The 72089-nt window shown below is 46.8% G+C and overlaps 1 protein-coding gene across 1 annotated transcript; it reads right to left on the bottom strand.

The window, feature by feature from the left end:
* Window positions 1-15824: 15824 nt before the first annotated feature.
* Window positions 15825-61580, bottom strand: LOC141272135 (uncharacterized). Its single transcript, XM_073682494.1, has 8 exons — window positions 61338-61580; window positions 60836-61018; window positions 44060-44183; window positions 41099-41181; window positions 40942-41020; window positions 34282-34379; window positions 34042-34159; window positions 15825-17380 (listed from the first exon to the last, which is right to left on the bottom strand). The coding sequence occupies exons 1-8, from the start codon at window positions 61419-61421 to the stop codon at window positions 15834-15836; spliced, it is 2316 nt and encodes a 771-aa protein (XP_073538595.1). The 5' UTR covers window positions 61422-61580; the 3' UTR covers window positions 15825-15833.
* Between the last annotated feature and the right edge of the window lie 10509 nt (window positions 61581-72089).

Raw genomic sequence — 72089 nt, 5'->3', positions numbered from 1 at the left:
GGTTTTTGCCCTCCTCTGGATCAACTTTAGCAATTACAGAACTAACAGGTCGAACTTGATGGACGCAAGTCTTTATTCGGCTTTACTAACTATGTAACTATGTAAATATATCATTTAATCAAAACTGGGATTCGTATTTCCCAGTTGTTTAAACAACTCAAACATTTCAATAACCTTAATGAAATTCAGGACCTTTCAACTAGCATCATGAATAGGTTGAAAGGCACGGAGAAAACAATCATCCAAAAAAAGTTAAAGAAATTCTCCTGGGACAATATAGCCCATGAGGTACACCCCCATTCACCTTACGCCACCACTTTGCCAGATATACCAACCCATGTCCAGAGCAAATCGAGAGAATTGATTGTTCTGGACGAGTATAATGCCACACCAGTACATGTATCGGTTATTTCAATAGTTTTTTCCACATACACTAATACCAACTCCACCCAATATACTCCGGTGTCATTGCACACCAGATCTAATCTTAGGATGGATAATATTGTAGAATCGGATATCCCTATCACTCCAGGTAATTCGATTAATGCTAATTTGATCCTTATGGATTATTCTACCCAGCAAGAGTTGGTTAGTGGTGGGGAAGTGGTGAACGTCCCCACAGCCCATAGATATTCTCAGTTTTCTTCGTTGGCAGAGGCTACTACCAATGAAAGGGACAATAGTACTGTTGAAAAATCAAACAGCATTTCCGATATAACCAAATGGGGGAAGAATCCAAGGCTTAATATAAAGCTTAATGTATCTAACACACCAAAGTATAGTAATAACAATCAGCAACCCCATACCACTTGAAATAATGGGAGCTTACTGGGTAATAGGGCTAATGGACACCTGTCTACCCAAAAGAGAGGGGGGAGAGTGCATCCACAACCCAAGATAAATCAGGATTTTTTCAGGTCAAAAGTTGGAGGGGGGAAACTCTCCAAAACAAAAACAGAAATAGAGGTACCTCCCCAGAAAATCTACGACCTAAGCACCCATGTACTTAGCAAGGAGGAAGAAACCCTCCTCCAAAAAGGACTGAAATTTGCTCCAACAACCGATGCCCACACTTTCAATGTATACATCAGCATGAATAAATATTTGCGCAATTTAGCTCTTAAAAAAATATTTTATAAAAAAAAAAGAGAACCACGGTACTGGTTTTACAGACACTAATCAGAGGGACAGATTTGCCCACACTACGTTGTCCAAGAATTCAATCTTTAATCCATTGAATGAGTATTCCGGCGCATTTGTCACTTTTGACAACATGGTTACCTCCGACATCAGGAAAATTAAAAAGAGAGACCCCAAGTATATCCCTCAGAACCTGAGTAAAAAAGGAAAAATGGCAATTACGCAATTACAAGATAACCATGATATAGCTATTCCACCAGCCGATGAAGGAGGCGAGATTGTCGTTTTAAGTAAAACCATGTTTGACGATGAATCCTTATGTCTCCTAAGGCTGAGTTCACACGATGCGTTTTTCATGCGTTTCCGCGGCGTTTTTGCAGTTGCGTAAACGCCACGGAAATGCATGAAAAACGCATGTTAGAAGGGAAGCAATGTTCCCCAATTGAAATCCGCATGTGCTGTGCCCATGATGCGGATTTTTCCGCAGCGTAAACGCTGCGTTCAAAAATCCGCAGCATGTCATTTAATTTTGCGGAAACGCGGCGTTTTCACCGCCATTGACTTGCATTAGAACGCGCCAATTCCGCAAGACTGCATCTGTACTTGCGTTATTGGCGCGTTCTAATGTGCGGATGGTACCCGGGTGTGGAGGAGAGGAGACTCTCATCCACACCCAGGTACCATTAAAAAAGCTGTAAAAACAAGAATAAAATAAAAAAATATATATATACTTACCATCTGTCGGCCCGCGCAGCGCTCCCTCTTGGTTCCCGGCACGTGCAGTGAGTTGTAGGACCTGCGGTGACGTCAGAGTCATGTGACGGGTCACGTGACGCTGACGTCGGCAGGTTTTTCTATTCAAAGTTGCCGGCAGCCGGGAGAACGGAGTGTAAGCAGGACAGCGCGGGCCGTCAGACGTAAGTATATACACTCTCTCGGGTCACACTATATAAATCCATGCCGGTTGCATAGATTTATATAGTGTGACCTAGTTGTCAAGCACTTTCCAAGTGATGCTAAAATCGCCTGGAAAGCGCTTGTCAATCTGCATGCGGAAACGCATGTGAATCTGCATGTGGATCCGCATGTATTCTGCAGGAAAAACACATGCACAATCTGCATGCGTTTTTTCTGCCAGGGAGATGCAGAAATGATGCAGAAATTTTCTGCTTCATTTCTGCATCGTGTGCACATACCCTTAGGGATTCAATCACCTATAAAAAACTGCTAAGTGACCCCACTGCAAAATTTATAAAAGAATTAGGTGAATTAGCATCCAAAGGGAAATCCTTCGGTGTTTTAAATAAAAAGGAGTATTATTTTATACTCAATATAACTCAGAGTCTAGCAGTGTTCTATCACATCCCCAAACTCCATAAGAACATCACATGTCCACCAGGCAGACCTATAATTTCAGGTATAAATTGCCTTACGGCAAATTTATCAAAATATGTGGACACACATCTACAGAAATGTGTTCCACTTTTACCTGCATTTCTAAAGGATACTGGTTATGTTCTTCAAATCTTAGACTCACTCGAGTGGAAAAATGGATATACTTTAGGGACTTTGGATATCAAATCCCTATTTACAGTCATTGATCAACAAAAAGGGTGTGAATCAGAGGGTTATTTTCTGCATAAGACCTATATATATGAGAACACCCAAATTCAATTAATTGTTTATAGCATTAAATTCATCTTAACACACAATTATTTCATGTACAACCGTCAATTTTATTTGCAAACGTGGGGGACCGCAATGGGGACGCTTTTCTCCCCCAGTTATGCAAATTTATATGTGGCCAAGTGGGAGGAAACCTGTATTTTTATTAACGGACAACTACAGAACAACTTAGTTACGTGGTGAAGATTTATTGATGATGTTCTCTTTATCTGGGATCTCAAACTAGTCCAACATTCATTACTAGTTTAAACAAAAATAGTTTTGGAATTCACCCCGACAATAAGCCAAGTTGGTGTAAATTTTTTAGACCTGACTATTTTTGTAGATCAGGGTAGACTCATTACTAAATGTTTCCGTAAACCTGTGGACTCCTATAGTTTCATACATATTACCAGCTGCCACCTACTAGTATGGTTAATTAACATCCCGAAAGGACATTTTACACGCATTCGGCATAACTGCACTAAGGTGGAGGCCTACATTGTGGAAACTGATTATTTGAAACATCAATTTTTAAGTAAAGGGTATGAGGAGCACGATCTGGAAAATTCTATTCAGGAAATATTACACATTCCCTGTGAAGATTTGGTGTTCAAACAAAAAGGGTACATTAAACTGAACGACATCGCCGAACAGATTAATGAATTACCAATAATTACTCAATACCATTCAAACCACCAGATTTTTCGGAATATTATTAACAAATATTGGCCGATCTTGAAACAAGATAGATCCATAGGCCACTTATTAACGGACCACCCTCTGTATACAGAAAAGCTCAAACTATTGGTAATCTTGTAGCCCCGTTAATAAAAGTAAAATCTAACGCCTTAATACAATCTAGGGCCATTTTGGGGAATTTGGGAGTATCGAATATAGGTTTTACTCCATGTGGAAAGTGCCCCTGTTGTACCCCCACGAAAATGCATAAGAGAGTTCAGAGTACTTTTTTCTAACTTTAATGGGACTCGGCTCTTTTCTATTAAGGAAGCCATCTCCTGTTACACAATGGGGGTAATCTATATCAGAGGTCCCCAACCGCCGGTCCGCAGACCAGGACCGGGCCGTTGGGGTTTTTCAGCCGGTCCGCGGCACCGCCACAGACAATCACTAAACATTGACAGTGTGCTCTGGTCTGCGGTGGCTCAGAGCACACTGTGTGGGGTGGATGCTGCCCGCTGTTCTAGACTCCCGCAGGGTAGACCTGTAGAGGACCTGTGATGACATCAAGGTACATAACTGTGATGTCACCACAGGTCCTGAAGCAGGATGAAGCAGGGGCGGAACTACCGCCCGTGCAGCTGGTTCATTGAACGGGGGCCCCGAGGGAGAGGGGGCCCCTCCAGCCTCCAGCAGGGCCGCCATCAGGGCATGACTGCCCTGACTCCAGTATGGGGCCCGGCCGGTAAGAGCCCCCTCGGAGCCCCCCTCTTGTGCGTCTCTCTCCTCATGGGGCCCCCGGCCCCATGCAAAGCGCCGGGTCCAGGACATCTCATAATTCCTCTGACTTCCGGTCATGTGACGGCGCCGTCACATGACCGGAAGGCAGGAGAACCTGGTGTCAGTGATTTGGACGAGCGCCAGGATTCTGCAGGGATCGCATGGGGGTAAGTATAACAAGTTTTATTTTTTTTTAAATACAATTAACTAGGAGTGGGGGGAATGGGAGATGCACATGGGGGGAGGGGAGAGATGAGAGATCCACATGGGGGGGAGGGGAGAGATGAGAGATCCACATGGGGGGGAGGGGAGAGATGAGAGATGCTCATGGGGGGAGGGGAGAGATGAGAGATGCACATGGGGGAGGGGAGAGATGAGAGATCCACATGGGGGGGAGGGGAGAGATGAGAGATGCACATGGGGGGAGGGGAGAGATGAGAGATGCACATGGGGGGGAGGGGAGAGATGAGAGATGCACATGGGTGGAGGGGAGAGATGAGAGATGCACATGGGGGGCAGGGGAGAGATGCACATGGGGGGGAGATATGAGAGATGCACATGGGGGGAGGGGAGAGATGAGAGATGCACATGGGGGGAGGGGAGATATGAGAGATGCACATGGGGGGGAGGGGAGAGATGAGAGATGCACATGGAGGGAGGGGAGAGATGAGAGATGCACATGGGGGGAGGGGAGAGATGAGAGATGCACGGGGGGGATGAGAGATGCACGGGGGGGATGAGAGATGCACGGGGGGGATGAGAGATGCACGGGGGATGAGAGATGCACGGGGGGATGAGAGATGCACGGGGGGGTGAGAGATGCACGGAGGGGGATGAGAGATGCACATGGGATGAGAGCTGCACATGGGGGGGTGAGAGATGCACATGGGGGGGGTTATGTTTACATAACTTTGTTGCCTTATGAAGGGAGGGGGGACCCCCAAAAATTTCTTGCACAGGGGCCCACTACAGTCTGTGTCCGCCCCTGGGATGAAGTAAATGCAGCTGAACAGCAGCTGTCAGGACAGCTGCCCTGTCCTGCTGCAGGGCGTGATGGGGCCTCAGTGATGCGGCTCCTGGCACAGCACATTATGTGGGGCTCCTGGCATAGCTCCTGGCGGGGACCTGGTCTACACTATATGATAAGTATGCACTAAACTCCAAATCCCTCCATTACCCCGCCCCCATATGACCAAAGCCCCGCCCACCCCACCCCCTCCTTGCTGGGCCATGGAAAAATGATCTTGCTTCAAGCCGGTCCCTGGTGCAAAAAAGGTTGGGGACCACTGATCTATATGATTCGTTGTCAATGTAACAAAATATATATAGGTCGCATTAAACGAAAACTCTCGGTACGTATTAAAGAGCATTTGGACAATACTGAAAAGGGGTATAAGGTACACCTGTTATCTCGCCACTTCTCCGAATATCATGGTCGATCATGTATAGGTATTTACTTTTGTGGGATTCAAAGAGTCCAACCAAATTGAAGGGGTGGGGATTTTTTTAAAACAAATGTCAAGGGTGGAATACAAATGGATTTTCACACTAGACAGTTTGGCTCCTAGAGGACTCAATCATGAGATCGAATTATACGCTTTTAAATAGTATTGTCAACTATAGGGCCCTCTTTCCGGGTCGTATTTTGGGGGATCTCCCCTCTTCACTGCTTTTCTTTTATTATATATGTACTACATAGTTTTATTTACCCTATTTATTGTCTTTGCAGGATCAATAAGGGTGATTAAAGATTGATCCATCTAGTGGCATAATACCACTTTTTATTATATATTTTTTTATCATCCTGCAATGGGGGGTTGTTTAAGCGTATAATCATACAGATGAACAGTACAAAAAGACAAAAAACAAATCCAGTCCATATTTAGTAGGGATTTTTTAATCGTTAATTATATAATTTTATGTACTTATTAGAATAAAGCATATTTTGTAACAGTACACTTTTTTATCATTGTTTATATGTAAATATACTTTTTGGCTCATTCTCCTCTTTTTGGTTGATTGCGTAGTTGCAGTTGCCAGAATCTTCCTATCACATCTAATTTTTAAGTCTTTATAGGTCCCCTGTAGGTTTTTTTGTTAGCCACACCCGCTGATCCCGCTATAGGTCTGATTAGTGGGGCTATATAAATCTGGATCAGTGTATGAAGGCCACACCCTGATGAAGAAGGACAACGTCCTTCGAAACGCGTCGGTCTGTGTGGCCTGTTCTAGGTGCCGTAGCCCCTTTTTGTGACGTCACCATTTTTTCACGGCCCCTGCTCGCAGTGTCAGTCAGCAGCGTTGCTTCCGGCCGGAGCATGCTGTCTCTTCACACAATGTCTACCGCGCGCTGAGTGGAGCTTTTCCGGGAGGACATCTGACTTCTACAGCGGGACTAACGCGATGGCAGCAACGCCAGTCCATGAAACACCCGGGCACTTACAAGGTATCGGGCCATTTACTTGCTGAACAATTACCATCATCCTTGCCTTTCTGTGCATATAACTACGTATGTGCCAAACACTATCAGTGATCTTTTACATATGCCCTACTCACTTGTCTATAGGCATAATTAATTGGTTGGAGGTGGAGCAGCCACGATAGTGGGGCTGGTTTCAGTTTTATCAGACTTTATCCTATATCCATCCATTTTTTTATGCGTGTACATATTGATGCTATCCAACTAGGTACACTTTCTGGTGTGTTTAGGGAGTGTGAGGGTGGTAGTACGGTTTCAGTTTTTCCGATAAATAATTATTTTTAAACCAGTTTTGTGTTGGTTTAATCAAATTGGTGTAATAATATGCTACCAAATTTGGGAAGTCCAAATCCTCCTGTTAATTTGCTCTTCATAAGAGTAATTTTGAAACTCTAGGTTCACCCTGATTCCAAATGAATTTATTCAACAGATCTTGAAGATTTTTAATATATCTAAGTGGATAAAGTAAAGGAATCGCCCTAAAATTTTGGGAAGTAGTCACATTTTGAATATTATTAATTTACTCATCCAAGAGAATTCAAATGTAGAGAAATTCTTTAGATCCTCCTGAATAATCTGAGTCAGATCTTTCATATTGCGCAGTATCTCGGCAGCACGTTTACACCGGATGATCTGCTGCCCAGAGCAGTGATATTTAAGCTTAATGATTTCCCCCGACGAACTAATGTTTTGCTCGTACATCGGGTGACTGTCAGCCGGTTTAGATCGCCCGATCAGTATCCGATTATTGGCCGGTGTAGATGCATCTTAAAGAGTCGCTGGCTCACACTGTGCTCGGCGAGACCCGCCGGCTCTGATGAGAGTTGTAGTCTGTACCTGGCGCCTGTGAATAACCATCACTTTATTACTATTCACAGACGCCGGAGCCAGTTTCAGGGAACGTGGACATCGGAGCTTTGTGGGAAAATTTTTGGTAATAAATTAGTGAACGAGGGACTGTCTCTTGTTTTTATTTCTCTCGTTTTATATTTTTCAAGTTTCCATTTCTGGACTACAATGGATTCGGTGGGATACGGCGGACCTGCAGGGGATTTTTTTTTAATAAATTGGTGAGTGAGGGATAGTGCGGGGAGACTTTACTGAAACTATTTTTTTCTGTGTTTTTTTTTTATTTTTATTGCCGGGTTAGTAATGGGGGCGTCTGATCGATGCCTCTCCATTACTAACCCCAGGGCTTGAAGACAGCTGTGATTTTTGACAAATCACAGCTGCCATCAACCCCAACCACCATTACCCCGATCGCCACCGCACCAGGGCAATCGGGAAGAGCCGTGCGAAGCGTCAGAATTGTAGCATGTAATGGATGCGCCATTTCTGGGGCGGCTGAGGGCTGATATTTTTAGGCTGGGAAGGGGGGGGACGTCGTTTTTTTTTTATTTATTAGCTAAATACAAGTACAGTAAACTCCACACACAGGGCACTAATTATATATCTGACGGATATCTATCATCTATCTTGATCTTTGCACATCTAACACCTAAATATCTGTCATTTCTATTCTGCACTCTCTTCCGGCACGTGTCACACAGACGTGTGTGCGGATGTCACACTTTATGTCATCTGTGTGCAGGACGTACTGACGTCCGAGCTGCAGACAAAAAACGGACATGTCCGGTCCGTGTGACCATGTGCGCAGCCTATAGATTATAATGGGTGTACGTGTGTGTCTCCGGTACGTGTGAAGGGGGCCTAAAGGGTATGAGCACTTTTAGTATGAATTACCAGTAGGGGGCGTGATCACTTAAAGTGCCTAGGGCAGCAAGAATGCCAGATACGGCCCTGAGCACAGCCCTAATAAAGTCATTAGAGCTGCAGATAAAGGGGGCTCGATCACAGCTCTGGATAGTGGGTTGTATGAGCCGGAGGTTATGAACATGGATGACGATACTAATATATGCCGCACTCTAGATGGAGATCCTACTAATTCATACAATACCCCCTTACATTGTCTTTTGGAGGAGGGTTTGGTATCGGCTGTACTTAATGCCAAACAAATAGAAAGACTAAAGGAAAATCACCCACAATGTCCAATATTTCATACATTACCAAAAACTCACAAAGAAGGAAACATCCATCAGTCTAGAGCAGGGGTCTGAAATTCGACTAAGTATATGGGTTGCACATAGAAAAAAATGTGAATTTGAAGGGCCGTATTCTTTGCAGAATGATATGAAATTTTTAATGATACCCTATTGTTTTTCTCTATACACCATTTGGATCATTTTTTGAAAAGTTTTGGCTTTTTTTATTCTATTCTTTTAAATGGCATTCATTTTATGGGCTATGGTACAGTTTGACAGTTTTACAATTTTTATTTCCTTTTTGTGTTTCCTAATTGGCCATTTACAGTGATTTTATTTTCTTAAAATTAGCAGCATTTCTGACCAAATTCTTATAGCAATGTCCCCATCTTGTAGTAATGTCCCCATCTTGTAGTTGTTTCCTCATCTTGTAGTAATGTGCCCATCCTGGTCCCCCATCTTGTAGTAATGTGCCCATCCTGGTCCTCATCTTGTAGTAATGTCCCCATCCTGGTCCCCCATCTTGTAGTAATGTGCTCATCCTGGTCCTCATCTTCTAGTAATGTGCCCATCCTGGTCCCCCATCTTGTAGTAATGTGCCCATCCTGGTCCTCATCTTCTAGTAATGTGCCCATCCTGGTCCTCCTCTTGTAGTAATGTGCTCATCCTGGTCCTCATCTTCTAGTAATGTGCCCATCCTGGTCCTCCTCTTGTAGTAATGTGCCCATCCTGGTCCCCATCTTGTACTAATGTGCCCATCCTGGTCCCCATCTTGTAGTAATGTGTCCATCGTGGTCCTCATCTTGTAGTAATGTCCCCATCCTGGTCCCCCATCTTGTAGTAATGTGCCCATCCTGGTCCCCCATCTTGTAGTAATGTGCCCATCCTGGTCCTCATCTTCTAGTAATGTGCCCATCCTGGTCCCCCATCTTGTAGTAATGTGCCCATCCTGGTCCTCATCTTCTAGTAATGTGCCCATCCTGGTCCTCCTCTTGTAGTAATGTGCCCATCCTGGTCCCCATCTTGTACTAATGTGCCCATCCTGGTCCCCATCTTGTAGTAATGTGTCCATCGTGGTCCTCATCTTGTAGTAATGTGCCCATCCTGGTCCCCATCTTGTACTAATGTGCCCATCCTGGTCCCCATCTTGTAGTAATGTGTCCATCCTGTTCCTCATCTTGTAGTAATGTGCCCATCCTGGTCCTCATCTTGTAGTAATGTGCCCATCCTGGTCCCCCATCTTGTAGTAATGTGTCCATCCTGGTCCCCATCTTGTAGTAATGTGCCCATCCTGGTCCCCCATCGTGTAGTAATGTGCCCATCCTGGTCCTCATCTTGTAGTAATGTGCCCATCCTGGTCCCCATCTTGTAGTAATGTGCCCATCCTGGTCCCCCATCGTGTAGTAATGTGCCCATCCTGGTCCTAATCTTGTAGTAATGTGCCCATCCTGGTTCTCATCTTGTAGTAATGTGCCCATCCTGGTCCCCATCTTGTAGCAATGTGCCCATCCTGGTCCTCATCTTGTAGTAATGTGCCCATCATGGTCCCCATCTTGTAGTAATGTGCCCATCCTGGTCCTCATCTTGTAGTAATGTGCCCATCCTGGTCCCCATCTTGTTGTAATGTGCCCATCCTGGTCCCCCATCTTGTAGTAATGTGCCCATCCTGGTCCCCATCTTGTAGTAATGTGGCCATCCTGGTCCCCCATCTTGTAGTAATGTGCCCATCCTGGTCCCCATCTTGTAGTAATGTGGCCATCCTGGTCCCCCATCTTGTAGTAATGTGCCCATCCTGGTCCTCATCTTGTAGTAATGTGCTCATCCTGGTCCCCATCTTGTAGTAATGTGCCCATCCTGGTCCTCATCTTTTAGTAATGTACCCATCCTGGTCCCCATCTTGTAGTAATACCTCATCCTGTTCCTCATCTTGTAGTAATGTGCCCATCCTGGTCCCCCATCTTGTAGTAAAGTGCCCATCCTGGGCCTCATCTTGTAGTAATGTGACCTTTACTACAAGATGAGGACCAGGATGGGCACATTACTACAAGATGGGGACCAGGATGGGCACTTTACTACAAGATGAGGACCATAATGGGCACATTACTACAAGATGGGGACCAGGATGGGCACATTACTACAAGATGGGGACCAGGATGGGCACTTTACTACAAGATGAGGACCAGGATGGGCACATTACTACAAGATGGGGACCAGGATGGGCACATTACTACAAGATGAGGACCAGGATGGGCACATTACTACAAGATAGGGATCAGGATGGACACATTATTACAAGATGAGGACCAGGATGGGCACATTACTACAAGATGAGGACCAGGATCGGCACATTACTACAAGAGGAGGACCAGGATGGGCACATTACTACAAGATGGGGGACCAGGATGGGCACATTACTGCAAGATGAGGACCAGGATGGGCATATTACTACAAGATGGGGGACCAGGATGGGCACATTACTACAAGATGGAGGACCAGGATGGGCACATTACTACAAGAGGAGAACCAGGATGGGCACATTACTAGAAGATGAGGAACAGGATGGGCACATTACTAGAAGATGAGGACCAGGATGGGCACATTACTAGAAGATGAGGACCAGGATGGGCACATTACTACAAGATGGGGACCAGGATGGGCACATTACTACAAGATGGGGGACCAGGATGGGCACATTACTACAAGATGAGGACCAGGATGGGCACTTTACTACAAGATGAGGATCAGGATGGGCACATTACTACAAGATGGGGACCAGGATGGGCACATTACTACAAGATGGGGACCAGGATGGGCACTTTACTACAAGATGAGGACCAGGATGGGCACATTACTACAAGATGGGGACCAGGATGGGCACATTACTACAAGATGAGGACCAGGATGGGCACATTACTACAAGATGAGGACCAGGATGGGCACATTACTACAAGATGAGGACCAGGATGGGCACATTACTACAAGATGAGGACCAGGATGGGCAAATTACTACAACATGGGGGACCAGGATGGGCACATTACTACAAGATGAGGACAAGGATGGGCACATTTCTACAAGATGGGGACCTGGATGGGCACATTACTACAAGATGGGGGACCAGGATGGGGACATTACTACAAGATGAGGACCAGGATGGGCACATTACTACAAGATGAGGACCAGGATGGGCACATTACTACAAGATGGGGGACCAGGATGGGCACATTACTACAAGATGGGGGACCAGGTTGGGCACATTACTACAAGATGAGGACCAGGATGGGCACATTCCAAAAGATGGGGACCAGGATGGGCACATTACTACAAGATGAGGACCAGGATGGGCACATTACTACAAGATGGGGGACCAGGATGGGCACATTACTACAAGATGAGGACCAGGACGGGCACATTACTACAAGATGGGGGACCAGGATGGGCACATTACTACAAGATGAGGACCAGGATGGGCACATTACTACAAGATGGGGACGAGGATGGGCACATTACAACAAGATGGGGGACCAGGATGGGCACATTACTACAAGATGAGGACCAGGATGGGCACATTACTACAAGGAGGCTGTATAGGGATGTTAGGGGGAGACAGGGTGATGCTAGTCCAGATTAGGAGGCCACCTCTTCCCCCTTTCTGGTCCTTATCTCGCAGTAATGTGCCCATCCTGGTCCTCCTCTTGTAGTAATATGCCCATCCTGGTCCTCATCTTGTAGTAATATGCCCATTCTGGTCCCCCATCTTGTATTAATATGCCCATTCTGGTCCCCCATCTTGTATTAATATGCCCATCCTGGTCCTCATCTTGTTATAATGTACCCTTCCTGGTCCCCCATCTTGTAGTAATGTGCCCATCCTGGACCTCATCTTGTAGTAATGTGCCCATCCTGGACCTCATCTTGTAGTAATGTGCCCATCCTGGACCTCATCTTGTAGTAATGTGCCCATCCTGGTCCTCATCTTGTAGTAATGTGCCCATCCTGGTCCTCCTCTTGTAGTAATGGCCCATGCTGGTCTCTATCTTGTAGAACTGTCACGGGTGTGTCAGAGGTGACAGACAGTCACCCTGCAGTGGTTTGCAGGAGATCTCCACATTTGGCATTGCAGACAGGTGCCTAGATAGGTGGCTGTGTTTAGGACCCAGCGACTACCTCCCTTTAGTCTGCGTGTATATATACCTGGTGTGTCTAGGTGGGCGTCGCCGGTTATATTCATTTCTACTTGGAACTTGGCTGAAGCAGCATCACGTCCTCTCTGGAGTCTTGAGGCCGTGTGCCCTGTTGGAGTTTCTTCTAAAGCTAAGTTATTATTTCTCTGTGTTGTCTTCCCCTTTTGTCTTTAGAGTGCTAGCGGAGGTTGACTAGTGCTCATCTCCTTCCACCCCCAGCTTTAGCCTTATGCCAGGGATCGTAGGGTGAGGCACGTGATCGGCGACAGCTGCGGAGGCTGTATAGGGACGTTAGGGGTAGACAGGGTGACGCTAGTTGAGATTAGGAGGCCACCTCTTCCCCCTTTCCCTTAGTGTCTGGGCTCCCTTTCCCTTCTGTGTTACATGCACACCTGGCGTGACTCCCTGTGTTGCACGCACACCTGGCGTGACAAGAACATTCAACTGAAAAGAATCACTCACTTCGATGGCAGTCACGACTAGGCCGCAATCATTACGGGGGGCTCTGGTGCCTGAGGGCCGCATTAAGCAGTCTTAGGGGCTGCGTGTTTGAGACCCCTGGTCTTGCGTTACATTCAATACTGGCTGCAGAGAAGATTCCTATAATATAGTGAATATTACCAGAAAACATTTACCTATGTTATACACTGACAAGGATCCAGCAACAAGAAACGCAACTGACACGTGGATGACAAACACCAAAGGTTTCATTGAATGTGGGAGAAATAAATGTGGTTTGTGCAAGTCTGTGCACAAAGCAAAAATGTCTGCATCTACTAACCATAATAAACCCTATAATATCCGACATCTCATTAGTTGTAGCTCCACACGTCATTGACACCATACAATGTGAAGCTTGTCTGCTGCAATATGTGGGGGGCACGGTCAGACCCTTACGTCACCGCATTGGGGGACACGTTAGGGACGTTCTTGGCCCCACAACACGTAATACATCTCCAGCATCACAACATCTCATACAACACAATAGGGATTAATCACTTTACAGTTGTGGGTATTGAATATGTCACCAGACCAGCTAAGGGGGAGATTGGTATAAAAAGTACACCCCAGAGAAGCCTTGTGGATTCTGGAATTGGACCCCAGATTCCCCAGTGATATGAAGCTTCATTCAGACCTTGTATCCATTTACTGAATTGTGTTTTTTCCTCTATTATAGTAATTATACATAATATACACATTATAGATGCAGACACTTCATTCTTCTATTGCATGGATGCTTTTTGTTGTGGACATATGATCATCCATAGGGGTAATGTAGACATACTTGCACATGTCCATTTGGGGCTGGGGGTCTCCGCTGTGCATTAGACCCTATGATGTGTATAAGAAGCCGGTTACTGGTGATTTATTATGTCATGAAGAAGAACTGAACACAAATACCAGGTAGAAACGCAGAGATGTTTTGCTCCTATCTGTTTTTTTAATGTTTCTATGATTTTAATTTGGATTTTTCAATAAAAGTTTTTGTTTTTATTCACACTGGAAAACAAGTGCTGGATTATCAGTAACTTTCTAAGTCCCGTCCATTCCTTCTTCCTCCGAGCACTTCCCATGGATCTCACCAAGCACCGAGAGATGAGCTGAAAGCAGACACATTTTTCTATAGAGGAATGGCAGACATGGGTGTTGTCTACATAGAAAGCCTCTCCTGAATCCCATGGACAAAAAAGCCGACCTACAATCTGCCAGGACACAAGCGGAAACATATGAAGATTCCTGGGACTTTATACTCTGGAGTGATGAGACCAAGATAAATGGTGGATAAATGAGGAATACAATGAGAAATGCATTGTGTCTACAGTGAGACCTGGTGGTGGCCGTGTCCTTATGTGGGGCTGCTTGAGCGCTGCTGGTGTCGGGGAGCTACAGGTCATTGATGGTATCATGAATTCACAGATGTTCTGCTCTATAGTGGAAAAGAAGATGCTGCCATCACTCCGTGCCCTTGGTAGATCGGCACTTTCCAACACGACTGATCCAAAACACACATGTAAACCCACGGTTGCACGGTAAAGAACAGGATGAAAGTAATTCAGTGGCCAAGTGGCTCAGGATCTGAACCCAACCAAACACCTATGGGGAATTCTGAACAGACAAATTGTCATTAGTGATGAGCATGCATGCTCGTTACTCGAGATTTACGAGCATGCTCAGGTGCTTTCCGAGCATCTTCGGCGTGGTCGGGTGTTATGTTTGAGTCACTCCATGCACATGATTTGCAACTGTTTGACAGCTTTAATACATGTGAGGAGTGACTGTTTCTTAGGCATTCCTCACATGTATTAAAGCTGTCAAACAGTCGCAAATCATGAACACAGCAGTGATTCAAACATAACACCCGAGCACGCTGAAGATACTCGGCGAGCACCTGAGCATGCTCTCCAAAAGGGTTAACAGGACATGCTCCCTCATCACTAGTTGTCAACACTCTATATCCAGAATCCAGGCTCTAAGAGAGCTTGTTCTTGAAGAAGGGAATAAAGATAGATGATGCATTATATCACTAACTTGTTCATTCCAGGCCTTCAAGATTTGGTGCTGTCTTTAAAAATCATGGAGGCCATACAAATTACTAGATATAGTAGCTTTTGATGTGGGTGTACTCATTTTTTGCATTAACTAATTTGAGTTAAACTGAAAATTTTGCAATGATAGTTATATTAATAACCTTACTTTCATGTTTTGATTACAAAAAAATGTTCTATGAAACTCAGTGTTGGCAAAATGTTAGAAATATTTCTTGTGTTCAGTGAAATATTAATTAAAATCTTACTCATCAAAGGGGGTGTACTCATTTATGCTGAACAGTGTTTATTAAACTTTATAAAACACAGTGAACATAATTACACTTTCTTTCCCATATGACTTGTCTCATGTTTTGCAAGGTATGATTTATGTATAAAAGATTTCCCACATTCTGAACATGAATACGGCTTCTCTCCTGTGTGAATTCTCTGATGTGTATTGAGATTCCCTTTCTTTGTGAAGCATTTCCCACATTCTGAACATGAATACGGCTTCTCTCCTGTGTGAATTCTCTGATGTGTATTAAGACTCCCTTTATCTGAGAAGGACTTCTCACATAGTGAACATGAAAATGGCTTCTCTCCTGTGTGAATTCTCTGATGTGTACTAAGATTCCCTTTCTTTGTGAAGGACTTCCCACATTCTGAACATGAATACGGCTTTTCTCCTGTGTGAGTTCTCTGATGTGTAACAAGTTGTGATTTCTCTGTAAAGCACCTTCCACATTGTAAACATGAATACGGCTTCTCTCCTGTGTGAATTCTTTGATGTTCAACAAGATTTGATTTATATATAAAAGATTTCCCACATTCTGAACATGAAAATGGCTTTTCCTTTGTGTGAATTCTCTCATGTGCAGAAAGATTTGATTTATTTATATAAGATTTCCCACATTCTGAACATGAAAATGGCTTTTCGCCTGTATGAATTCTCTCATGTGTAGCACGGTGTGATTTACTTAAAAAAGATTTCCCACATTCTGAGCATGAATACGGCTTTTCTCCTGTATGAATTCTCTCATGTGTAGCAAGGAGTGATTTATATATAAAAGATTTCCCACATTCTGAACATGGATATGGCTTCTCTCCTGTATGACTTTTCTCATGTTTCCTAAGACTTGATTTATTTGTAAAGCATTTCTCACAGAATGAACATGAATACGGCTTCTCTCCTGTGTGAATTCTTCTTTGATGTCTAACAAGCTCTGAATTATCTCTAAAACATTTCCCACATTCTGAACATGAATACGGCTTTTCTTCTGTGTGAATTCTCTGATGTGTATTAAGACTCCCTTTATCTGTGAAGCATTTCTCACATAGTGAACATGAAAATGGCTTCTCTCCTGTGTGAATTCTCTGATGTCTAATAAGATTCCCTTTTTCTGTAAAGTATTTCCCACATTTTGAACATGGATATGGTTTATCTCCTGTGTGAATTTTCTGATGTCTAATAAGACTTCCTTTATCTGTAAAGGACTTCTCACATTCTGAACATGAAAATGGAATTTCCCTTGTGTGAATTCTTAGATGTGTAATAAGATTCCCTTTAACTGTAAAGCATTTCCCACATTCTGAACAGGAGTATGGCTTTTCTCCTTTGTGCTTTTTTTGTGTTAAAAAATCTAAACTTCTAGTAAATTGCTTGTCACACTGAAATCTTGTATCCACTGTGTCACCTGGAATAGTGGTAACAATGTGAGATTGCTCAGGAGAGGGTTCCTCATGATCAGGAGGATTATAAGAAAGTGAAGTGCTGTGAAGTCCAGGAGGTGCAGGAAGGGTGATGAGGTTTTCTCCATTAGAGTGCTCCCTGATATCTTCTTTTTTACAATTTAGTGATAAACCGTTATTCTCACAAGTATTTCCTGTAAGGATGAAAGATAGATTGGACTCACTGAAATGCATGCTAAAACATAACTTTTATTCAAACTTTTTTTTAAAATAACCCCTATGACATACAACATGACGCACTCATGTGTTTCAATTCCTAGAGTGACAGAATTGACAAGAGACAACAAAAAACAAAACCACAAACTACCCACAAATCTACTCTAGATTAAAATACGCTGTCTCGTCGCTCCGATTAGGGCAACTCATCAGGAGACACACACTAAAGAATTGGAGACAACCTAGTTAAAAACAAAATATATATAAAATATACTGTATATAGTGGATTCCAATCCTCTCATATGTCGGTTTCTCAAGTATAACAGACCTAGAATCTCCACTCTAGAATGGGGAGAACACTATGCTTTTAATTAGCTATATTAACCCATTAACGACCACCGTAGTGCATTTTTATGGTGGAAGTTAAGGGTGCCTATGAGGAATAAGAGAATAGCACCACCTGTCTGTGACAGCTGACACCCTGCAGTTTCGGCCCCGGCCAGTTTCGATGCTGATCGGGGCCGATTAACTCCTTAAATGCCGCTGTCAATTGTGACAATGCTATTTAATTGGTGAAAAAAGGGGTCGGAAGACCCCCTTATTAACTATCGGACCCCCGCAATGAGAATTGCAGGTCCCGATGGTTACCATGGTACCATGAGATCATGTGAACAAAAAAAAAAAAAATACCAACCCAAGGAACAAATCGGTCTTATCACTTTTACTGCATGGTGAACGGTGCAAAAAATAAAAACAATAACTGAATTCCTGTTTTTTTTTGTTCATTCTGTGTCTGAAAAATCTGAATAAAAAGCAATCAAAAATTACTATGTGCCCCAAGATGGTACCAAAAAAATCTGCAACTCGTCCCGCAAAGAATTAGCCATCATACAGCTCTGCTCACCAAAAAATAAAAAAGTTACAGCTCAGAGAATATGGCGACGAAAAAAACCTACTTTTTATATATATGAAATATATAAAAAGCATTTTTACTGTGTGTCAGCAGCAAAACCTAAAAAAAATACCATATCAATATGGTATCGCTGTAATCGCAATGACCCGAAGAATAAATCCGACTCAGTTACCGCACGGTGAGCGGTGCAAAAATAAAAATAAATATTCTAGAACTGCTGTCTATATGTTCATTCTGCCTCACATTTATCCTGCGTTCTCCGCTGAGCGCTTACGTCGGGGTTTCCATGTAAATTCCCCAAAACCGCAATTCAGACAAACCCCAGAAGGAGACGGAGACACTCACTTATGAAGTCAGTGGAGTCCCTTTAGACTGGTCTGTGTTCCGGCTGCGTCCCATCATTTTAGCCATTTTTTAGCGCATAAGTGTGGGTGACCACAGATCTGTGTTCACCTAAAAAGATGGAGACCACTGGATCAGACGTCAAACTGACTCTAATGTGTCTCCATCTGCCTCATTATGGTGGGTGGTTCCATCGGGGTTTCGTCTGAATCACATTTTTGTGGGATTTACATGGCAACTCCGACGTAAGTGTTCAGTGTAGCCTGGCGATCCAGTCTTATTCTGGAAGCAATCAAAAATTATGTAGTTCAAAATGTTATCAATAAAACCCCTAATTTATCCCACACAAAACCAGCCCCCTCTCAGGTCCGTCATCTGTCACTGCAACTATAGGGGGTCCCACATTACTGGAAGAATAAAGACTCTGGAAAAGCGACAGCTCCCGTCCCCTTAAATAAAATCCAGTGAATTCTGCGCTCCCAAATCCAAATGCCCCCCTCCTTCTGAGCCCCACTGTGCCAAACCGAAGTAAGCAGTCACATGTTTGGCATTATTGTAGTGGGGAGAGTACTTAATTTACGGAGTGCATGTCACCAGGAGAAATGTATGGGGGCGCTACAGTATATGGGGGCACAATGTGTGGGCACTAAACTTGCATATCTGCAATTCTCCAGAATAAAGCCTGGCGTGGATGTTACATAATAGTCACTGCAGCAGTAGATGAATTCATTGAGATGTGTAATTTCTATAATGGGGTCACTTTTGGGGTTCTGGCACCTTTGGGGCTCCGCAAATGTCGTCCATAAACTATTCTACCAACGTCTATGCACCAAAAGCCAAATAGCGCTCCTTCCTTCTCAGCCCTGACGTGTGGCCTAACAGTAATTTCTGATGACATATGAGGCATTATCAAGTTCTGGAGAAAGTGCATAAAAATTATGGGGGTTCGTTTTCTATTATCCATTGTAAAAATTACAAATTTGGAGCTAAAACTACATTTTCGTGAAAAAATGAAAATTTTCAATATGATGACCTAATGTTATCAAATTCAGTGTAGTACCTGTGGGTTCAAAATGCTCACTATACCCCTGGATAAAATCCTTGAGTGGTGTAGTTTCCAAAATCGGGTAACTTGTCAGTTTTCCACTGTTTAGGCATATCAGGGGCTCTCCAAACGCAACAGGACGCCAGCAGACCATTCCATCAAAGTCTGTGTTCCAAACGTCACTCCTTCATTTACAAGCCCTGCCGTGCGCCCAAACAATGGCTTTCCCCCACATACTCAGGAGCAATTGCACAACAAATTTTGGGGTCCATTTTCTCCAGTTATCCTGGAATGGGGTTAAAAGTAGATTTTTGTGGGGAAAATGAGAGATTTTTTATTAGGGCGTTGAAGGTTCCTTGGGAAGGCAGCCCCCTCCATACTGGGGGTCCCAACAGGGGGCGGAGGCCCAAAATGGGGTGGGCATCCATGGTCCAAAGGGGCAGGGGAGGTAATGCCAAAAGGTCCCTGCTAGCGATATTATATGCTGGAAATGCCACGGCCCAGGCCATATAGCAGCCCGTTGTGCCCTGACCACCAAGCAAATGGACTGCAGCCTGGAATGCCACTGTTCAAACTATGCGTATCCGGCCTGCAGTGTGAACTGTCCACCCAGCGAGGGGCCACAAGCTTGTCCCGTAAAGGTAAATAGTTGGCAAGTAACTGGATTGCTAGACTCAGGGAGCCTGTGACCCTTGTGAGGGCCACATTTCTCTCCACCTGATCCCAGGGAAGAAGGTTGGCGTCCGGTGCATTCATGGTGATGCTAAAGACTACCCCTTGGACAGAGTGGACACTGAAACTGCCCATGGTACGGAGTGCCACGAGGTCGGCGTCGTCCAGGACTTATTGCACCCTATTATTATATGCTGGGAATTTTGTTTGTTTTGGGGATCTGTGGGGGAAGGGTTCAGAGCTCGATGGTTGGATACGAAACCGGTTGGCCCTAAAGAGGTATCAACACACCCAGAGTCGGACGGGTTTCCTTTCTGTCTCCTTGTGGGGGATAAGGAGGTAGTGTTCCCTGAAACTGACATTCCTGAGTTAGGTGTGACCAGCGAAAATTTTAGGTCCACCCAACATAGGGACCGGACTCTGAGGGAAGCATTTAACAATGTCACAGTCATAAATGGTATTGCGCAGGAGCCAGGGGCTGAAACGAGATTTCCCTATTTTATGCTGAGTGGGGAGTTATTGTACCGGGTTACAAAAGTGAGGAGGAGCTTGTGGAACAGTTATTAGTACCAGGGCCTTATAGACGAAGGTGTCACGGGTGTGTAAGATGTAACAGACAGTCGCTCTGGATCTGGCTGCAGAAGGTCACTGCGTTTGACATTGCAGACGCCTTCTTAATTTTTTACCTAGCGGCAAACTACCTCCTCTGATTGACACACCCTGGTCTGGGTGTTTACCTGGTCTGGGTGTTTATAAACTCTCAGTCTGCTTCAGGGAGTAGTCGGTGATATTCTCATTTTCCCTTATGAAGGCATGGAGCAATAGCAGTCGGGTAGCTTCCTCTCTAGTGCCCTTGGAGGACGTTTGGTGTTATCTCTCTGGTGTCTACTCAAGCTAAGTTTTCCCCCCTTTGTTTGCCTCCCTTGTTGTCTTTAGTTTATAGTGGGACTGACCAGTGTTCACCCCCCTATTTGGGCCTAGCTCTAGGAATATACAGGGATTATGTTTCCTGTTCCGCGATAGGTGCGGAACCTATATAGGGACGGTAGGACAAGTAGGGTGATGTTAGATCTGCCTAGGGGTCTCCACTCCCCCTTTCCCTAGTGCTTGGGCTACCCTCCCCTCATCCCTTGCACTTAGTCTTTCCCACACCATGCATCAGGGCTGTGGAGTCGGAGTCGGTGTCCATTTTGGTGGAGTCGGAATCGGTATAAAATGGACTGACTCCAACTCCTATAATATATAATAAATTAGGTACAGTAGTTCAATGCAGTTTGTGGGGAAAATTTTTTTCATAAGAATTTGGGAAAGTTATGAAATGTCCTATAAATGTCTGTTCTATTCCTGATCTAAGGGTCTAGACTTTTAGTTGAATCTGTACTACAGTAAATGTATAATTTAAATATGAGCCATGTATGAGGGAGTCAGAGTCGGTGTCATGGAAATTGAGGAGTCGGAGTTGGAGTCGGAGGTTTGGCTTTCCAACTCCACAGCCCTTCCGTGCGTGACAGAAGGGTGTTGGACATGGCCCATTTACATGTCTTGGGTGGCCATCTGGGGGTGTAAAAAACTCGGAAACGGATCATGCAGAGGTTCTATTGGCCTGGATGTCACCGGGAAAGTATTGCAGGTCCTGTCCTACTTGCCAGTTAACCGCCCCACCTCTCACTTTTGAAGTCCCCTTATGCCATTGCCGATCATTGAAGTGCCGTTTGAGAGAATTGCCATGGACTTGGTCGGTCCCCTGGTTAAATTTGCTTGTGGGCATCAATATATATTAGTCATCTTGGAGTATGCCACATGCTATCCAGAAGCGATTCCCCTGAGAAACTTTTCGGCAAAGGAGTATAGCTCGTGAATTGGTCCACGTTTTTTCCCGGACAGGATTACCAAGGGAGATGCTGACCAACCAAGGAACACCCTTTATGAGGAAGGTGATGATGGAATTGTGTAAGACCCTGCAAATCATCCAACTAAAGACATCAGCATACTATCCTCAGACAGATGGCCTTGTGGAAAGGTTCAATAAAACTCTGAAGAGTATGTTGAGGAAGGCCATAGAAAAGGATGGCAGAGACTGGAGCTGTCGCCTACCATATTTGTTGTTCTCTATCCGAGAGGTTCCACAGGCCTCTACTAAGTTCTCGTCATTTGAACTTTTGTATGGCCAGCATCCGTGGGGGTCTCCTTGATATAGCAAAGGAAAACTGGGAAGCCGAAGTCACGCCCCACAGGAGCGTCGCTGAGCACGTCACACGCACAGATGTAGGAGAGGATTGCGAAGGTAATGCCCATCGTAAAAGGACATCTCCTCCAGGCATAAGAGGCTCAAGCTAGGGTCTACAACCAATCAGCCAGAGTGAGGCAGTTCAATCCTGGAGACCAAGTCCTCATAATTATTCCTACTGTGGAAAGCAAATTCTTGGTCAAGTGGCAAGGGCCGTATGAGGTGGTGGAAAAGCTTGGTGAAGTGAATTACAATATTCATCAACCGGGAAGCCGTAAATCCTACCAGATCTACCACTCTCATCAAGCATTGGCAATAGAGAGAGCCTGTTGAAACTCCATGTTTGCTGATCAAGCCAGAAGCCGAGGTTGGAAGAGTGGCAATAGCGGAGACGCTGTCAAAGGCTTAAAAACAGCAATGTCGGGGATTGCTACAGAAGAACATGGACCTGTTCTCAGAACTATATACCAAAACAGTTCCTCCTTTTACTATATTAATAAAATCATCTGAAGTAGTCATATAATAGTTAATTATATATAGTATTTTATTTAACACAGCAAGCAAAACCAATTAAAAATGTACTGCCCCTAAAAAATCCCAATTAAAACCAATAGGCAGTGTGGTCTACAAACAATCTTATGACATACAGGTAAGTATATATACCATTATATAGGTGTACATTATTGTATACAGTTCAAATTGCCATATCATAAATACACATAATAAATAGGTTTCTAAGACCAGTTGGGCACCGGCTTAGACAGTATATAGTTAATCACAAGAATACAGACCATATGTCATAGTGATAGCCCCACACTGCCCAGCACCCCTACGAGCGTTTTGCATGTTTTCTTCCTCGGGGGGTACTGAGGAAGCAAATTTTACCTAAGAACAACACATCTGGACCCTCACCTAATCAAATTGATTCAACAGCTCCTTAATTTTGTGTTGAGACATCATTTATTTTTATTTAAGGATAGGATATACCTACAGGAAAGAGGAACCGCAATGGGGGCGTATTGTGCGCCCTCTTATGCGTGCCTCTTTCTTGGGTATTGGGAGCATAATATCATAATATCCAGCAGAAGAAAACGGTGCGGTCCAGATGTGGGTAAGATTAATTGATGATCTGTTTATCATATGGCAGGGGGACAGTGAACTTGTTGAAATTTTTTTTTCAAGAACTAAATGTTAATCCGTACAACATTCGGTTGACCAGTGTCTCAAGCCCTGAGGAGATTGACTTTTTGGATCTAAAAATTAGGAAGGAGGAATAATCTCCACTGATATTTATAGGAAAAGTACGGCTGTTAATGCCATCTTAAATGCCAAATCATCTCATCTCCCACAAGTTATTAGATCAATACCTACTGGTCAGTTCCTCCGGGTCTCGACGCATATGCTCAACCGATGTTTTGTTTGATTTGAAGATGCTCGTCATTATAGGGGTGATGTTATCCAGAATGGCTACCAGAGAGAAAAATTGACGACTAGGGATGAACTCCTAAAACCTAGGGATAAAAAGCAGGATCAGAGGGTGAGACTTATTACCCCCTACTACGCTCAGTGGAGGGAGATGCATGATATTATAAACAGATATTGGCCCATTCTCCGCTCTGATCCTGTTCTAAACCGGGTTATTTCGTCAAAACCTTCCATGACACCAAAAAGATCTGAAACACTAACAGATATTTTGGTAAGAAGTCACTATATCCCCCCCCCCTGACACCACAAAGTCCACTTCCTGGTACCATAGCTCAAAGACGCGGGTGCTTTTCATGTGGATCACGTGGTGTTTGTCCCCAAATTGATAGAGCAAAGGAATTTTGTTTTGATTCATCAAAAAGCAAGATATTTAAGATCTTTTAAATTTATCAATTGCAGATCGACCGAGATAATTTACTGGGCAACTTGCCCGTGCGAACTAATTTACGTGGGGCTGTCATCACGTGAATTCCGGGTAAGAATACTCGAACATATTAAAGATATCAAAAAAATGCAGCAAAATGTGATAAACCTGAAGAACTAGCTACTTTAAAAAATGTTCCAAAACATTTTAGGGAACACCGTAACTGTAATTGGAGATTATTGCGCTTTAGAGGTATTGATAAGGTTAACCCTGGAGCAAGAGGGGTTAATTTAAAAAGAATACTGGAACAAAAAGGAAATAAAAAATGCATTATTACTTTGGACACGGTAAAATCTAAAAGGATTAAACGACATGATTACCTTTGCTCCTTTCCTTACGTAACTCACGACACTGATGCTGGGGGGATTTAATATTAATGGGGGTCTATCTGATTTGAATGACTGAAAATATCTCTTATTGGTTTTGATGCAATCTGATATATGTGGTAGCGTCGGGGATATGAGAGGTATTGATATTTACGGAAAAAAATTGGATCAGTCGTCCATATGACTGTTAGCTGTATGTAGATGTAAATGGCCGATAAACATGGTTGGATAACCGGAAGTGGTTAATAAACAAATGAAAGGTATATATCTGATATGGTGACACTGTGTTATTACTAATTTTACTGTTTATTTCAACTATAGTCTGGACAATATATTCAATGTCGGCAATACAGGAAAAATCCACAAGAGGGAAACCTACTAAAAGAAAATGAAATAAAAGACTAATGCTGCAATACTGGGATTGATTGTTTAATTAATGAGCGTCGTAATTTCTATAATGGTATTCATATTTATATGCATTTTTCAGCTCTATTATGGTTATGGGTATGACATGCCCATTGCCCATTAACATCATGGCGTCCCGATGCTCTTTGTGGGCGCGCGCGCGCGCTGTGCCGCCGAGTCTCTCCCTCTGTGCCCGGCGTCCAATCGGATGTTCTGATGCGCACGCATGCGCGGTCGGGCTTCCGGGACGCCGGCCGCAGGGGGCGATGCAAGGTGGACAGCGTGGATGCGCCGATATACACATACAGCATGCGGAATGGATAAAAACTTTCCATTTTCTCTCTGAACCCATTAGGGACGTAAGTAATCAGTGATGATTATATTAATGAAACATGATGATAGGTTCTACCTTATGCCCAACCCTCCAGTACTAGTATATGTATTCAGCCTGCACACTGCCTCAGTACCCCCCGAGGAAGCAAACACGCAAAACGCGCGTAGGGGTACTGGTGTAGGGCTATCACTATGGCATATGGTCTGTATTCTTGTGATTAACTATATACGGTCTAAGCCAGTGCCCAACTGGTCTTAGAAACCTATTTATTATGTGTATTTATGATATGGCAATTTGAACTGTATACAATAATGTACACCTATATAATGGTATATATACTTACCTGTATGTCATAAGATTGTTTATAGACCACACTGCCTATTGGTTTTAATTGGCATTTTTTAGGGGCAGTACATTTTTAATTGGTTTTGCTTGCTGTGTTAAATAAAATACTATAAATAATTAACTATTATATGACTACTTCAGATGATTTTATTAATATAGTAAAAGGAGGAACTGTTTTGGTATATGATTGAATTGGGATACTCCTTATGTACAGCTAATGGATCTATATATCCTTTTTGTGCTAATTAATTCTGTTCTCAGAACTGCCTGGATGTACAAAGGTTATAGAACATGCGGTTTTGACGGAGCCACATGTGCGGGTGAACTTGAAACCCTATCGAATTCCCGAGGCCCAACAAAAGCTGATCTCCAAGGAAGTGAGTTGTATGTTGAAATTTGGAGCCCGATTGTCCTGGTTCCAAAACCCGATGACGAATAGAGATTCTGAAACGATTATAAAAAGTTGAATTTAGTCTCTAAATTCGACGCATATCCAATGCCGCGTGTCGATGATCTGATCGAGAGACTTGGGCCGGCAAGGTACATAACCACCTTGGATTTAACGAAAGGATATTGGCAAATCTCCATGTCACAGGGAGCCAAGGACTGCTTTTTTTTTACGCCCGACAGGTGCTTCCAATATGTCTGGATGCCATTTGGACTGAAGGGAGCTCCGGCCACCTTCCATAGGGCCATGGACTGGATCCTCATACCGCATAAGAAGTACACCATGGCATACCTGGACGATATTGTAATCTTCAGCCCGGACTGTGGAAGTCATCTAGAGAAGGTCCAGGTGGTGTTTGATGTGCTTAAGAAGGCGGGGTTTACGATAAATCAAAAAAAAAAAGTGCCATGGGGAAAGAAGAGGCCAAATACCTGGGATATGTAGTGAGTAGAGGTGAGATCAAACCCCAAATCAGTTAAGTGGATGCAATCCAAAACTGGCCAAGACCACTCTCAAAGAAGCAGGTTAGGGCCTTTCTAGGAATCGTGGGATACTACAGGAGATTCATCCCAAACTTTGCTATGATGGCCACACCCCTGACGGACCTCCTTGAAGGGACAAAATCAGTTATGGCCAAATGGACTGTGGAGGTAGAGATGGCCTTTCAAGAACTGAAAATGGCTCTGTGTAAGCAACCAGTCCTGCTTGCCCAAGTGTTCAAGAGGGAATTTGTACTCCAGAAGTCGGTTTAGGAGCAGTTCTTTCTCAAGAAATACATAGGGAGGAGCACCCTGTTCTCTACCTGAGTAGGAAGCTATCTGCATGTGAAAAGAATTATTCCATTGTAGAAAAGGAATGCTTGGCCATAAAGAGGGCGCGGGACACATTATGTTTAAATTAGTATCAGACCATGCCCCACTCAGGTGGATGAGAGAGAAAAGGGGAAAAATGCTAGGGTCACCAGCTGGTTTTTATCCCTACAGCTTCCATCTGGAACATAGAGCTGGGAAGCTACATGGTAATGCCGATGCCCTCTCGAGAATCTCCTGTCTAGTAGAAGGTGCCAAGCCCCATGGCATTAGGCAGAGGGGGGAGGTATGTAAGGCAGCTTCCGGACATATAATTGACGGAAGGTATGTGTCACAGAGATGGTTCTCATCTGTGATGTAATCCTGGAGTGTTGCTTTAGTGCACATAGCACTAAGAGGATTGTTTGGTGCATCCGGGCCCAGGTTTTACGGGCAGCCTGAGAGACAGGCGAGTCTGGCTGCTCACATGCCTCACCTCTGTGTGTGGTTAAGAGGTTAAAATGGAGTCCTTAGTTTGACACATGGTCTGTGTGTGTGGAGGGAAAAGGCCTCCTGTGTAATATCCAGACTGAGCCAGTGTACTGGATGCTACCCATCCCAACTGTGTGGCCACAGGACTGGCTAACCAGAGACTTTGTCTAAAGAACTGTTTTCTTTGTTTTGCCTGCACTGAAGGCTGTTTGTTTTCCCTTTTGCTTGTGGATGGTTTATGGCGCAATAAACCGACTTGAACATTTAAACGGAAACGCTTCCGGTTTTGCCTCCCGATGCACCCAAGTGAGTAGAAACCCCACAATATATAGTGGATTCCAATCCTCTCATATGTTGGTTTCTCAAGTATAACAGACATAGAATTTCCACTCTAGAATGGGGAGTAAAGTACAAACACTACGCTTTTAATTAGCTATATTAAGCCTAAGTGGTGTTCCTCAATTTCATTCAAAGGGGAAGTAGCACTTTATATAGCAGCATCTTACTGACGTGCAACAATTGGAGCTGATCTCATAGACAATAAATCTCTGTGCTTATCTTTATGCAACAAAGATACAGTCTAGATACTGAGTATAACTCAATGTACCGAGCAACTGTTAAATATTGCTGTAATACTTAACCTCCTCTAATAAGGTCAATATTACTTATTGGACCCTAGTCCTTAAATTGCAGCTTCACCCTTGCTGCCTAATGCTCTCAGCCTCCTATTGCAGAGGTCACTATTACTCTTTATCCATTAATCCATATATTGCACATTTGCCCCAGCGGCTTCATGCTCTAATGCGACCTGCTGGGGCTCCTCCTCGCCGGACCACCACCACATCAGTGATTCACTCTGCCTAGATATAAGTGTTTCTCACTAAATCAGAATATCAAAGAGTTAATTTATTTCAGTTCTTAAATAAAAAGTGAAGCTCCTATATTATATAGAGTCATTACACACAGAGGGATCTATTATATAGAGTCATTACACACAGAGGGATCTATTATATAGAGTCATTACACACAGAGGGATCTATTATATAGAGTCATTACACACAGAGGGATCTATTATATAGAGTCATTACACACAGAGGGATCTATTATATAGAGTCATTACACACAGAGGGATCTATTATATAGAGTCATTACACACAGAGGGATCTATTATATAGAGTCATTACACACAGAGGGATCTATTATATAGAGTCATTACACACAGAGGGATCTATTATATAGAGTCATTACACACAGAGGGATCTATTATATAGAGTCATTACACACAGAGGGATCTATTATATAGAGTCATTACACACAGAGGGATCTATTATATAGAGTCATTACACACAGAGGGATCTATTATATAGAGTCATTACACACAGAGGGCTCTATTATATAGAGTCATTACACACAGAGGGATCTATTATATAGAGTCATTACACACAGAGGGATCTATTACATAGAGTCATTACACACAGAGGGCTCTATTATATAGAGTCATTACACACAGAGGGATCTATTATATAGAGTCATTACACACAGAGGGATCTATTATATAGAGTCATTACACACAGAGGGATCTATTATATAGAGTCATTACACACGGAGGGATCTATTATATAGAGTCATTACACACGGAGGGGTCTATTATATAGAGTCATTACACACAGAGGGGTCTATTATATAGTCATTACACACAGAGGGATCTATTATATAGAGTCATTACACACAGAGGGATCTATTATATAGAGTCATTACACACAGAGGGAATTATTATATAGAGTCATTACACGCAGAGGGATCTATTATAAAGAGTCATTACACGCAGACGGATCTATTATATAGAGTCATTACACGCAGAGCGATCTATTATATAGAGTCATTACACGCAGAGCGATCTATTATATAGAGTCATTACACGCAGAGGGATCTATTATATAGAGTCATTACACGCAGAGGGATCTATTTCACGTGTTTATTTCTGTTAATGTTGATGATTATGGCTTACAGCCAATGAAAACACAAAAGTCATTATCTCAGTAAATTAGAATACTTTATAACAACAGCTTGAAAAATTATTTTAAAATCCGAAATATTGTCCTACTGAAATGTATGTTCAGTAAATGCCTCAATACTTGGTCGGGGCTCCTTTTGCATCAATTACTGCATCAATGCGGCAATGTGGCATGGAGGCGATCAGCCTGTGGCTGCTGAGGGGTTATGGAATCCCAGGTGGCTTTGATAGCAGCCTTCAGCTCGTCTGCATTGTTGGCTCTGGGGTCTCTCATCTTCCTCTTGACAATACCCTATAGATTCTATAGAATAGATTCTCTATGGGGTTAAGGTCAGGCGAGTTTGCTGCCAATCAAGCACAGTGATACTGTTGTGTAAACCAGGTATTGGTACTTTTGGCCGTGTGGACAGGGGCCAAGTCCTGCTGGAGAATGACATTTCCATCTCCAAAAAGCTTGTCGGCAGAGGGAAGCATGAAGTGCTGTAAAATGTCCTGGTAGACGGCTGCGCTGACTTTGGTCTTGATAAAACACAGTGGACCTCCACCAGCAGATGACATGGCTCCCCAAACCATCACTGATTGTGGAGACTTCACACTAGACCTCCAGCAGCTTGGATTGTGGCCTCTCCACTCTTCCTCCAGACTCTGGGACCTTGATTTCCAAATGAAATGCAAAATTTACTTTCATCTGAAAACATTTCCTTGGACAACTGAGCAGCAGTCCAGGTCTTTTTCTCCTTGGCCCAGGTAAGACGCTTCTGGCGTTGTCTATTGGTCATGAGTGGCCTGACACAAGGAATGTGACACTTGTAGCCGATGTCCTGGATAAGTCTGTGTGTGGTGGCTCTTGAAGCAATGACTCCAGCAGCAGTCCACTCCTTGTGAATTTCCCCCTAATTTTTGAATGGCCTTTTATTAACAATCCTTTCCAGGCTGCGGTTATCCCGGTTGCTTGTGCACCTTTTTCTACCACACTTTTTCTTTCCACTCAACTTTCCATTAATCTTCTTGGATACAGCGCTCTGTGAACAGCCAGCTTCTTTAGCAATGACCTCTTGTGGCTTACCCTCCTTGTGGAGTGTGTCAATGACTGCCTTCTGGACATCTGTCAAGTCAGCAGTCTTCCCCATGATTGTGGAACCTACTGAAACAGACTAAGGAACCTTTTTAAACACGTAGGAAGCCTTTGCAGGTGTTTTTTGTTAATTATTCTAATTTACTGAGATAATGACTTTTGTGTTTTCATTGGCTGTAAGCCAGAATCATCAACATACACAGAAATAAACACGTGAAATAGATCCCTCTCCCTCTGTGTGTAATGACTCTATATAATAGATCCCTCTGTGTGTAATGACTCTATATAATAGATCCCTCTGTGTGTAATGACTCTATATAATATGAGTTTCACTTTTTGTGTTGAAGAACTGAAATAAATTAACTTTTTGATCATATTCTAAGTTAATGAGAAGCACCTGTAGAAAGTATTAATCAGCCTCTGAGCCCCCCGATCACCCCCCTATTACACAGAGCAGCAGGACACTAATGGATTTAGCATCTGAATAGATTCGATGGGAATTTTTCTACAACACGAGAGATTTCTCAATGTATTTTCTGGATCTCACAATGAAGACCCTCGTCAGTGAAAGTACCGGTGATAAGGGGGACAACTACATGCCATCACATTAACGCAATGACGGGTAAAGTGAATGACACTTATAATCTGGTGACATTGGCACAAGTCAGGGGTGGCAGAGATTAGACAGCAAATAGACAGTTCTTAAAGGGAACCTGTCACCAGCATTTACCCCTTAATGTACCACCAGTGCCATTTCACTCTCTCGTTCTTCCCATCATGCTCTTAGTGTAGAAAAGTGTCCACGCAATTAACAATGGAGTTTTAATCTTTCATTAATGTATGTAAATGAGACTGACGAGTGACACAGGCGGCCGTACATCCGGGAGCCGTCGAGCTCCGGCCGCCGCCATCATGTCCTCAGTATGGCTAAAGGCATGATGGGAAATATCAGAACACAGTAATAGCACTGAAGGCACATTAACCCCTTAAGGATCGAGCCTCATTGTACAATTGTGACCGGCGTCCCTTTATGTGGTGATAACTCTGGAGCGGCCGCACATCCCAGCGATTCGGAGACTGTGGCTTCCTGGCACATTGCTCTTCATGTCACTGGTAAATTTCGGTCGTTATTATTTGCATTTATTTATGAAAATATCAAAAAAAAAGTAACAAAAAAATTGAGTATTTCGCAGTTTTCAAACGTTGAATTTTTATGTCCTTAAACCGGATAGTTTTACCACCAAACAGTCAATAAATAACATTTCCGCTATATCTACTTTATATCAGCATCATTTCTAAAACACTTTCTTGTTAGGAAGTTATAAGGGTTAAAATTTTATCAGCAATTTCTCATTTTTACAACAAAATTTTACCAAACTAATATTTTTTTAGGGACCACATCACATTTGAAGAGACTTTGAGGGGCCTATGTGACATAAAATACCCCAAGTGACACCATTCAATAAAACTGCACCCCTCAAAGTGCTCAAAACCACATTCAATAAGTTTATTAACCCTTCAGGTGCTTCACAGGAATTAAAGCAATGTGGAAAGAAAAAAAAATGAAAATTTTACTTTTCCCACAAAAATGTTGCTTTAGCCCCAAATTTAGCATTTTCACAAGGATAACAGGAGAAAATGGACCATACCATTTGTTGTGCACTCTCTCCTGAGTAGCCGATACCCTATATGTGGGGGAGAACTACTGTTTGGGCGCACGGCAGGGCTCAGGAGGGAAGGAGCGCCATTTGACTTTTGAAGTGCAACATCAGCTGAAATTGATAGCAGAGGCCATGTTGTGTTTGCAGAGCCCCTGATGTGCCTAAACAGTGGAAACCCCCCACACAAGTGACGCCATTTTTAAAACTACACCCCCTGATGAAATTTATCTAAAGGTATGGTGAGTATTTTGAAACCACAGGTGCTTCACAAAGTTTCAAAACATTGGACTGTAAAAATCAAAAATGACGTTTATTCCCCCAAAAAAAGGTTGTTTTAGCTCCAAATTTTCTATTTTCACAAAGAAATCATCTAGGGGTGCAGTGATCATATTGACTCCATATGTATTTTACAAAGTATTATACCACTGAAGTAAAGAAAAAATATACATTTTTACCACTAAAATGTTGTTTTAGCCCCAGATTTTACATTTTCACAAAGGTAAATGGGTAAAGATGACCACATAATTTGTTACACAATTTCTGCTGAACGGGGCAATACCCCATATGTGTCTGTACTGTACTGCTTAGCCATACGGTGAGACTCGGGAGGGAAAGAGCAATATTTGACTCTTGGAGAACAAATTTGTATAGAATAGTTTACGGTCTCCATATACAAAGCCCCTAAGTGGCAGAAGAGCAGAATCCCCCCTCAACTGACCCCATTTTTGGAAATAACCCCCCTCTGGGAATTTATCTACAGGTGTAGTGATGAATTTGACTCCATGGGTGTTTTGCAGAAACAATCAGCAATGGATGTTGCCAAGTTAAAATGCAAATCTGCCATTATAGTGCCCGGTACATTGCAGTACCTTTACATTGTAGCGCCAATACATCATGCCCAGCTCGTGCTTCACACACCCTAAAAATTAAGTGGGCTCTCCTCGCTACAGTAATGACAAACATGTGGATGCTAACTGCGGTCTAGACACACTGTGGGGCCCAGGAGGAGGGGGGGGGGGGTATTTGGATTTGGGAACGCAGATTTTGCTGGATTTCTTTTAGTGGGAACCATGTCACTTTTCCAGAGCTTTTGTTCTACCAGTAATGTGGACACCCCCTATACTTCTGTTTACAGATGATGAACCCGAGTAGGGACTTGTTTTTTGTGGGTTGAGTAGAAGCTTTTATTGGTGGCATTTTGGGGTACAGAACATTTTGGATCACATTTATCCTGTGCTCTACGCTGAGCACTTACATCGGGGTTTCCATCTAAATCTACAAAATACGTGATTCAGATGACACCCGAGAAGAATCCATTCATTATAATGAGGCAGCAGAGTTACTCTGGACACCGTCAGGCCTCTGTGCACCGATGTCCTTCTTTTGAGAAGTGCACAAAGCTGTGGCGGTCCGTGCTTTTATGCACGCTTAAAAAGACGGACACTGCCGGATCACAGGTCAGTCTGCGTCCACAATGTCTCCATCTGCCTCATTATAGGGAATCTTCCCCCGGGGTTTCTGTCTGAATCACAAGCTCAGTCATTTATATGGCAGCACGGGACTTGTGTAAGAACAATATGGAAGTAAAGGATGGAAGGAATATTAATGGCAGTCATTATTATACACTGGACATTATTACACACCTGTGGAAACATCTACCGGAATCTCCTCCTTCACGTCACTCACACACGGCTGATCCCCCCTCGTTATCGCTTCTTCTTCTGTCTCGTCCTTCACTTTATTCTTAGTCGGATCTTCCTCCTGATATATCAGATGTAACAATCAGCACAATACAAGAAACCACCAAAATCTGTGACATCAATGACCTCAATCAGAAATATCCCCCCATATACAGATCCGGTACAGGGCTCAGCACCGTCTACCTGATGACTCTCCGGGATGTTGTGATTCTCCTGTGGACAGTCCTGGGGATACAGAGGACGGGGACATCTCTCTGGTGGATTTCTTTCCATGAGTCCATCTGTAGGAAACACACAGTGACAGAATACAGTGACATGTAAGAGTTTGGGCACCCCTGGTCAAAATTCCTGTTATTGTGAACAGTTAAGTTGAAGATGAAATAATCTCTAAACGGCCTAAAGTTACAGATGACATTTCCTTTCAATTTTAGGCAAAACAAGTATATATTTTAATCTTTTACATTTTAAAAATTTCAAAAAGGAAAATGGGCCGATGCAAAAGTTTGTGCCCCCTGCATGGTTAGTACTTACTAGCGCCCCCCTTTGCAATTATCAGATTTTGTAAACGCTTTTTGTAGCCAGACAAGAGGCTTTCAGTTCTTGTGTGAGGAATTTTCATCCTTTCTTCCTTGGAAAATTCTTCCATTTCTGTGAGATTCCTGGGGCGTCTTGCATCCTCTGTTATTTTGAGGTCTAGCCACAGATTTTCAATGATATTCAGATCAGGGGATTGTGAGGGCCATTGTAAAAGCTTCAGCTTGCGCCTTTTGAGTTCGTCTATTGTGGATTTTGACGTGTGTTTAGGATCATTATCCATTTGTAGAAGCCATCCTCTTTTCACTTTCACCTTTCTTATACAACCCCTGGCAAAAATTATGGAATCACCGGGCTCGGAGGATGTTCATTCAGTTGTTTAATGTTGTTGAAAAAAAGCAGATCACAGACATGGCACAAAACTAAAGTCATTTCAAATGGAACTTTAGGGCTTTAAGAAACACTAAAAGAAATCAAGATTAAAAATGTGGTACTCAGTAAGGGTAATTTTTTACTGACCAAGCAGAAGGAAAAATGATGGAATCACTCAATTCTTAGGAAAATATTATGGAATCATGAAAAACAAACACACAAAAGAACACTCCAATACATCACTAGTATTTTGTTGAACCACCTCTGGCTTTAATAGCAGCTTGCAGTCTCTGAGGCATGGACTTAATGAGTGACAAACAGTACTCTTCATCAATCTGGCTCCAACTTTCTCTGATTGCTGTTGCCAGATCAGCTTTGCAGGTTGGAGCCTTGTCATGGACCATTTTCTTCAACTTCCACCAAAGATTTTCAATTGGATTAAGATCCGGACTATTTGCAGGCCATGACATTGACCTTATGTGTCTTCTTTCAAGGAATGTTTTCACAGTTTTTGCTCTATGGCAGGATGCATTATCATCTTGAAAAATGATGTCATCATCCCCAAACATCCTTTCAATTGATGGGGTAAGAAAACTGTCCAAAATATCAATGTAAACTTGGGCATTTATTGAAGATGTAATGACAGCCATCTCCCCAGTGCCTTTACCTGACATGCAGCCCCATATCATCAATGACTGTGGAAATTTGCATGTTCTCTTCATGCAGTCATCTTTATAAATCTCATTGGAACGGCACCAAACAAAAGTTCCAGCATCATCACCTTGCCCAAAGCAGATTCGCGATTCATCACTGAATATGACTTTCATCCAGTCATCCACAGTCCACGATTGCTTTTCCTTAGCCCATTGTAACCTTGTTTTTTTCTGTTTAGGTGTTAATGATGGCTTATGTTTAGCTTTTCTGTATGTAAATCCCATTTCCTTTAGGCGGTTTCTTACAGTTCGGTCACAGACATTGACTCCAGTTTCCTCCCATTCGTTCCTCATTTGTTTTGTTGTGCATTTCCTGTTTTGGAGACATATTGCTTTAAGTTTCCGGTCTTGACGCTTTGATGTCTTCCTTGTTCTACCAGTATGTTTGCCGTTAACAACCTTCCCATGTTGTTTGTATTTGGTCCAGATTTTAGACACAGCTGACAGTGAACAACCAACATCTTTTGCAACATTGCGTGATGATTTACCTTCTTTTAAGAGTTTGATAATACTCTCCTTTGTTTCAATTGACATCTCTAGTGTTGGAGCCATGATTCATGTCAGTCCACTTGGTGCAACAGCTCTCCAAGGTGTGATCACTCCATTTTAGATGCAGACTAAAGAGCAGATCTAATTTGATGCAAGTGTTAATTTTGGAAATGAAAATTTACAGGGTGATTCCATAATTTTTTTCCTCAGAAATTAGTGATTCCATAATTTTTTCCCTCTGCTTGGTCTGAAAAAAATTACCCTTACTGAGTACCACATTTTTAATCTTGATTTCTTTTCTTCTTAAAGCCCTAAAGTTGCCATTTGAAATGACTTTAGTTTTGTGCCATGTCTGTGATCTACTTTCCTTCAATAACATTAAACAACTGAATGAACATCCTCCGAGCCCGGTGATTCCATAATTTTTGCCAGGGGTTGTAGATGGTGTTATTTTTGCATCAAGAATTTGTTGAAATTTCATTGAATCCATTCTTCCCTCTACCCGTGAAAGGTTTCCCGTGCCGTTGGTTGCAACACAACCCAAAAGCATTATTGATCCACCACCATGCTTAATGGTTGGAGAGATGTTCTTTCCTGAAATTCTGTGCCCTTTTTTCTCCACACATACTTCTAATCATTGGGGCCAGAGTTCTATTTTAACCGCATTGGTCCACAGGACTTGTTTCCAAAATGAATGCATCAGGCTTGTTTAGATGTACTTTTGCAGACTTCTGACGCTGAATTTCATGGTAAGGTCGCAGGAGAGGTTTTCTTCTGATGACTCTTCCATGAAGGCCATATTTGTACAGGTGTCTCTGAATCGTAGAACAATGCACCACAACTGCAGAGTCTGCTAAATCTTTCTGAAGGTCTTTTGCAGTCAAGCAGGGGTTCTGATTTGCCTCTCTAGCAATCCTACGAGCAGCTTTCAGTGAAATTTTGCTTGGTCTTCCAGACCTTATCTTGACCTCCACTGTTCCTGGTAACTGCCATTGCTTAATTACATTTCAAACTGAGGAAAGGGCAACTTGAAAACGCTTTGCTATCTTCTGATAGCCTTCTCCTGCTTTGCGGCCTCCACCATTTTCAGAGTGCTCGGCAGCTGCTTAGAAGAACCCATACCTGCTGTTTTTGGTACAAGGTTAGAGGAGTCTGGTTTTTATAAAGCTGGGAAATTTGCATCACCTGGTCTTTCCTAACGATGATTGTGAACAAGCTATAAGTTATCTGAGCACACAAATCTCCAAGGGTGCCCAAACTTTGCATCAGCCCATTTTCCTTGATGTAATTTTTAAAATGTAAAAATTGACATATATAATATTATATATACAGTTAGGTCCATATATATTTGGACAGAGACAACATTTTTCTAAGTTTGGTTCTAGACATTACCACAATGAATTTTAAACAAAACAATTCAGATGCAGTTGAAGTTCAGACTTTCAGCTTTCATTTGAGGGTATCCACATTAAAATTGGATGAAGGGTTTAGGAGTTTCAGCTCCTTAACATGTGACACCCTGTTTTTAAAGGGACCAAAAGTAATTGGACAGATTAAATAATTGTAAATAAAATGTTCATTTCTAGTACTTGGTTGAAAACCCTTTGTTGGCAATGACTGCCTGAAGTCTTGAACTCATTGACATCACCAGACGCTGTGTTTCCTCCTTTTTGATGCTCTGCCAGGCCTTCACTGCGGTGGTTTTCAGTTGCTGTTTGTTTGTGGGCCTTTCTGTCTGAAGTTTAGTCTTTAACAAGTGAAATGCATGCTCAATTGGGTTGAGATCAGGTGACTGACTTGGCCATTCAAGAATATTCTACTTCTTTGCTTTAATAAACTCTTGGGTTGCTTTGGCTTTATGTTTTGGGTCATTGTCCATCTGTAGTATGAAACGACGACCAATCAGTTTGGCTGCATTTGGCTGGATCTGAGCACACAGTATGGCTCTGAATACATCAGAATTCATTCGGCTGCTTCTGTCCTGTGTCACATCATCAATAAACACTAGTGACCCAGTGCCACTGGCAGCCATGCATGCCCAAGCCATCACACTGCCTCCGCCGTGTTTTACAGATGATGTGGCATGCTTTGGATCATGAGCTGTACCACGCCTTCGCCACACTTTTCTCTTTCCATCATTTTGGTAGTGGTTGATCTTGGTTTCATCTGTCCAAAGAATGTTCTTCCAGAACTGTTCTGGCTTTTTTAGATGTTTTTTAGCAAAGTCCAGTCTAGCCTTTTTCTTCTTGATGCTTATGAGTGGCTTGCACCGTGCAGTGAACCCTCTGTATTTACTTTCATGCAGTCTTCTCTTTATGGTAGATTTGGATATTGATACGCCTACCTCCTGGAGAGTGTTGTTCACTTGGTTGGCTGTTGTGAAGGGGTTTCTCTTCACCATGGAGATTATTCTGCGATCATCCACCACTGTTGTCTTCCGTGGGCGCCCAGGTCTTTTTGCATTGATGAGTTCACCAGTGCTTTCTTTCTTTCTCAGGATGTACCAAACTGTAGATTTTGCCACTTCTAATATTGTAGCAATTTCTCGGATGGGTTTTTTCTGTTTTTGCAGGTTAATGATGGCTTGTTTCACCTGCATGGAGAGCTCCTTTGACCGCATGTTTACTTCACAGCTAAACCTTCCAAATGCAAGCACCACACCTCAAATCAACTCCAGGATTTTTATCTGCTTAATTGAGAATGACATAACGAAGGGATTGCCCACACCTGTCCATGAAATAGCCTTGGAGTCAATTGTCCAATTACTTTTGGACCCTTTAAAAACAGGGTGGCACATGTTAAGGAGCTGAAACTCCTAAACCCTTCATCCAATTTTAATGTTGATACCCTCAAATGAAAGCTGAAAGTCTGAACTTCAACTGCATCTGAATTGTTTTGTTTAAAATTCATTGTGGTAATGTCTAGAACAAAAATTAGAAAAATGTTGTCTCTGTCCAAATATATATGGACCTAACTGTATATATATTGCCTAAAATACAAAGGAAATGTTTCATCTTTAGGCCTTTTAGAGATCATTTAATCCTGCTTAACTGTTCACAATACACTGTGTGCAGCATTATTAGGCAACTGAGTATTTTGCTCACATGATACTTTTTATACATGTTGTCCTACTCCAAGCTGCATAGGCTTAAGAGCCAACTACCAATTAAGTAAATCTGGTGATGTGCATCTCTGTAATGAGGAGGGGTGTTGACTAATGACATAAACCCCCTATATAAGGTGTGCTTAATTATTAGGCAACTTCCTTTCATTTGACAAAATGGTCAGAAGAGAGATTTGACGGGTTCTGAAAAGTCACAATTGTGAGATGTCTTGCAGAGGGAGGCAGCAGTCTTGAAATTTCCAAACTTTTGAAGCGTGATCACCGAACAATCAAGCGTTTCATGGCAAATAGCCAACAGGGTCGCAAGTAGCGTGTTGGCCAAAAAAGGCGCAAAATAACTGCCCATGAATTGAGGAAAATCAAGCGTGAAGCTGCCAAGATGCCATTCACCACCAGTTTAGCCATATTTCAGAGCTGCAACGTTACTGGAGTATCAAAAAGCAAAAGGAGTGCGATACTCAGGGACATGGCCAAGGTAAGGAAGGCTGAAATACGACCACCTTTGAACAAGAAACATAAGATAAAATGTCAAGAATGGGCCAAGAAATATCTTAAGACTGATTTTTCAAAGGTTTTATGGACTGATGAAATGAGAGTGACTCTTGATGGCCAGATGGATGGGCCAGAGGCTGGATCAGTAAAGGGCAGAGAGCTCCACTCCGACTCAGATGCCAGCAAGGTGGAGGGGGGGTACTGGTATGGGCTGGTATCAAAGATGAACTTGTGGGATCTTTTCGGGTTGAGGATGGAGTGAAGCTCAACTCCCAGACCTACTGACAATTTCTGGAAGACAACTTCTGCAAGCAGTGGTACAGGAAGAAGTTGGTATCATTCAAGAAAAACATGATTTTCATGCAGGACAATGCTCCATCACATGCATCCAACTACTTCACAGCGTGGCTGGCCAGTAAAGGTCTAAAAGAAGAAAAAATAATGACATGGCCGCCTTGTTCACCTGATCTGAACCCCATAGAGAACCTGTGGTCCATCATAAAATGTGAGATCTACAGGGAGGGAAAACAGTACACCTCTCGGAGCAGTGTCTGGGAGGCTGTGGTGGCTGCTGCATGCAATGTTGATCGAAAACAGATCAAGCAACTGACAGAATCTATGGATGGAGGCTGCTGAGTGTCATCATAAAGAAAGGTGGCTATATTCATCACTAATTTTTTTGTTTTTTGTTTTGGCATGTCAGAAATGTTTATTTCTAAATTTTGTGCACTGATATTGGTTTACCTGGTGAAAATAAACAAGTGAGATGGGATTATATTTGGTTTTTATTAAGTTGCCTAATAATTCGGCACAGTAATAGTTACCTGCACAAACAGATATCCTCCTAAGATAGCCAAATCTAAAAAAAACCCACTCCAACTTCCAAAAATATTAAGCTTGGATATTTATGAGTCTTTTGGGCTGATTGAGAACATAGTTGTTGATCAATAATAAAAAATAATCCTCTAAAATACAACTTGCCTAATAATTCTGCACACAGTGTAAGTCATTTTGGTCAGAGGAGCCCATACTTTTACATGACACTGTAGATTGTGTCATGCAATGATGGGAATAGTTGTAGGTGACCACAGAACAGACATGACAGTCTCCCCTCCTCACCCTGCTGATCGGCCCATATTGCGGTCGCCTCTTGTGTTCCATGTATAACCTCAACCTTAATATCAATCAGATCTTCACCCTAAAAATATAAATGTAAGATGAGCTCAGGTCCAATCACTTCATGGTCAGATGTTGTGGGGGCTTCAGTGTCATCTACCTGATGATCCTCCGGGATGTTGTGATTCTCCTCTGGACAGTCCTGGGGATACAGAGGACGGGGATTTCTCCTCCTGGATCCAACTGTGGAGACACAGAGACTGAATACATGACCTGCCGTGTATCTGTCTATATATGAGACTCATCTCTCAGAACCGGTAATTCTATGTTTATGTATCAGGGAATAAATTACATTGTTGTGGTCCCCACCACCGGTACCGATGACCCAGCGCATTGTGGGCCTCAAGTATGAAGTGATAATCAGCGAGGCCAAAGCCTAATACTCTGCACTCGGAGGATGAGGACCCTGAGGAGAGGGACAGAGAAGACCCTCGTCAGTCAGATGATATCTGGTGTTCATGTGGAGCGAGCTCCGATTGCTGCCATTTAACCACTTCACTGCTGCTGACAGCCTGACAGTGGCATTTAAAGGGAATCTGTCGTGTAAAATAACACTATTAACCTGCAGATATGGGGTTAATCTGCAAGTTAATAACATTTTGAACCTCCCCGGCGCCCGCACTGAGAGCCCCGCTCAGCTCCCTCGGCACTGACTGACAGCCAGCTCAGCATTAGGGCTCAGAATTACAGGCGGCTGTCAGTCAGTGCCGAGGGCGCTGTAACCGCCGCAGCTCTATATACACTGAGCAGTGACTGTAGCTGCGCGAGCAATGCGAAGTGGAATAAGGTTCATTTCCTCCTGGCAGCGGCGCTCTCCGTGCAGGCACCAGGAGGGTTCCAAACACTATTAACCTGCAGGTTAACCCCATATCTGCATGTTAATAGTGTTATTTTACATAACAGGTTCCCTTTATGTGGTTGGGTGTCCCATTCTTCTGTCAATCAGTCACTAAATCGCAGGGTCCCAACAACAGGGGCCTGCAGAAGACCCCTGTCTCAGCCGGCAAGGTTTTCCTATGAAGCCCGGTATGAATAGGATCTCAGGTTGAAGTCCGCATTATTTTTGCTTTGTCTCCAAAAATCAGAGCAAAAAAAATTTTTTTTAGAAACAAATATATTTGGCATTGTCACGTCAAGATTTATCCCACACGGTAAACGCCATGAGAAAAAAAAAAACATCAAAAACATGAAAAACACCTCCCCAAAACTGCAATGAAAAAACAACGATCAAAAAAGTCACCAATAAAAAGGTCAGTGCGCCATTCAAGAAGAGAAAACCTCACACAGCTCCGATAATGGAAGATAAAGTGATGGGTGTCAGGAACAGTTCTGAATATTTAACCCATAAAATATATTCTAAAAAATAAACCCGACAAGTTTGGAATTGCTGTAACTGTACTGACCTGGAAAATGGCAGCGAGGTTATTCTTACCGCCCAATAAATGCTGAGAAACAAAACCCCAAAAAGACGTGTAATTGTGTTTTGTTTTTTTTTGTGGGGTTTTTTATTAACTGTTTCAGCTCAGCTGAAATTTTTTTCCTGTTTTTCAGCACATTATATGGTAAAATGCAAAATGCATCCTGCAAAAAACACAGAAGACGTCAAACATCTGTGGATGAAAAAATACAAAAGTTCTGTCTTATAGAAGAAGGAGAAGAAAAAAATGCAAAAATGGAAATTGGCCCCATTAGGGTGGGGTTGAAACATTGATATTGACCCCTAGAATTGCTGTGTCCTATACTGTAGGTGGCGATACACACCCAGTTATCTGCATCTGGGAAAAAGAAATTTGCATATTGTATTTCCCATGGAGCATTGCATGGCCTATCCTCAAGGAGAAACATTCCTCCTATAGAGAGGAGTGCGCGGTGATCCGACCTTCTCCTCCAGTGCGGAAAGTTCTGTGCTTCTCCGCTTGCAGAGCGAGTGGTGAATAGATGCGGGGGCCGGAGAACTGCTGGAGCCTCCATGTCAGGCTCTGGTGGGTGATCGGCTCCACCACGCTCCATCTTTATGTGAGGACTCGTGTTTGGTGGTCTGAGGGACGGTCCAGTGCCGATATTTATCCAGGACTTTGTGCTCAGTACGGAGAAAGTGATTTGTCACAAAGAAGAAGAATGAACAGAGGAGACCAAGGAAGGTCACATAAGTGTCAGCCAAGAGGGAGGAGCCAGACGCCCGACCACGACTGATGAAAATCATCATTAAGGCTAAGTGCCTATGATGCAGAAATGCTGCATATTTTTTCCGCTTCTCCCTGGCGGGAAAAACGCATGCGGTTTTTACATGCGTTTTTCCTGCCAGGTAGAAGCGTTTGTCGAGCGTTTTTTGCAGCATTTCCGCATGCGGGTTATCAAGCGCTTTTCGCATCACTTGGAAAAGTGCTTGACAACTTGGTCACACTATATAAATCCATGCAACCGGCAACCGGAATGGATTTATATAGTGTGACCAAGTAATAGTTAAAAAAAGAATAAAAATGGTAAAAAATAAAGATTATACTCACCTTCCGATGGCCCCCGGTATTTTCTCTGCTACGTCCGGATTATCATTGGGGACCAAGGGGCACGTATTAGCAAGAGTTTATTAAGTGTTTTCGCGGCGGAAATTCCGCGGCACAAACGCTTGAAAAACGCATAGTGAGCACGCAGCCTGAGCCTGCACAGATTCTGAGGGACGGACGAGCGACAGCGGATTAGGTGGAAAATCATCAAATTAACCCCGACTCTGCTGAGTAACAATCCACGACAGACTCAGATACCGAAAGATCTCACAGGAGAGAACGGACAGAAGAGTTGGGACATCTGCAGTCAAAATGTGACCGATGCTCTAAGGAAGGTGAAAGATTCTGAAAGAAGCCGCCGAGGACGAAGACTCAAGACTGATGGAGACGACAGCGGAGAAACCGCGACTCACAGATCAGAAGAGAATAATCAGGGAATGAAAGCTGTGAGAAAATGTAGAGAAAACCAGAGCAAGTCTGGAGAAAACTCATCTATTATAGGACGAGGCTGAGAGACGTCATCACATCCACCGGAGCCAACAAGAGTCTCCTCTCACCTGGTGATGACAGAGGCCGGAGCTCCTTCATCATTACCTCCTGGTACCGATCCTGGTGTCCTTCTAGATACTCCCACTCCTCCATGGAGAGATAGACAGCGACGTCCTGACACCTTATAGGAACCTGACAACAACGACACCGTCATCACCCAGAATCCTCCAGTGCCGTCCTGTATAATGTCCCAGCAGTCACCTCTCCGCTCATCACCCAGAATCCTCCAGTGCTGTCCTGTATAATGTCCCAGCAGTCACCTCTCCAGTCATCCCCCAGAATCCTCCAGTGCTGTACTGTATAATGACCCAGCAGTCACCTCTCCGGTCATCACCGAGAATCCTCCAGTGCTGTCCTGTATAATGTCCCAGCAGTCACCTCTCCGCTCATCACCGAGAATCCTCCAGTGCTGTCCTGTATAATGTCCCAGCAGTCACCTCTCCGCTCATCATCCAGAATCCTCCTGCGCTGTCCTGTATAATGTCCCAGCAGTCACCTCTCCAGTCATCCCCCAGAATCCTCCAGTGCTGTTCTGTATAATGTCCCAGTAGTCACCTCTCCGCTCATCCCCCAGAATCCTCCAGTGCTGTCCTGTATAATGTCCCAGCAGGCAGTCACCTCTCCGCTCATCACCCAGAATCCTCCAGTGCTGTCCTGTATAATGTCCCAGCAGTCACCTTTCCAGTCATCACCCAGAATCCTCCAGTGTTGTCCTGTATAATGTCCCAGCAGTCACCTCTCCGCTCATCACCCAGAATCCTCCAGTGCTGTCCTGTATAATGTCCCAGCAGTCACCTCTCCGGTCATCACCCAGAATCCTCCAGTGCTGTCCTGTATAATGTCCCAGCAGTCACCTCTCCGCTTATCACCCAGAATCCTCCAGTGCTGTCCTGCATAATGTCCCAGCAGTCACCTCTCCGGTCATCACCCAGAATCCTCCAGTGCTGTCCTGTATAATGTCCCAGCAGTCACCTCTCCAGTCATCACCCAGAATCATCCAGTGCTGTCCTGTATAATGTCCCAGCAGTCACCTCTCCGGTCATCACCCAGAATCCTCCAGTGCAGTCCTATATAATCTCCCAGCAGTCACCTCTCCAGTCATCACCCAGAATCCTCCAGTGCTGTCCTGTATAATGTCCCAGCAGTCACCTCTCCAGTCATCACCAAGAATCCTCCAGTGCCATCCTGTATAATGTCCCAGCAGTCACCTCTCCGCTCATCACCCAGAATCCTCCAGTGCCGTCCTGTATAATGTCCCAGCAGTCACCTCTCCGGTCATCACCCAGAATCCTCCAGTGCCGTCCTGTATAATGTCCCAGCAGTCACCTCTCCGGTCATCACTCAGAATCCTCCAGTGCCGTCCTGTATAATGTCCCAGCAGTCACCTCTCCGGCCATCACCCTGAATCCTCCACTGCCGTCCTGTATAATGTCCCAGTAGTCACCTCTCCGGTCATCACCCAGAATCCTCCAGTGCCGTCCTGTGTAATGTCCCAGCAGTCACCTCTCCGGTCATCACCCAGAATCCTCCAGTGCCGTCCTGTATAATGTCCCAGCAGTTACCTCTCCGGTCATCACCCAGAATCCTCCAGTGCCGTCCTGTATAATGTCCCAGCAGTCACCTCTCCAGTCATCACCCAGAATCCTCCAGTGCCATCCTGTATAATGTCCCAGCAGTCACCTCTCCAGTCATCACAAAGAGTCCTCCAGTGCCGTCCTGTATAATGTCCCAGCAGTCACCTCTCCGGTCATCACCCAGAATCCTCCAGTGCTGTCCTGTATAATGTCCCAGCAGTCACCTCTCCGGTCATCACCCAGAATCCTCCAGTGCTGTCCTGTATAATGTCCCAGCAGTCACCTCTCCAGTCATCACCCAGAATCCTCCAGTGCCGTCCTGTATAATGTCCCAGCAGTCACCTCTCCGGTCATCACCCAGAATCCTCCAGTGCCGTCCTGTATAATGTCCCAGCAGTCACCTCTCCGGTCATCACCCAGAATCCTCCAGTGCCGTCCTGTATAATGTCCCAGCAGTCACCTCTCCGGCCATCACCCTGAATCCTCCAGTGCCGTCCTGTATAATGTCCCAGTAGTCACCTCTCCGGTCATCACCCAGAATCCTCCAGTGCCGTCCTGTGTAATGTCCCAGCAGTCACCTCTCCGGTCATCACCCAGAATCCTCCAGTGCCGTCCTGTATAATGTCCCAGCAGTCACCTCTCCGGTCATCACCCAGAATCCTCCAGTGCCGTCCTGTATAATGTCCCAGCAGTCACCTCTCCAGTCATCACCCAGAATCCTCCAGTGCCATCCTGTATAATGTCCCAGCAGTCACCTCTCCAGTCATCACAAAGAGTCCTCCAGTGCCGTCCTGTATAATGTCCCAGCAGTCACCTCTCCGGTCATCACCCAGAATCCTAAAGTGCTGTCCTGTATAATGTCCCAGCAGTCACCTCTCAGGTCATCACCCAGAATCCTCCATTGCTGTCCTGTATAATGTCCCAGCAGTCACCTCTCCGCTCATCACCCAGAATCCTCCAGTGCCGTCCTGTATAATGTCCCAGCAGTCACCTCTCCGGTCATCACCCAGAATCCTAAAGTACAGTCCTGTATAATGTCCCAGCAGTGACCTCTCCAGTCATGACCCAGAATCCTAAAGTACAGTCCTGTATAATGACCCAGCAGTCACCTCTCCGGTCATCACCCAGAATCCTCCAGTGCTGTCCTGTATAATGTCCCAGCAGTCACCTCTCCGGTCATCACCCAGAATCCTCCAGTGCTGTCCTGTATAATGTCCCAGCACTCACCTCTCCGGTCATCTCCCAGAATCCTAAAGTGCTGTCCTGTATAATGTCCCAGCAGTCACCTCTCTGGTCATCACCCAGAATCCTCCAGTGCTGTCCTGTATAATGTCCCAGCAGTCACCTCTCTGGTCATCACCCAGAATCCACCAGTGCTGTCCTGTATAATGTCCCAGCAGTCACCTCTCCGGTCATAACCCAGAATCCTCCAGTGCTGTCCTGTATAATGTCCCAGCAGTCACCTCTCCGGTCATCACCCAGAATCCTCCAGTGCTGTCCTGTATAATGTCCCAGCAGTCACCTCTCCGGTCATCACCAAGAATCCTCCAGTGCCGTCCTGTATAATGTCCCAGCAGTCACCTCTCCGGTCATCACCCTGAATCCTCCAGTGCCGTCCTGTATAATGTCCCAGCAGTCACCTCTCCGGTTATCACCCAGAATCCTCCAGTGCCGTCCTGTATAATGTCCCAGCAGTCACCTCTCCGGTCATCATCCAGAATCCTCCAGTGCCGTCCTGTATAATGTCCCAGCAGTCACCTCTCCGGTCATCACCCAGAATCCTCCAGTGCCGTCCTGTATAATGTCCCAGCAGTCACCTCTCCGGTCATCACCCAGAATCCTTCAGTGCCGTCCTGTATAATGTCCCAGCAGTCACCTCTCCGGCCATCACCCAGAATCCTAAAGTACAGTCCTGTATAATGTCCCAGCAGTCACCTCTCCAGTCATGACCCAGAATCCTCCAGTGCTGTCCTGTATAATGTCCCAGCAGTCACCTCTCCGGTCATCACCCAGAATCCTCCAGTGCTGTCCTGTATAATGTCCCAGCAGTCACCTCTCCGGTCATCACCCAGAATCCTCCAGTGCCGTCCTGTATAATGTCCCAGCAGTCACCTCTCCCGTCATCACCCAGAATCCTCCAGTGCTGTCCTGTATAATGTTCCAGCAGTCACCTCTCCGGTCATCACCCAGAATCCTCCAGTGCTGTCCTGTATAATGTCCCAGCACTCACCTCTCCGGTCATCTCCCAGAATCCTAAAGTGCAGTCCTGTATAATGTCCCAGCAGTCACCTCTCCGGTCATCACCCAGAATCCTCCAGTGTCATCCTGTATAATGTCCCAGCAGTCACCTCTCCCGTCATCACCCAGAATCCTCCAGTGCTGTCCTGTATAATGTCCCAGCAGTCACCTCTCCGGTCATCACCCAGAATCCTAAAGTGCAGTCCTGTATAATGTCCCAGCAGTCACCTCTCCGGTCATGACCCAGAATCCTCCAGTGCTGTCCTGCATAATGTCCCAGCAGTCACCTCTCCGGTCATGATCCAGAATCCTCCAGTGCTGTCCTGTATAATGTCCCAGCAGTCACCTCTCCGGTCATCACCCAGAATCCTCCAGTGCAGTCCTGTATAATGTCCCAGCAGTCACCTCTTCGGTCATCACCCAGAATCCTCCAGTGCTGTCCTGTATAATGTCCCAGCACTCACCTCTCCGGTCATCTCCCAGAATCCTAAAGTGTAGTCCTGTATAATGTCCCAGCAGACACCTCTCCAGTCATGACCCAGAATCCTCCAGTGCTGTCCTGTATAATGTCCCAGCAGTCACCTCTCCGGTCATGACCCAGAATCCTCCAGTGCTGTCCTGTATAATGTTCCAGCAGTCACCTCTCCGCTCATCACCCAGAATCCTCCAGTGCTGTCCTGCATAATGTCCCAGCAGTCACCTCTCCGGTCATCACCCAGAATCCTCCAGTGCTGTCCTGTATAATGTCCCAGCAGTCACCTCTCCAGTCATCACCCAGAATCATCCAGTGCTGTCCTGTATAATGTCCCAGCAGTCACCTCTCCGGTCATCACCCAGAATCCTCCAGTGCTGTCCTGTATAATCTCCCAGCAGTCACTTCTCCAGTCATCACCCAGAATCCTCCAGTGCTGTCCTGTATAATGTCCCAGCAGTCACCTCTCCAGTCATCACCAAGAATCCTCCAGTGCCGTCCTGTATAATGTCCCAGCAGTCACCTCTCCGCTCATCACCCAGAATCCTCCAGTGCCGTCCTGTATAATGTCCCAGCAGTCACCTCTCCGGTCATCACCCAGAATCCTCCAGTGCCGTCCTGTATAATGTCCCAGCAGTCACCTCTCCGGTCATCACCCAGAATCATCCAGTGCTGTCCTGTATAATGTCCCAGCAGTCACCTCTCCGGTCATCACCCAGAATCCTCCAGTGCTGTCCTACATAATCTCCCAGCAGTCACCTCTCCAGTCATCACCCAGAATCATCCAGTGCTGTCCTGTATAATGTCCCAGCAATCACCTCTCCACTCATCACCCAGAATCCTCCAGTGCTGTCCTGTATAATGTCCCAGCAGTCACCTCTCCAGTCATCACCAAGAATCCTCCAGTGCCGTCCTGTATAATGTCCCAGCAGTCACCTCTCCGCTCATCACCCAGAATCCTCCAGTGCCGTCCTGTGTAATGTCCCAGCAGTCACCTCTCCGGTCATCACCCAGAATCCTCCAGTGCCGTCCTGTATAATGTCCCAGCAGTCACCTCTCCGGTCATCACCCAGAATCCTCCAGTGCCGTCCTGTATAATGTCCCAGCAGTCACCTCTCCGGCCATCACCCTGAATCCTCCAGTGCCGTCCTGTATAATGTCACAGCAGTCACCTCTCCGGTCATCACCCAGAATCCTCCAGTGCCGTCCTGTGTAATGTCCCAGCAGTCACCTCTCCGGTCATCACCCAGAGTCCTCCAGTGCCGTCCTGTATAATGTCCCAGCAGTCACCTCTCCGGTCATCACCCAGAATCCTCCAGTGCCGTCCTGTATAATGTCCCAGCAGTCACCTCTCCAGTCATCACCCAGAATCCTCCAGTGCCATCCTGTATAATGTCCCAGCAGTCACCTCTCCAGTAATCACAAAGAGTCCTCCAGTGCCATCCTGTATAATGTCCCAGCAGTCACCTCTCCGGTCATCACCCAGAATCCTCCAGTGCTGTCCTGTATAATGTCCCAGCAGTCACCTCTCCGGTCATCACCCAGAATCCTCCAGTGCTGTCCTGTATAATGTCCCAGTAGTCACCTCTCCGGTCATCACCCAGAATCCTCCAGTGCCGTCCTGTATAATGTCCCAGCAGTCACCTCTCCGGTCATCACCCAGAATCCTAAAGTACAGTCCTGTATAATGTCCCAGCAGTCACCTCTCCAGTCATGACCCAGAATCCTCCAGTGCTGTCCTGTATAATGTCCCAGCAGTCACCTCTCCGGTCATCATCCAGAATCCTCCAGTGCTGTCCTGTATAATGTCCCAGCAATCACCTCTCCGCTCATCACCCAGAATCCTCCAGTGCCGTCCTGTATAATGTCCCAGCAGTCACCTCTCCGGTCATCACCCAGAATCCTCCAGTGCTGTCCTGTATAATGTCCCAGCAGTCACCTCTCCGGTCATCACCCAGAATCCTCCAGTGCTGTCCTGTATAATGTCCCAGCACTCACCTCTCCGGTCATCTCCCAGAATCCTAAAGTGCTGTCCTGTATAATGTCCCAGCAGTCACCTCTCCGGTCATCACCCAGAATCCTCCAGTGCTGTCCTGTATAATGTCCCAGCAGTCACCTCTCTGGTCATCACCCAGAATCCTCCAGTGCTGTCCTGTATAATGTCCCAGCAGTCACCTCTCTGGTCATCACCCAGAATCCTCCAGTGCCGTCCTGTATAATGTCCCAGCAGTCACCTCTCCGGTCATAACCCAGAATCCTCCAGTGCCGTCCTGTATAATGTTCCAGCAGTCACCTCTCCGGTCATCACCCAGAATCCTCCAGTGCCGTCCTGTATAATGTCCCAGCAGTCACCTCTCCGGTCATCACCCAGAATCCTCCAGTGCCGTCCTGTATAATGTCCCAGCAGTCACCTCTCCGGTCATCACCCAGAATCCTCCAGTGCCGTCCTGTATAATGTCCCAGCAGTCACCTCATTGGCCATCACCCAGAATCCTAAAGTACAGTCCTGCATAATGTCTAAGCAGTCACCTCTCCAGTCATGACCCAGAATCCTCCAGTGCTATCCTGTATAATGTCCCAGCAGTCACCTCTCCGGTCATCACCCAGAATCCTCCAGTGCTGTCCTGTATAATGTCCCAGCAGTCACCTCTCCAGTCATCACCCAGAATCCTCCAGTGCCGTCCTGTATAATGTCCCAGCAGTCACCTCTCCGGTCATCACCCAGAATCCTCCAGTGCCGTCCTGTATAATGTCCCAGCAGTCACCTCTCCGGTCATCACCCAGAATCCTCCAGTGCCGTCCTGTATAATGTCCCAGCAGTCACCTCTCCGGCCATCACCCTGAATCCTCCAGTGCCGTCCTGTATAATGTCCCAGTAGTCACCTCTCCGGTCATCACCCAGAATCCTCCAGTGCCGTCCTGTGTAATGTCCCAGCAGTCACCTCTCCGGTCATCACCCAGAATCCTCCAGTGCCGTCCTGTATAATGTCCCAGCAGTCACCTCTCCGGTCATCACCCAGAATCCTCCAGTGCCGTCCTGTATAATGTCCCAGCAGTCACCTCTCCAGTCATCACCCAGAATCCTCCAGTGCCATCCTGTATAATGTCCCAGCAGTCACCTCTCCAGTCATCACAAAGAGTCCTCCAGTGCCGTCCTGTATAATGTCCCAGCAGTCACCTCTCCGGTCATCACCCAGAATCCTAAAGTGCTGTCCTGTATAATGTCCCAGCAGTCACCTCTCAGGTCATCACCCAGAATCCTCCATTGCTGTCCTGTATAATGTCCCAGCAGTCACCTCTCCGCTCATCACCCAGAATCCTCCAGTGCCGTCCTGTATAATGTCCCAGCAGTCACCTCTCCGGTCATCACCCAGAATCCTAAAGTACAGTCCTGTATAATGTCCCAGCAGTGACCTCTCCAGTCATGACCCAGAATCCTAAAGTACAGTCCTGTATAATGACCCAGCAGTCACCTCTCCGGTCATCACCCAGAATCCTCCAGTGCTGTCCTGTATAATGTCCCAGCAGTCACCTCTCCGGTCATCACCCAGAATCCTCCAGTGCTGTCCTGTATAATGTCCCAGCACTCACCTCTCCGGTCATCTCCCAGAATCCTAAAGTGCTGTCCTGTATAATGTCCCAGCAGTCACCTCTCTGGTCATCACCCAGAATCCTCCAGTGCTGTCCTGTATAATGTCCCAGCAGTCACCTCTCTGGTCATCACCCAGAATCCACCAGTGCTGTCCTGTATAATGTCCCAGCAGTCACCTCTCCGGTCATAACCCAGAATCCTCCAGTGCTGTCCTGTATAATGTCCCAGCAGTCACCTCTCCGGTCATCACCCAGAATCCTCCAGTGCTGTCCTGTATAATGTCCCAGCAGTCACCTCTCCGGTCATCACCAAGAATCCTCCAGTGCCGTCCTGTATAATGTCCCAGCAGTCACCTCTCCGGTCATCACCCTGAATCCTCCAGTGCCGTCCTGTATAATGTCCCAGCAGTCACCTCTCCGGTTATCACCCAGAATCCTCCAGTGCCGTCCTGTATAATGTCCCAGCAGTCACCTCTCCGGTCATCATCCAGAATCCTCCAGTGCCGTCCTGTATAATGTCCCAGCAGTCACCTCTCCGGTCATCACCCAGAATCCTCCAGTGCCGTCCTGTATAATGTCCCAGCAGTCACCTCTCCGGTCATCACCCAGAATCCTCCAGTGCCGTCCTGTATAATGTCCCAGCAGTCACCTCTCCGGCCATCACCCAGAATCCTAAAGTACAGTCCTGTATAATGTCCCAGCAGTCACCTCTCCAGTCATGACCCAGAATCCTCCAGTGCTGTCCTGTATAATGTCCCAGCAGTCACCTCTCCGGTCATCACCCAGAATCCTCCAGTGCTGTCCTGTATAATGTCCCAGCAGTCACCTCTCCGGTCATCACCCAGAATCCTCCAGTGCCGTCCTGTATAATGTCCCAGCAGTCACCTCTCCCGTCATCACCCAGAATCCTCCAGTGCTGTCCTGTATAATGTTCCAGCAGTCACCTCTCCGGTCATCACCCAGAATCCTCCAGTGCTGTCCTGTATAATGTCCCAGCACTCACCTCTCCGGTCATCTCCCAGAATCCTAAAGTGCAGTCCTGTATAATGTCCCAGCAGTCACCTCTCCGGTCATCACCCAGAATCCTCCAGTGTCATCCTGTATAATGTCCCAGCAGTCACCTCTCCCGTCATCACCCAGAATCCTCCAGTGCTGTCCTGTATAATGTCCCAGCAGTCACCTCTCCGGTCATCACCCAGAATCCTAAAGTGCAGTCCTGTATAATGTCCCAGCAGTCACCTCTCCGGTCATGACCCAGAATCCTCCAGTGCTGTCCTGCATAATGTCCCAGCAGTCACCTCTCCGGTCATGATCCAGAATCCTCCAGTGCTGTCCTGTATAATGTCCCAGCAGTCACCTCTCCGGTCATCACCCAGAATCCTCCAGTGCAGTCCTGTATAATGTCCCAGCAGTCACCTCTTCGGTCATCACCCAGAATCCTCCAGTGCTGTCCTGTATAATGTCCCAGCACTCACCTCTCCGGTCATCTCCCAGAATCCTAAAGTGTAGTCCTGTATAATGTCCCAGCAGACACCTCTCCAGTCATGACCCAGAATCCTCCAGTGCTGTCCTGTATAATGTCCCAGCAGTCACCTCTCCGGTCATGACCCAGAATCCTCCAGTGCTGTCCTGTATAATGTTCCAGCAGTCACCTCTCCGCTCATCACCCAGAATCCTCCAGTGCTGTCCTGCATAATGTCCCAGCAGTCACCTCTCCGGTCATCACCCAGAATCCTCCAGTGCTGTCCTGTATAATGTCCCAGCAGTCACCTCTCCAGTCATCACCCAGAATCATCCAGTGCTGTCCTGTATAATGTCCCAGCAGTCACCTCTCCGGTCATCACCCAGAATCCTCCAGTGCTGTCCTGTATAATCTCCCAGCAGTCACTTCTCCAGTCATCACCCAGAATCCTCCAGTGCTGTCCTGTATAATGTCCCAGCAGTCACCTCTCCAGTCATCACCAAGAATCCTCCAGTGCCGTCCTGTATAATGTCCCAGCAGTCACCTCTCCGCTCATCACCCAGAATCCTCCAGTGCCGTCCTGTATAATGTCCCAGCAGTCACCTCTCCGGTCATCACCCAGAATCCTCCAGTGCCGTCCTGTATAATGTCCCAGCAGTCACCTCTCCGGTCATCACCCAGAATCATCCAGTGCTGTCCTGTATAATGTCCCAGCAGTCACCTCTCCGGTCATCACCCAGAATCCTCCAGTGCTGTCCTACATAATCTCCCAGCAGTCACCTCTCCAGTCATCACCCAGAATCATCCAGTGCTGTCCTGTATAATGTCCCAGCAATCACCTCTCCACTCATCACCCAGAATCCTCCAGTGCTGTCCTGTATAATGTCCCAGCAGTCACCTCTCCAGTCATCACCAAGAATCCTCCAGTGCCGTCCTGTATAATGTCCCAGCAGTCACCTCTCCGCTCATCACCCAGAATCCTCCAGTGCCGTCCTGTGTAATGTCCCAGCAGTCACCTCTCCGGTCATCACCCAGAATCCTCCAGTGCCGTCCTGTATAATGTCCCAGCAGTCACCTCTCCGGTCATCACCCAGAATCCTCCAGTGCCGTCCTGTATAATGTCCCAGCAGTCACCTCTCCGGCCATCACCCTGAATCCTCCAGTGCCGTCCTGTATAATGTCACAGCAGTCACCTCTCCGGTCATCACCCAGAATCCTCCAGTGCCGTCCTGTGTAATGTCCCAGCAGTCACCTCTCCGGTCATCACCCAGAGTCCTCCAGTGCCGTCCTGTATAATGTCCCAGCAGTCACCTCTCCGGTCATCACCCAGAATCCTCCAGTGCCGTCCTGTATAATGTCCCAGCAGTCACCTCTCCAGTCATCACCCAGAATCCTCCAGTGCCATCCTGTATAATGTCCCAGCAGTCACCTCTCCAGTAATCACAAAGAGTCCTCCAGTGCCATCCTGTATAATGTCCCAGCAGTCACCTCTCCGGTCATCACCCAGAATCCTCCAGTGCTGTCCTGTATAATGTCCCAGCAGTCACCTCTCCGGTCATCACCCAGAATCCTCCAGTGCTGTCCTGTATAATGTCCCAGTAGTCACCTCTCCGGTCATCACCCAGAATCCTCCAGTGCCGTCCTGTATAATGTCCCAGCAGTCACCTCTCCGGTCATCACCCAGAATCCTAAAGTACAGTCCTGTATAATGTCCCAGCAGTCACCTCTCCAGTCATGACCCAGAATCCTCCAGTGCTGTCCTGTATAATGTCCCAGCAGTCACCTCTCCGGTCATCATCCAGAATCCTCCAGTGCTGTCCTGTATAATGTCCCAGCAATCACCTCTCCGCTCATCACCCAGAATCCTCCAGTGCCGTCCTGTATAATGTCCCAGCAGTCACCTCTCCGGTCATCACCCAGAATCCTCCAGTGCTGTCCTGTATAATGTCCCAGCAGTCACCTCTCCGGTCATCACCCAGAATCCTCCAGTGCTGTCCTGTATAATGTCCCAGCACTCACCTCTCCGGTCATCTCCCAGAATCCTAAAGTGCTGTCCTGTATAATGTCCCAGCAGTCACCTCTCCGGTCATCACCCAGAATCCTCCAGTGCTGTCCTGTATAATGTCCCAGCAGTCACCTCTCTGGTCATCACCCAGAATCCTCCAGTGCTGTCCTGTATAATGTCCCAGCAGTCACCTCTCTGGTCATCACCCAGAATCCTCCAGTGCCGTCCTGTATAATGTCCCAGCAGTCACCTCTCCGGTCATAACCCAGAATCCTCCAGTGCCGTCCTGTATAATGTTCCAGCAGTCACCTCTCCGGTCATCACCCAGAATCCTCCAGTGCCGTCCTGTATAATGTCCCAGCAGTCACCTCTCCGGTCATCACCCAGAATCCTCCAGTGCCGTCCTGTATAATGTCCCAGCAGTCACCTCTCCGGTCATCACCCAGAATCCTCCAGTGCCGTCCTGTATAATGTCCCAGCAGTCACCTCATTGGCCATCACCCAGAATCCTAAAGTACAGTCCTGCATAATGTCTAAGCAGTCACCTCTCCAGTCATGACCCAGAATCCTCCAGTGCTATCCTGTATAATGTCCCAGCAGTCACCTCTCCGGTCATCACCCAGAATCCTCCAGTGCTGTCCTGTATAATGTCCCAGCAGTCACCTCTCCGGTCATCACCCAGAATCCTCCAGTGCCGTCCTGTATAATGTCCCAGCAGTCACCTCTCCCGTCATCACCCAGAATCCTCCAGTGCTGTCCTGTATAATGTCCCAGCAGTCACCTCTCCGGTCATCACCCAGAATCCTCCAGTGCTGTCCTGTATAATGTCCCAGCACTCACCTCTCCGGTCATCTCCCAGAATCCTAAAGTGCAGTCCTGTATAATGTCCCAGCAGTCACCTCTTCGGTCATCACCCAGAATCCTCCAGTGCCGTCCTGTATAATGTCCCAGCAGTCACCTCTCCCGTCATCACCCAGAATCCTCCAGTGCTGTCCTGTATAATGTCCCAGCAGTCACCTCTCCGGTCATCACCCAGAATCCTCCAGTGCTGTCCTGTATAATGTCCCAGCACTCACCTCTCCGGTCATCTCCCAGAATCCTAAAGTGCAGTCCTGTATAATGTCCCAGCAGTCACCTCTCCGGTCATGACCCAGAATCCTCCAGTGCTGTCCTGCATAATGTCCCAGCAGTCACCTCTCCGGTCATGATCCAGAATCCTCCAGTGCTGTCCTGTATAATGTCCCAGCAGTCACCTCTCCGGTCATCACCCAGAATCCTCCAGTGCAGTCCTGTATAATGTCCCAGCAGTCACCTCTTCGGTCATCACCCAGAATCCTCCAGTGCTGTCCTGTATAATGTCCCAGCACTCAACTCTCCGGTCATCTCCCAGAATCCTAAAGTGCAGTCCTGTATAATGTCCCAGCAGACACCTCTCCAGTCATCACCCAGAATCCTCCAGTGCTGTCCTGTATAATGTCCCAGCACTCACCTCTCCGGTCATCTCCCAGAATCCTCCAGTGCCGTCCTGTATAATGTCCCAGCAGTCACCTCTCCAGTCATCACCCAGAATCATCCAGTGCTGTCCTGTATAATGTCCCAGCAGTCACCTCTCCGGTCATCACCCAGAATCCTAAAGTGCAGTCCTGTATAATGTCCCAGCAGTCACCTCTCCGGTCATGACCCAGAATCCTCCAGTGCTGTCCTGCATAATGTCCCAGCAGTCACCTCTCCGGTCATGATCCAGAATCCTCCAGTGCTGTCCTGTATAATGTCCCAGCAGTCACCTCTCCGGTCATCACCCAGAATCCTCCAGTGCAGTCCTGTATAATGTCCCAGCAGTCACCTCTTCGGTCATCACCCAGAATCCTCCAGTGCTGTCCTGTATAATGTCCCAGCACTCACCTCTCCGGTCATCTCCCAGAATCCTAAAGTGTAGTCCTGTATAATGTCCCAGCAGACACCTCTCCAGTCATGACCCAGAATCCTCCAGTGCTGTCCTGTATAATGTCCCAGCAGTCACCTCTCCGGTCATGACCCAGAATCCTCCAGTGCTGTCCTGTATAATGTTCCAGCAGTCACCTCTCCGCTCATCACCCAGAATCCTCCAGTGCTGTCCTGTATAATGTCCCAGCAGTCACCTCTCCGGTCATCACCCAGAATCCTCCAGTGCCGTCCTGTATAATATCCCAGCAGTCACCTCTCCGGTCATCACCCAGAATCCTCCAGTGCCGTCCTGTATAATGTCCCAGCAGTCACCTCTCCAGTCATCACTCAGAATCCTCCAGTGCCATCCTGTATAATGTCCCAGCAGTCACCTCTCCAGTCATCACAAAGAGTCCTCCAGTGCCATCCTGTATAATGTCCCAGCAGTCACCTCTCCGGTCATCACCCAGAATCCTCCAGTGCGGTCCTGTATAATGTCCCAGCAGTCACCTCTCCGGTCATCACCCAGAATCCTCCAGTGCCGTCCTGTATAATGTCCCAGCAGTCACCTCTCCGGTCATCACCCAGAATCCTCCAGTGCCGTCCTGTATAATGTCCCAGCAGTCACCTCTCCGGTCATCACCCAGAATCCTCCAGTGCCGTCCTGTATAATGTCCCAGCAGTCACCTCATTGGCCATCACCCAGAATCCTAAAGTACAGTCCTGCATAATGTCCAAGCAGTCACCTCTCCAGTCATGACCCAGAATCCTCCAGTGCTATCCTGTATAATGTCCCAGCAGTCACCTCTCCGGTCATCACCCAGAATCCTCCAGTGCTGTCCTGTATAATGTCCCAGCAGTCACCTCTCCGGTCATCACCCAGAATCCTCCAGTGCCGTCCTGTATAATGTCCCAGCAGTCACCTCTCCCGTCATCACCCAGAATCCTCCAGTGCTGTCCTGTATAATGTCCCAGCAGTCACCTCTCCGGTCATCACCCAGAATCCTCCAGTGCTGTCCTGTATAATGTCCCAGCACTCACCTCTCCGGTCATCTCCCAGAATCCTAAAGTGCAGTCCTGTATAATGTCCCAGCAGTCACCTCTCCGGTCATCACCCAGAATCCTCCAGTGCCGTCCTGTATAATGTCCCAGCAGTCACCTCATTGGTCATCACCCAGAATCCTAAAGTACAGTCCTGTATAATGTCCCAGCAGTCAACTCTCCAGTCATGACCCAGAATCCTCCAGTGCTGTCCTGTATAATGTCCCAGCAGTCACCTCTCCGGTCATCACCCAGAATCCTCCAGTGCTGTCCTGTATAATGTCCTAGCAGTCACCTCTCCGGTCATCACCCAGAATCCTCCAGTGCCATCCTGTATAATGTCCCAGCAGTCACCTCTCCCGTCATCACCCAGAATCCTCCAGTGCTGTCCTGTATAATGTCCCAGCAGTCACCTCTCCGGTCATCACCCAGAATCCTCCAGTGCTGTCCTGTATAATGTCCCAGTACTCACCTCTCCGGTCATCTCCCAGAATCCTAAAGTGCAGTCCTGTATAATGTCCCAGCAGTCACCTCTCCGGTCATGACCCAGAATCCTCCAGTGCTGTCCTGTATAATGTCCCAGCAGTCACCTCTCCGGTCATGATCCAGAATCCTCCAGTGCTGTCCTGTATAATGTTCCAGCAGTCACCTCTCCGGTCATCACCCAGAATCCTCCAGTGCTGTCCTGTATAATGTCCCAGCAGTCACCTCTCCGGTCATCACCCAGAATCCTCCAGTGCTGTCCTGTATAATGTCCCAGCACTCACCTCTCCGGTCATCTCCCAGAATCCTAAAGTGCAGTCCTGTATAATGTCCCAGCAGACACCTCTCCAGTCATGACCCAGAATCCTCCAGTGCTGTCCTGTATAATGTCCCAGCAGTCACCTCTCCAGTCATGACCCAGAATCCTCCAGTGCTGTCCTGTATAATGTCCCAGCAGTCACCTCTCCGGTCATCACATAGAATCCTCCAGTGCTGTCCTGTATAATGTCCCAGCAGTCACCTCTCTGGTCATCACCCAGAATCCTCCAGTGCTGTCCTGTATAATGTCCCAGCACTCACCTCTCCGGTCATAACCCAGAATCCTCCAGTGCTGTCCTGTATAATGTCCTAGCAGTCACCTCACCGGTCATCATCCAGAATCCTCCAGTGCCATCCTGTATAATGTCCCAGCAGTCACCTCTCCGGTCATCATCCAGAATCCTCCAGTGCTGTCTTGCATAATGTCCCAGCAGTCACCTCTCCGGTCATCACCCAGAATCCTCCAGTGCTGTCCTGTATAATGTCCCAGCACTCACCTCTCCGGTCATCTCCCAGAATCCTAAAGTGCAGTCCTGTATAATGTCCCAGCAGTCACCTCTCCAGTCATGACCCAGAATCCTCCCGTGCCGTCCTGGATAATGTCCCAGCAGTCACCTCTCCGGTCATCACCCAGAATCCTCCAGTGCTGTCCTGTATAATGTCCCAGCAGTCACCTCTCCGGTCACCACCCAGAATCCTCCAGTGCCGTCCTGTATAATGTCCCAGCAGTCACCTCTCCGGTCATCACCCAGAATCCTCCAGTGCTGTCCTGTATAATGTCCCAGCAGTCACCTCTCTGGTCATCACCCAGAATCCTCCAATGCTGTCCTGTATAATGTCCCAGCACTCACCTCTCCGGTCATCACCCAGAATCCTCCAGTGCCGTCCTGTATAATGTCCCAGCAGTCACCTCTCCAGTCATCACTCAGAATCCTCCAGTGCTGTCCTGTATAATGTCCCAGCAGTCACCTCTCCGGTCATCACCCAGAATCCTCCAGTGCTGTCCTGTATAATGTCCCAGCAGTCACCTCTCCGGTCATCACCCAGAATCCTCCAGTGCCATCCTGTATAATGTCCCAGCAGTCACCTCTCCGGTCATCACCCAGAATCCTCCAGTGCTGTCCTGTATAATGTCCCAGCAGACACCTCTCCAGTCATGACCCAGAATCCCCCAGTGCTGTCCTGTATAATGTCCCAGCAGTCACCTCTCCGGTCATCACCCAGAATCCTAAAGTGCAGTCCTGTATAATGTCCCAGCAGTCACCTCTCCAGTCATGACCCAGAATTCTCCAGTGCGGTCCTGTATAATGTCCCAGCAGTCACCTCTCCAGTCATTACCCAGAATCCTCCAGTGCGGTCCTTTATAATGTCCCAGCAGTCACCTCTCCGGTCATCACCCAGAATCCTCCAGTGCTGTCCTGTATAATGTCCCAGCAGTCACCTCTCCGGTCATCACCCAGAATCCTCCAGTGCTGTCCTGTATAATGTCCCAGCAGTCACCTCTCCGCTCATCACCCAGAATCCTCCAGTGCTGTCCTGTATAATGTCCCAGCAGTCACCTCTCCGCTCATCACCCAGAATCCTCCAGTGCTGTCCTGTATAATGTCCCAGCAATCACCTCTCCGGTCATCCCCCAGAATCCTCCAGTGCTGTCCTGTATAATGTCCCAGCAGTCACCTCTCCGCTCAGCAGCTCAATCATCTTGTTGCTGAGCTCTAGGATCTTCTTCTTCCTCCTCTCATGTATCGGGGGGTGCGGGGGAGGCTCTGTGATGGGGCCCGGACTCCGCCCTCCTGACTCCTGGAGATGGATGATGGGAGTCACACCCTCCCCTGGTGTCTTCCTCACTATTGTGTAATCCTGTGTATGGAGAGAGACACTTAGGTAGAAGAATTCCTTCCCGACTCCAGATCTGACAATCAGTAGAAATCCCGGGATCAATAACCGTCTCCAGTAATCTGGGGCCGTAACCTGGAATATTATTACACTCAGGACAGACATCCAGGCCCCTCTACAACTCTTATAGGGAATCCCCATGACAACTCCACCTGGCAGAGAGCTGCACACAATCACTGCTCTTACAGTAAAGAATCCTTCTCTTCCTCTTCTGGATTTCCTCTTCCCGATGTCGGACTTGTTCCATAACACAATAAAGCTGATAGAAATGTAGAGGAGTTACCTCTCCGCTCAGCAGGGAGATGATCTCCAGGGTGAAGTGTAATAATCTTCTGGTGGTCTCGTCCTCGTCCATCCTCGGGGTCATTCAGGAAAAAGAGGGATGATCACTGGATCAGCTGGAGGGATCTCGTCCTGCCGGCTGATAACAGAGAGCAAGAGCAGCACACAACCAGGACGGAGCTGCAGCACTGAGAGCTGGAGGACCTGTGGTGACGTCACCGCCATGTGATCAGGGGGCGGAGCTTCGGTTAGTGATTGGCTCCTGCAGTATTTCTTCTCTTTTCTCCTTTTCTGTCTGATGTTTCCTCACAGACTGTAATGATTCTATAACAAGCATCCAGGGTTGCGGAGCGGCGTTGGAAGAAAACACATACTCAAGATGACTTCACTGCATTCAAACAAGCAACGCTCGCATTCAAATCAGCACTCACCTCTGCTAAACAGGCCTACTTCACAACCCTCATATCCTCCCTATCCTACAACCCCAAACAACTATTCAACACTTTCAACTCCCTCCTCCGCCCTCCGCTGCCCCCTCCAACCTCCATCATCTCTGCTGAGGAGTTTGCAACACACTTCAAAAACAAGATTGACCAAACACGGCAATTCTTTACTGTCCGACCACCACCACCCCTCTGTCTTCCACACCACTTCCCCACCCCTATAGCCTCCCTTCCCAACATCACGGAAAGAGAACTTACTCGTCTCCTCTCCAAATCACACCTCACCACATGTGCACTCGACCCCATCCCATCCCACCTCCTCCCTAACATCACCCCCACACTCGTCCCATCCCTAACCCATCTCTTCAACCTATCACTATCCTCTGGTACTTTCCCTGCTGCCTTCAAACATGCCACAATCACACCCATCCTCAAAAAGCCATCCCTCGACCCAACCGCCCTGTCCAGCTATCGCCCCATATCGCTGCTCCCATTTGCCTCCAAACTCCTTGAGCAACACGTTCACGCTGAACTTTCCTCCCACTTTTCATCTAACTCTCTCTTCGACAAACGACAATCCGGCTTCCGCCCCCACCATTCCACCGAAACTGCCCTTACCAAAATCACCAATGACCTACTTACAGCCAAAGCTAACAGACAATTCTCTGTACTTGTTCTACTTGACCTGTCTTCTGCTTTCGATACAGTTGACCACTGCCTCCTACTGCAGATCCTCTCTTCCTTTGGCGTCAAAGACCTTGCCCTATCCTGGATCTCCTCATACCTTTCTAACCGCACATTTAGCGTCTCCCACTCCCACGCTACCTCCTCACCCATCCCCCTCTCTGTTGGAGTCCCTCAAGGCTCTGTCCTAGGACCCCTACTCTTCTCAATCTATACCCTTGGCCTGGGACAGCTCATAAAATCCTATGGCTTCGAGTACCATCTGTACGCTGATGACACCCAGATCTACCTCTCTGGCCCAGACGTCACCTCTCTGCTGTCCAGAATCTCAGCATGTCTAGCAGCCATATCCTCCTTCTTCTCCTCCCGCTACCTCAAGCTCAATGTGGACAAAACTGAACTCATTATCTTTCCCCCATCTCGCATATCTTCCCCACCTGATCTATCTATCACAATAAACGACATCACTCTTTCCGTTGTACCGACAATCCGCTGCCTCGGAGTAACCCTTGACTCTGCCCTGTCCTTCAAACCCCACATCCAAGCTCTCGCCACCTCCAGCTCAAAAGCATTTCCAGAATCCGTCCTTTCCTCAACCCTAACTCTACTAAACTGCTTGTGCATGCCCTCATCATCTCCCGCCTCGACTATTGCAACATCCTCCTCTGTGGCCTCCCTGCTAACACTCTCGCACCCCTCCAGTCCATCCTCAACCCTGCTGCACGACTTGTTCATCTCTCGCCTCGCTACTCCTCTGCTAAGCCCCTTTGCAAACCGCTTCACTGGCTCCCAATTGCCCAGCGCATCCAGTTCAAACTACTAACACTGACCTACAAAGCCATCCATAACCTCTCTCCTCCGTACATCTCTGAACTAATCTCCCGATAAATTCCCTCATGTAACCTCCGGTCCTCCCACGACCTCCTTCTCTCCTCCACACTTATCCGTTCCTCACGCAATCGCCTCCAAGATTTCTCCCGAATATCCCCCATCCTATGGAATTCTGTGCCTCAACACGTCCGATTATCCACCACATCCGGATCCTTCAGACGGAACCTGAAAACTCATCTATTCAAGAAAGCTTACAGCCTGCAATGACCCCGCTGCCTCCTCAACAACGCCGAAGCTACTACTACTGCAACCCCCCAACCTACTGTCTCCTCCCTATTCCCGTAGAATGTAAGCCCGCAAGGGTAGGGTCCTCTTCCCTCCGTACCAGTCTATCATTGTTAGTTTGTTTACTGTAGTGATATTCTTATTTTGTATGTAACCCCCTTATGTACAGCACCATGGAATCAATGGCGCTATATAAATTAATAATAATAATAATAAACTATAAAGTTATTATAATGGTGAAGGAGCTGTGATGAGGATCCGGTCATGTGACAGTGATGACGTCACCACAGCTCCTCCCCCTCAGTGCAGCAGACTCTTCCTCGTTGTTCTTAGTGATGGGCAGTCCGGCTCAAAAAACGGCTCTTCTTGCAAATAATACTAATTATCTCACTGTTATAACTCCAGTCCTTTGACTGTAAAGCCAGAACCTCATTACACACCTGTATCGGCATCTATTGAAGCAGTACAGATTGCTTTTTGCCCGGTCCTCAGAGTGTCAGCTCCTGTACAGACTGCTCACTCCTGGTTATTGCTGACCTGTGTTATTGTCTAGTATCTGATATTGCTTGTAAATGTCCGTTCTGCATCAGTCAGTGCTGTGACATCTCCTAGCGCTGGAGAAGATTCAGATTCTTAAGAATAAGTACTTGGAGATGCATTAGGGTATGTGCACATGGTTGGTATTGGCAGCGCTTTGAACGCAGTATACTTCATGCTGCATCCAAAACGCTACACTCAGGTGAATCCGCATGTGTTCATTGAACCATGCGGATTCACTGCATCCTAAACATTACAGTGATCTAATTTCTCTTGCGGAGTCGCTAGTCTCCGCCAGAGAAATTGACATGCTGCGGTCTGTGAAGACGCGCCACATGTCCATGTCCACGGGTAATCCGCAGATGCACGGAGACAAATAGTGGACATGGGATTTCTTGAAATCCCATCCACTATGCTCTAACATCTGGTCGCTGCGGTTTGCACTGCGTCCAATCCACAGCGATTGCTGATCGTGTGCACATACCCTTACAGGCTCTTACAGACTAACTATGATCTGTGCACCACACACGCAGTGTTAGGCCAGTTTCACATGTCCTGATATTTCCGGTACTGGAAAAAACAGGACCAGAGATATCCGTGTGTACTTGTGTTGCAGCCGTACCGCATCAGTTAGCGCTGTTCCCAAGTGTCGGCTGCTGAACGCTGCCCTCATCATTGTCCCCTGCTGATGATGAAATCAGCACACGCAAGGGACAATGAGTGATGAGTAGTATTCTGCTACTGCTGTGTCCTGATGTAAAAATAAGAATAAGATAAAAAAAATCATTATACTCACCTGTCCAAAGATGTCCCCCACTGTAACCCATCTGACCGTTCACGCCGAGGAGCCAGGGAGAATGACTTCTGCAGCACTGATGCTGTGCTCAGTGAGCGGTGTTCTGTCACTCACTGAGCGCAGCGGAGGTTCGGTTACAAAAAAAAAAGGAAGGAGGGAGGGAAAGACGAAAGCGCAGAATTTAAAAAGAAAAAAAACAACATTATTATTGTAATAACATAGCCCACTGCTTATGGGGTTAAATGCTCGGCCATGTCAGGTAGGGCCGTGTGACACTCAGTGCTGCTTATTATTCTCTATTTTATATATATATACCTCCATTTATTACCCTGAGCTGCTGCCCCCTCTCCTGCCGCACATCCACCCCCTGTCTTGTCTGATGCTGATAATAGAAGTGTCACACTGCTGTCAGTGACTCCAGTCTCCTGTACTTTATATATTATGGCAGGCATTGCCAGCGCTTTCAGCAAATTTACATCAGGACCTTAATGATGTCACTGACCATGTGTGTAGTAAGCAGCCAATCACAATCAGAGTAAGCGTTCATTAGGGAGGAGCCCAGTCACAGGTATTGTCAATCATCCCACATGGCCACACCCCCTGCTCGCCTGCATCTCCTCCCAGCCCCCAGTCATGCCTGAATAAGCCAGCAAACGGCTCTGTGGCTCAGCTCTCAGTGGTAAGCTGGCTCCCGACGTTCACATCAAAGAACCGACTCTTTGTCTCGGATCATTCGCGAACGACACATCACTAATTGTTCTGGCTCCTGTGAGATTCTCCTCCAGCAGCTCCAGTGTAGACGGCTCAGCGGTGACAGGAGCAGAATGGAGGAGATTCCGGCAGCTCCAGTGTAGACGGCTCAGCAGTGACAGGAGCAGAATGGAGGAGATTCCGGCAGCTCCAGTGTAGACGGCTCAGCGGTGACAGGAGCAGAATGGAGGAGATTCCAGCAGCTCCAGTGTAGACGGCTCAGTGGTGACAGGAGCAGAATGGAGGAGATTCCAGCAGCTCCAGTGTAGACGGCTCAGCGGTGACAGGAGCAGAATGGAGGAGATTCCAGCAGCTCCAGTGTAGACGGCTCAGCGGTGACAGGAGCAGAATGGAGGAGATTCCGGCAGCTCCTGTGTAGACGGCTCAGCGGTGACAGGAGCAGAATGGAAGAGATTCCGGCAGCTCCAGTGTAGATGGCTCAGCGGAGACAGGAGCAGAATGGAGGAGATTCCAGCAGCTCCAGTGTAGACGGCTCAGCGGTGACAGGAGCAGAATGGAGGAGATTCCAGCAGCTCCAGTGTAGACGGCTCAGTGGTGACAGAAGCAGAATGGAGGAGATTCCGGCAGCTCCAGTGTAGACGGCTCAGTGGTGACAGGAGCAGAATGGAGGAGATTCCGGCAGCTCCAGTGTAGACGGCTCAGCGGTGACAGGAGCAGAATGGAGGAGATTCCAGCAGCTCCAGTGTAGACGGCTCAGCGGTGACAGGAGCAGAATGGAGGAGATTCCAGCAGCTCCAGTGTAGACGGCTCAGTGGTGACAGGAGCAGAATGGAGGAGATTCCAGCAGCTCCAGTGTAGACGGCTCAGCAGTGACAGGAGCAGAATGGAGGAGATTCCAGCAGCTCCAGAGTAGACGGCTCAGCGGTGACAGGAGCAGAATGGAGGAGATTCCGGCAGCTCCAGTGTAGACGGCTCAGCGGTGACAGGAGCAGAATGGAGGAGATTCCGGCAGCTCCAGTGTAGACGGCTCAGCGGTGACAGGAGCAGAATGGAAGAGATTCCGGCAGCTCCAGTGTAGATGGCTCAGCGGTGACAGGAGCAGAATGGAGGAGATTCCAGCAGCTCCAGTGTAGACGGCTCAGCGGTGACAGGAGCAGAATGGAGGAGATTCCAGCAGCTCCAGTGTAGACGGCTCAGCGGTGACAGGAGCAGAATGGAAGAGATTCCAGCAGCTCCAGTGTAGACGGCTCAGCGGTGACAGGAGCAGAATGGAAGAGATTCCAGCAGCTCCAGTGTAGACGGCTCAGCGGTGACAGGAGCAGAATGGAGGAGATTCCAGCAGCTACAGTGTAGACGGCTCAGCGGTGACAGGAGCAGAATGGAGGAGATTCCAGCAGCTCCAGTGTAGATGGCTCAGCGGTGACAGGAGCAGAATGGAGGAGATTCCAGCAGCTCCAGTGTAGACGGCTCAGCGGTGACAGGAGCAGAATGGAGGAGATTCCGGCAGCTCCAGTGTAGACGGCTCAGCGGTGACAGGAGCAGAATGGAGGAGATTCCAGCAGCTCCAGTGTAGACGGCTCAGCAGTGACAGGAGCAGAATGGAGGAGATTCTAGCAGCTCGAGTGTAGACGGCTCAGCAGTGACAGGAGCAGAATGGAGGAGATTCCAGCAGCTCCAGAGTAGACGGCTCAGCGGTGACAGGAGCAGAATGGAGGAGATTCCGGCAGCTCCAGTGTAGACGGCTCAGCGGTGACAGGAGCAGAGTGGAGGAGATTCCGGCAGCTCCAGTGTAGACGGCTCAGCGGTGACAGGAGCAGAATGGAGGAGATTCCGGCAGCTCCAGTGTAGACGGCTCAGCAGTGACAGGAGCAAAATGGAGGAGATTCCAGCAGCTCCTGTGTAGACGGCTCAGCGGTGACAGGAGCAGAATGGAGGAGATTCCGGCAGCTCCAGTGTAGACGGCTCAGCGGTGACAGGAGCAGAATGGAGGAGATTCCAGCAGCTCCAGTGTAGATGGCTCAGCGGTGACAGGAGCAGAATGTAGGAGATTCCAGCAGCTCCTGTGTGGACGGCTCAGCGGTGACAGGAGCAGAATGGAGGAGATTCCAGCAGCTCCAGTGTAGACGGCTCAGCAGTGACAGGAGCAGAATGGAGGAGATTCCAGCAGCTCCTGTGTAGATGGCTCAGCTGTGACAGGGGCAGAATGGAGGAGATTCCAGCAGCTCCAGTGTAGACGGCTCAGCGGTGACAGGAGCAGAATGGAGGAGATTCCGGCAGCTCCAGTGTAGACGGCTCAGCAGTGACAGGAGCAGAATGGAGGAGATTCCGGCAGCTCCTGTGTAGACGGCTCAGCAGTGACAGGAGCAGAATGGAGGCGATTCCGGCAGCTCCAGTGTAGACGGCTCAGCGGTGACAGGAGCAGAATGGAGGAGATTCCAGCAGCTCCAGTGTAGATGGCTCAGCGGTGACAGGAGCAGAATGGAGGAGATTCCAGCAGCTCCTGTGTGGACGGCTCAGCGGTGACAGGAGCAGAATGGAGGAGATTCCAGCAGCTCCAGTGTAGACGGCTCAGCAGTGACAGGAGCAGAATGGAGGAGATTCCAGCAGCTCCTGTGTAGACGGCAAAGCGGTGACAGGGGCAGAATGGAGGAGATTCCAGCAGCTCCAGTGTAGACGGCTCAGCGGTGACAGGAGCAGAATGGAGGAGATTCCAGCAGCTCCAGTGTAGATGGCTCAGCGGTGACAGGAGCAGAATGGAGGAGATTCCAGCAGCTCCTGTGTGGACGGCTCAGCGGTGACAGGAGCAGAATGGAGGAGATTCCAGCAGCTCCAGTGTAGACGGCTCAGCAGTGACAGGAGCAGAATGGAGGAGATTCCAGCAGCTCCTGTGTAGACGGCAAAGCGATGACAGGGGCAGAATGGAGGAGATTCCAGCAGCTCCAGTGTAGACGGCTCAGCGGTGACAGGAGCAGAATGGAGGAGATTCCGGCAGCTCCAGTGTAGACGGCTCAGCAGTGACAGGAGCAGAATGGAGGAGATTCCGGCAGCTCCTGTGTAGACTGCTCAGCAGTGACAGGAGCAGAATGGAGGAGATTCCGGCAGCTCCAGTGTAGACGGCTCAGCGGTGACAGGAGCAGAATGGAGGAGATTCCAGCAGCTCCAGTGTAGACGGCTCAGCGGTGACAGCAGAAGAATGGAGGAGATTCCGGCAGCTCCAGTGTAGACGGCTCAGCGGTGACAGGAGCAGAATGGAGGAGATTCCGACAGCTCCAGTGTAGATGGCTCAGCGGTGACAGGAGCAGAATGGAGGAGATTCCAGCAGCTCCAGTGTAGACGGCTCAGCGGTGACAGGAGCAGAATGGAGGAGATTCCGGCAGCTCCAGTGTAGATGGCTCAGCGGTGACAGGAGCAGAATGGAAGAGATTCCGACAGCTCCAGTGTAGACGGCTCAGCGGTGACAGGAGCAGAATGGAGGAGATTCCGGCAGCTCCAGTGTAGACGGCTCAGCGGTGACAGGAGCAGAATGGAGGAGATTCCGGCAGCTCCAGTGTAGACGGCTCAGCGGTGACAGCAGAAGAATGGTGGAGATTCCGGCAGCTCCAGTGTAGACGGCTCAGCAGTGACAGGAGCAGAATGGAGGAGATTCTGACAGCTCCAGTGTAGACGGCTCAGCGGTGACAGGAGCAGAATGGAGGAGATTCCAGCAGCTCCAGTGTAGACGGCTCAGCGGTGACAGGAGCAGAATGGAGGAGATTCCGGCAGCTCCAGTGTAGACGGCTCAGCGGTGACAGGAGCAGAATGGAGGAGATTCCGGCAGCTCCAGTGTAGACGGCTCAGCGGCGACAGGAGCAGAATGGAGGAGATTCCGGCAGCTCCAGTGTGGACGTGTCAGGACTGCAAATATTTTTAATTAAATTTTGGCCCTTTTTGCCCTCTTTCAAGATGGTGTCTTTTGTCTCATGTGCCCCTTGTCTTCCTGCTTTATAACTCCACCCCAGACTCTAATCAGTGCTAGAGTATTCTGCCTGTGATCTGCTCCAGGTGGTTTCCTAGTTTCCTGCTCTACCCTGCAGACTTGTTTGGATCTTCTGTTACCTGCTCTCAGAGACTCTGCTGAATTCAGTTGTTACCAGTATTCCTCCTTCTCCTGGCTGCTCCTGCTGCTACCTCTGAGCCTCAGTCTTCACCTGCATTCTGCTAACAAGTAAGCTGGTTTCTGCTCTGACTCACCTGCTTTGATAAAGACTTCCTTGTTTTCTAGCATCCTCTAGTGTGAATTGTGCTTTACAGATTGCTTTACTGATTACATTTAGAGCACGAGACTGTGCTGCATTATCTGGGACTTCCTACCCAGGCCTCCCTGGATTATATAATATATATTGTTTGGACTTGATAAAGACTTCCTTGTTTTCTAGCATCCTCTAGTGTGAACAGTGCTTTACAAACTGCTCTGCTAATTGCATTTTCCCCTGAATGTTTATGGACTTTGTGTTTTCGTCTGCACTTGTTTAAAACACCGTGTGTTTATAATATACACTTTGACACCTATAAGTTGTTTTCTGTTGTATCTTTGTTCCACGCAAAAAGACTCCTGTGGTATCCATTATAATTATTACAGGATACTCTAGCCCAAAAAATAAGGAGTCTGCTGGAACAATGTCTGCAGAAAGCAAATTAGAGCAGGTGTATTCCGTAATTAGATCTCTTCAGAAGGAGGTGGAAGGTCTGCAAAAGAAACTTGGAGGCATTGAACGTAATGAACAAGCATTTGGACAAACTTTACAGGACTTAAATACCCGAATGGCGGCCCAGGAAAACAAACTTGCGGGCTTGGACTCCCAGTACGGACAGGCTTTCCAGGACATTAGTACTCAAATGGCGGCACAAGTGACTTTACCTTCTGGGATACCGCCACCAGCTAGCCCACCTAAGTTGCCTCCATTCAGATTTAATGGTGAACGTGACAAATTTCATGGCTTTGTTAATCAGTGTATGCTATATTTTGATGTACATGCTGACCGCTTCCCTACTGATAGATCTAAGGTATTGTGTGTAATTATGCTGCTGACCTCACGAGCACTCGCCTGGGCGAATCCGATGATCGAGTCTCGTGACCCACGGTTAAATAATTTGGATGATTTCTTAGCCGCTATGGCATTAATGTTTGATGACCCTAACCGCCATGCTACCGCTGAGTCTGCTTTACTATCTTTACGCCAGGGTAAGCGTTCAGTTATTGAATATGCTACTGAATTTAGGAGATTAGCGGTAGATACCAACTGGGACAGTTATGCAAAATTACCTATTTTTAAGAGAGGTCTGTCTAGCATTGTAAAAAATGAATTGGCCCGCTCTGAGTCACCACAAGAGCTAGAAATGTTTATACAGCATTGTGTACGCATAGACATACGCCTTACTGAACGTAGGCAGGAGAAATTGGCTGTATTCAATCGTATGTCTAACTTTTCCCTTCCTCCCAAAGAGCCTGCAGGTAAAACATCTCGGGAGGTAGAAGAAGCGCCCATGCAAATAGATTCTGTGCAGAGGCGTGAGAGTAATGAGCGCCGGGAGAACCGCCTGCGAGAGAGGCTATGTTTCTACTGCGGCCAATCTGACCACTTTCTAATCAACTGTCCCAAGCGGCCTAACAAGGTGTTAGCAGCGGTAGGAGAGTATGATAACACTGATGGTGAATCTGACATCTCTGAATGTAGCCTGCCATTAAATGCTGTATTCCATTCTCTCTCTACGACTACACATCCCAAGGAGTTGAAGGAAAAGCACTCTCACTGTTCACTCCCTATTAAGATCCTGTGTTCAGGGCAGTGGATTTCCAGTGCAGCTATGATTGACTCTGGTGCAGGGGGCAACTTTATGGACATTACATTTGCCCAAAAACATGGCATTGAGATACAGCGAAGATCCTCTCCAATTACCATGGAAACAGTGGATGTGTCACCTTTAATCTCCGGGCCTGTGGATCAGGAGACTGTACCTCTTAAGATTTTGTTGGAGCCTAATCATCAGGAGCAACTTTCTTTCTTGTTAATTTCTTCTCCTCATTTCCCTGTAATTTTAGGCATCCCTTGGTTGCGTTCTCAGAACCCGACTATCAACTGGGAGACCAAGGAGATTATTTTTCCGACTAGGAGCAACCCAGCGATAACTGAAGCTGTCCCTGAGTCCACGGATACAAAATCTACTTGTTATGATCTGCTACAAGCACTAAGGAAAGACAGGAGATCTGTCCCTACAATAGAACTAAGCTATATCCCTACGATGTAACGGGGAACCTGATCCTGCGATCAGACCCGCTAAAGTCCTCAGCTAGTCTGAACGAAGACCTATAGATGTGAGGGAGGGATCCCTACAAGAACTAGGGACTGGGAGAGAGATGGACACCTCCTAGCAGAAATTGTAGCAGGAAAAAGACAAACAAACAACATAGAACATAGAGGTCAAAAGA

Source organism: Phyllobates terribilis, unplaced genomic scaffold (assembly GCF_046119375.1).
Source record: "Phyllobates terribilis strain yellow unplaced genomic scaffold, ASM4611937v1 Scaffold_1__5_contigs__length_1240528914, whole genome shotgun sequence".
Lineage (NCBI taxonomy): Eukaryota > Metazoa > Chordata > Amphibia > Anura > Dendrobatidae > Phyllobates > Phyllobates terribilis.
The sequence above is the reverse complement of the archived record's forward strand: the minus strand, read 5'-3'. Positions and strand labels throughout refer to the sequence as shown.

Excerpts from the sequence above, each read along its gene's own strand:
- LOC141272135 (XM_073682494.1), bottom strand. The coding sequence starts at position 61,421 with ATGACCCCGAGGATGGACGAGGACGAGACCACCAGAAGATTATTACAC. Across the intron at positions 61,019-61,337 it reads TCTCCCTGCTGAGCGGAGAG|GATTACACAATAGTGAGGAA; the intron begins GTAACTCCTCTA and ends CTCCATACACAG. Across the intron at positions 44,184-60,835 it reads TTGAGCTGCTGAGCGGAGAG|GTTCCTATAAGGTGTCAGGA; the intron begins GTGACTGCTGGG and ends CGTTGTTGTCAG.